The following is a 71,622-nucleotide window of genomic DNA, read 5'->3' on the forward strand; positions in this document are numbered from 1 at the left end:
TTCTGCTTTTTCAACAAAACCTTAGAAGCACTATGCCCGACCCCAGCAGTCAGACATGCCTTCCAAGGTTTCACACGGCTTGTCGCCGAATTCAATAACTTTTCATACCTAAACCAGTATCAAAAGTTATTATTACCACCAACGATTTATCGTTAGTTAATTCCCATCAACAACGAATGTGTTGATAAATTCTCAAAAAGCAGTAACAAGTTCTCAAAGACACTTTCTGCTTTTTCAACAAAACCTTAGAAGCACTGTGCCTGACCCTGGCAGTCAGACATGCCTTCTAAGGTTTCACACGGCTTGTCGCCGAATTCAATAACGTTTCATACCTAAACCAGTATCAAAAGTTATTATTACCACCAACGATTTCTCGTTAGTTAATTCCCATCAACAACGAATGTGCTGATAAATTCAGAAAAAGCAGTAACAAGTTCTCAAGGACACTTTCTGCTTTTTCAACAAACCTTAGAAGCACTGTGCCTGACCCTGGCAGTCAGACATGCCTTCTAAGGTTTCACACGGCTTGTCGCCGAATTCAATAACGTTTCATACCTAAACCAGTATCAAAAGTTATTATTACCACCAACGATTTCTCGTTAGTTAATTCCCATCAACAACGAATGTGTTGATAAATTCTCAAAAAGCAGTAACAAGTTCTCAAAGACACTTTCTGCTTTTTCAACAAAACCTTAGAAGCACTGTGCCTGACCCTGGCAGTCAGACATGCCTTCTAAGGTTTCACACGGCTTGTCGCCGAATTCAATAACGTTTCATACCTAAACCAGTATCAAAAGTTATTATTACCACCAACGATTTCTCGTTAGTTAATTACCATCAACAACGAATGTGCTGATAAATTCAGAAAAAGCAGTAACAAGTTCTCAAGGATACTTTCTGCTTTTTCAACAAACCTTAGAAGCACTATGCCTGACCCTGGCAGTCAGACATCAGTTCCTCACAGGTTTCACACGGCGTGCCACCGAATTCAATAACTTTCCATACCTAAACCAGTATCAAAAGTTATTATTACCACCAACGATTTCTCGTTAGTTAATTACCATCAACAACGAATGTGCTGATAAATTCAGAAAAAGCAGTAACAAGTTCTCAAGGATACTTTCTGCTTTTTCAACAAACCTTAGAAGCACTATGCCTGACCCTGGCAGTCAGACATCAGTTCTTCACAGGTTTCACACGGCGTGCCACCGAATTCAATAACTTTCCATACCTAAACCAGTATCAAAAGTTATTATTACAACCAGCGATTATCGTTATTTATCTCACTCGACTTCATGCAGCGGCTTTATGCTTTTAATCTTTTCATTCCCCACACACTCCCCTTTCACTCCTCCGCAGCTCTCAGACCTCTGCCACAATCTCAGCGCCACACAGTTATTCACTCTGCCACTTCACAAGATTCACAAATCACACTTATTTATCAGTCAAACCTTTTTTACTTTGCCACGCTTATTCACTCTGTCACACGCTTATTCGCTCTATCACGCTTATTCACTCTGTCACACATGTCCGGACCATTCACTCTCACTCAGCAGTGCGCACACACACCTGCCACACCATATGCAGAGATTTTTTGCAATTACACAATGCACTGTGGACCAATTTTCTACTTTGTTTTTATATGTATGTGCAGTATGGCCACAATCATTAACTTACTCCTACTTCTAGTTTCGATAGAAATCTTCTGTGCCTGACCGATTACCTACCACTAATGTGACAGATTTAATCTTAAACAGGACATACACAGACAATTGCTCTTCAATAGATTGAAAACAAGAGGTTAGTAGGAGAAGAGAGGTGTTAACAAGGCACCAGGTCAGATCCACCTTAACAGCTTCATATTACTTTTTTCTAGGTTCTTTTGGAGGTGAGGTGTAGAGACTTACCTGAGAGCAGGCACGCCTTTCTCATGTTTTCCAATTAAAATAGCCGGCCGGGCTTACCTTTTTGTGTGATTTAGGAGAAAGCGTGGCTCTGCTCCCAGTTGTTCTCGCCTCAGATCTCCTCCTGGCTCAGGGTCGCCAATTATGTCGTGATAAAAAGCTCGTCCTTTGGGCCGTGAACTTGTCCGACATTTACTTCAAAGACTCCAATTAAACGCTGACCAAAGATGGATCCGACATAGAGTTGTCTTTTATTTACTCTTGAACAGAAGTAAAGTAAAAGCATACACCCCGAGTCACTTACAAAATACAAAGTACAGGAAAAAGAGTTTCGACAGGAACAAACAAAACGAAGTGACTGACTTCATATCATCAAGGTGTGGTTTATATACTGGTGGGCAGGTGTTGATCTCAGCATTTCTCACTCCCACCTGTTGAGATCTGACCTGTTGACGGTGCACTTTATTCTGTGGCCTTGATTTCACCCTGATACTTTTCTCCGGATGTGTCCCACTTTACTAGCCTTATTTGGACTGTTACCATAGACTTCCATACACTACGCGCACCTTCTCGATCCTTGCCTGGTGGCCATTCTATGTAAGTGCGCCGGAAGCCAAAACTACTAGCTCAGCAGAAAGTATTATACGGGTCATTCATAGTTCACATCCATCCCCGCTCACCACTAACACCTTGCACTCCGCCTCCATCCCCGTTCACCACTAAGCCTTGCGCTCCTTCAGAGAAGTGCACATAGGTGGTGCTAAGGAGCATGTTGTAATTTTGGAGATCAAAATGGCTGCCAATAGTGATAATACAATGTTGAAATGAAGCAATATAAGAACACAAAATAACTATACTTTAACTGTTCAAACCCACACAGAATGACATTAAATGTAATGTAGTCATTATTGGAATAATAACACAGTTCATACGTGATCTTTAAAGGTGGCATAACACTCTGTTCACTGGTCTTGTTGTTATCAAACTTTTATGTCATTTCACATGAAAAAATACCACCACACTAACTCCATCAGCTGACAGGAAGTTAGCCAAAACGAACGGATCACTTACTTCTGCTTTAATAAGAGTCATACTGTATGAATTAAATGTGATCAGCTCTCAATGTGACCAACGGTCTGTTGCAGGAAAGGACAGTTAAAGAGGATGACGTCTCTCCAATGAATCCTCCCAAGTTCGACAAAATTGAGGATATGACTATGATGACCCATCTCAATGAAGCCTCTGTCCTGTATAACCCCAAAGAGTGTTATGCAGCATGGATGATCTACGTAAGACAATCTGCCAGATGATACACACAATACTGAAAATGATTATACTTGTAAGAAACATAGAGTTAACTGTTTTAACTCTATGATCACTTTCAGACCTACTCTGGTTTGTTCTGTGCCACCGTGAACCTCAAAAAAAAAAAGATGGCTGCTGAGACACCGTGCTCATGAAGATCCTCAGAGAACAAACAATTGTAATTGAGAACAAACAATTACAAAATATTGGCTGAGCTCCAATAATCTCAATATTCCGACGAGCAATATAAAGCAGCAGGGTGGGAGTGGAAGAGGTTAAATCTGAGGAATAAGGATGCCTAAGAAGAAAACAAACACATACAAAGACTGCCAAACGCCCGACTCGGCGTCTGAGGAGGAAAACGTGGAAGGATTCACTCAAATTCTGAGAGAAATCAGAGAGTTCCGCCACGAAACAACTTGCAATTTCGAAGTGGTGAAGAAGGATATAAGCGAGATAAAGAAAAAAATCAAAGAGCTGGATAGTAGGATGGAAGAAGCGGAGTCCAGGATTGCGGCGAAGGAGGACCAGGAAATCATGTTGTCGAAGGTACTGATTCATACTCTACGTGTTCAGAAAGATTTGATGGAAAGATGTGAAGATTCTGAGGGCCGATCGCGAAGAAAGAATCTGAGAATCTATGCAGTACCTGAAAAGTTAGAGGGAAGCGACATGATTGGGTTTGTGGAAAAAGTGTTACGCGACACGCTGAAAATTGAGGGGGAAATACCCATTGAAAGAGCGCACCGCTCTGGACAGCTGATTCAGCGCAATAACAACAAACCCAGGTCTATTCTAGTGCGCTTTCAAAGCTACAATATGAGGCAGAGGGCGCTCAGTGCCGCCTGGGCAAAGAAAGAGATTAAACTGGAAGATAACACCCGCATCTACTTTGACGAAGACTTCACTAATAAAGTGTTCCAGGAGAGAGCAAAGTACAGGGATGTCAGAAAGCAACTGAAGGAGAGAGGGATAAAGGCGCGTGTGCTTTTTCCAGCAAGGCTGAAGATAACAGAGGCTGGAGGAAAAGTGAGAGTGTTTCGCGACCCCCGACACGCAGCAGAGGGGCTCCGCGACTATGGAGTTGCCATGGAGATGACGCCCAGAGAGCCCGACTTGGAGTCCATGCTGAAGGCTTCCGGGTGGGAGACTGCGCCCAGCAGGAGAGCAAACCCGGCAAAGGAAATGCTGTCTGGGGTAAAGACATTATTGGATGCTATCAAAAAGCATGAAGAAGGCGACGAAGAAGAGGAGGAAGAGGATGAAGAGGAGGCGCGAGGGAAAACGAAGAGGAGTCGAAGAGGAGACCACCAGAAAGTGACTTTATGAAAAAGGTATGGACAGATAGACAAAACAAAGACAAGGACAGTAGACTGGGGATTCCCTGTGTAAAAAACAGCCACCATGAAATATTGTTGTTTGTTGTTTGTTTTGTTGCTGTATTTAGTTCTCTCGTCTTAAATGACAGAGTTCTTAGAGAATCAAACATTTACGGGATCTGACTGCAAAGTCTATGATTTTGAATATCAGGTAGACCCGGAGAGTCATGTGTTTAATAATATTATTGACACTTGTAAATATTATTCTGATGATGAGCTCAATGCCAAAATTGTAATGGATAATACATTTTCGTTAATTAATGTTAATTCAAGAAGCATGTATGCAAACTTTACTAAAATTAAAGAGTATCTGAATAAATTAAAAGGAAAATTTAAGGTGATTGCATTATCGGAGACATGGATAAAGAAAGAGAGAGGCACTGAGTTTCATCTTGATGGCTATGAGTTACACTACATAAATAGAGAAAATAAGATCAGAGGGGGAGTGGCTTTTTTTGTTGACAGAGACTTGAGATGCAGAGTAATTCAAAATATGACAGCTGTTAAAGAAAATTTAATGGAATGTATAACTGTGGAAATTGAGTTAGAAAAGAGCATAAACATTGTGGTTACTTGTGTATACAGAACCCCAGGGTCAAATGTAGAAACGTTTGTAGATAGTCTAGAAGAGATAATAAGTAGAGTGAATGAAAACAAGACATATACGATCTGTGGAGATGTGAGATCTACTCTGTGCAGCAAAACATAAAGCAACATCAGATTTTTTGGACACTCTATTCCAGGGGTCGGCAACCCTAGGCATAATCATTGGCACGCTGGCACACGCTACCAGCTCACGAGTCAGAGTTTTTTTTCCCGGGCTTTCTGCGCATTTTATTTTGAAAGGACAGCTGGAGCGAGACAGGGGCTACGCTGCCTCTCTTTGCGTAACTCGGCACGTACGTTCACGTTGCCTTCGTGAATTGTAAACAAACAGACGCCCCCTCGGTTTTAGCGTCCAGCAGTTTAGCGGCTAATTCAACTGCAGTGATGGATAACTGTACCGGAGAGGCTCAACAACTTCACGAGCTTCATTTGAGGAATAAACAGCTGCTTTTTCCTGACGGGAGACCGACGCCTGAGCTACGGTAGCTAACAGCTAACAGCTAACAGCTTTTACGTAGTTACTTTCTCTCCCTCCCTCCCTCCCTCCCTCTCTTACACAGGCACACACACACACACACCTGGTTGTCTGTCATATTGTAAACCTTGTAATAACAGCTTGTTGAGTAGGCTACAGTTAACATTATTGTTGCTTCGGTTTGAGTGTGGATTAATTCTTAACGGTTTGTTGTGTAATGTGAGTGGTGGTCCTGGTCCATTGTCGTGATCCTGTTATTGATGAGTTGTGTTTTAATAACAGCTGATGTGTGTAAGTTACTGTAACGGTAGATGGCGTGGATTGTGATGAGAAGGTGTTGCACACATTTTGCAAACCATTGTGCAAAACCTGTTTGTTGTGACTTTCTTGCGTGATAAGCTGATGTGCCGAATACCCCCGCCCCCCCGTCCTCCCAGTCGTCTGAGATCGCCTGCCTCCCCTGTCCTGGAGGTCACCGCACGTCACTGGTGGGTGACCTCATGGGAGACCATGATTGGGTGCTTGTTTGTCACTCAGTGTCCAGATTGTCCAGCCAGGTCTGTGAAATGATGTGACTGTTTCATTCTGACTGATATTCTGGATGCACTGTAGTCTCTGTTTCAGCATTTTCCTCCCACTACAATATAATAGGCCTATAATAGGCTAAGTTTTTGAAAAGCAGTGTTGTGAATAATGAGAAAATATCTTCAAAATATGATTAGATGTGGGCTATATTAAATGATTTTATCTATCCATATATACAAAAACAACATAACTGGGTCGGGCATGTTGTTTTTGTATTTTTTGTCACACTGTTTTATTGTAGTGGCACACTCATTGACAAGAAAATTTCAAATTGGCACTCCATGTCACAAAGGTTGCCTACCCCTGCTCTATTCAATAGAGGTTTCCACCCCCTAATCACTAAGCCTAGTAGAATTACATCATCTAGTGCTACTCTGATTGACAATATATTTTTGAATGTCACGGAGAATAATATCACTTGTGGGTTAGTAATAAATGACATCAGCGATCATTTACCAGTGTTTGTAATGATTGTCACATTAAGAGTAAGGTAAAGGAAAACTGTTATAGATATGCAAGGGTAAGATCAGAGGAAGCAATACTTAAGTTTAGAAATGATTTGTTAAATGAGGAATGGAATGAGGTTTATACAGAGGGAGTAAACGATGCATATGATTCTGTTTTTAAATGTTTCATAACACATTACGATAAACATTGTCCAATAATTCAACTTAAGCAAAAAGGTAGTAACAACAAAAAACCTCGGATTACCAAGGGCTTACAAAATGCTTGCAAAAAGAAAAACACACTGTATAGAGACTTTATTAAATTTAGAACAAACAATGCTGAAAATAAGTATAAGAGGTATAAAAATAAGTTAACAACAATAATGAGGCAGGCCAAAAGGGAGTATTATAATAAAATACTAAAAGAAAATAAATATAATTTGAAAGGAACATGTAGGATCCTGAATGAGGTAATGAGGAATAAAACAGCTCCAACAGCTATGCCAAATTACTTTATTAATGAGAATCGAGAAATTAAAGACATGAATCAAGTTGCCAATGACTTTAACTCTTTTTTTTGTAAATATTGGGCCAAATTTAGCTAACACAATCTCATCACAAAATCAACAATTCGAGAGAAAAGAAAAAATGGGAAGCAAGGTGTTACAGTCAATGTACCTAGGTGGGGTGAGTGAGAATGAAATAATATCGATCATAACCAAAACAAAGAGTAAGACATCAACAGACAGTGATGGGATAGACATGTGTATAGTGAAAAAAACTATTGATTGTATAATTAAACCTTTAAGTTACATATTTAATCTCTCTTTAAGTACAGGTGTTTTTCCAGAGAGAATGAAAACGGCAAAGGTTATTCCTTTATTTAAGTCAGACGACAAACATGAATTTAATAACTATAGACCAGTGTCAATGCTCTCACAATTTTCAAAAGTGCTTGAAAAACTGTTTGTACAGAAGTTAGACATATTTCTTGAAAAGAATCACTTGCTGAGTGAGAGTCAGTATGGGTTTCGAACCAACCAATCTACAACAATGGCACTAATGAAAATAACGGAAGAAATAACAACGGCGTTTGATAACAAAAAATATACAATTGGGGTTTTTATTGATTTAAAAAAGGCGTTTGATACAATAAATCATGAAGTTTTAATTTCAAAATTACATAATTATGGTGTGAGAGGAATTGCCTTGGACTGGTTAAGTAGTTATTTAAGAAATAGAAAACAATATGTTCAGCTAGAGGGTTACAAATCAGAATGCATGAGGACTGTATGTGGAGTCCCACAAGGATCTGTTTTGGGACCTAAACTTTTTATTTTATATATTAATGATATTTGTGATGTTTCAAAGATTCTACAGTTTGTTTTGTTTGCTGATGATAGTAATTTTTTTTGTTCTGGGGATGATTTGGGGATTATTGCAGAAAACATCACTAATGAAATGGTTAAACTTAAGAGATGGTTTGATGAAAACAAGCTTTTGTTAAATTTGAAAAAAACTAAATTTATGGTTTTTACAAATCGAAAAAAGGAGGAAATTGAACTTTCATTTGCAGGAGAGAGTATCGAAAGAGTGTCTGTATTTAGGTTTTTGGGTGTTATCCTGGAGGACAAGTTGACATGGAAAAACCACATAGCATATGTAAAAGCCAAGGTGGCAAAGAGTATCTATATTTTGAATAAGGTTAAAGCAGATCATCAATTAATTCATTTAAAGTTTCTACACAGAACTTACTTAACTCCCCAAAGGCTATGTGCTATGAAACTATTAGATACTCCATATTGCACTCTGTGTACATCAAATGCACTTGGTACCACTGTTCCCTCTAAGGTGTTTTACTGCGCAATTGCGCACTGCTCCCCACCTCTTTGCGCAGAAGACAAAAAAGTTGCGCACTCGAATATCCCCGACTAGTTTACGGTTTATTTCTCCCTAATGTGCGCTTCGAATTGTGAAATTTATGACCTCTGTGGGCGTTTATCACTGTAATGAGTGACAGTGACAGGGTGCTGTCAGCCAGTCATCATTAAAAAAACATGCCCACGAGGCGCTGTCCAGCCAATACGCAGCGGTTATTTAGCTCGACAGCCAATCAATGTGTTATGACGAGCAGCCGCTGTTGTGGCGTTTTTGTTATTGCATAGCAATTCAGCCATGGCTAAACGGGAGGGTTGTGAGACTGCCGGAAAGGTAAAGAAAAAACGCGCATCGTTGAAAGTGGAGTGGCTGTCACTGTCTGTGGTCACAGTACAAATACGGAGGAGGGAACACCGGTGAAAGTCGGCGACATATTTTTCTTTTTCAACCGAGACTGGAGTCGTTTGCAAGATGTGCAGTGACGCAAAAGTAAAAGGCGAGTTTTCAGATGGGAAAGTGTGGGCAATGTTTCCATCCCTCTCATTCAGCCTAGGTAATGTTGTCAAAATAATCTGTTATTAACTCAATGAGTGCCAACCACGTAATTTCTCGTTTTTCGTTCCCATGCGTTGAGTGCCAAAAACGTAATTAACGTCTTTTTCAAACGGAGTTCTGCATGTGGATGCAGCAGCTGCTCTGCTCTCACCCGCGAGGCACCAGCAGCTCGGAGCAGAAACAGGAAGCTCTCAGCCGACTGTCCCGCCCGGTCTTCATCTGGAGCAACACCGTGTCCTCCCCAAAGTCCTCCAGCGGTAAAATCTGATGGTCTCTGGGTCAGAGCAGACCGGCATCACCGACCCGTACCACAGACGGACCGCGACCACCGGTGGGACCGGTGTTCCCGAGCCGCGGTGGCCGACAGACCCTCATGTTCCGCGGCGAGAGGCTGTGACACGGCACGGTGCGTCTGGTTATTGTTGTTTAGTGGCGCCCCCCCCCCCCCCCCCCCCCCCCCCCCGCCCCCGATGGTGGTTTTGTGAATAGAACAACAATTGTTGTATATATTTATCTTACACGAGCCCTTTGATCCAGAAATGCGACTGTCAGAAGAGCGACAGGCACAAACAGAGCACCTTTCATAAAAGACGCTCTATCTCCTTTTCTAGAAAAAAAGGAGGGATTTTGGTGAAACCCAGCCATGTTTAGCTTGACTTTTCTCAGGAACGGAGGCACATAGAAACACATGGTTTGTGGCCATTTGAAGCAGAAAGTTTCACCTTTCAAATAAGCCACAGTATGTGTTGGCTATGGGGCAATAATACAGAATACACTGTGGCTCTACAAAAATGGTCTAAATTGCTGGTACACTTGACTAAAACTTTGGAAAGGAGCGCGACACTCAATGAGTTAATTATTATATTATACATATACATATAGCTACATTATGTGTATGTGTGTGTGTGTGTATGTAAATGTATAAAATAATGATTAACTCATTGAGTGTGGCGCTCCTATATCATCCTATATATAGGATGATATATATATATATATCATCCTATGTATAGGAGCTCCTACATATATATATATATATATATATATATATATGCTTGGGCTTTCGCTCACAGTCGCTCACACTTGACTAAAACTTTGGAAAGGAGCGCGACACTCAATGAGTCAATCATTATATTATACATATACATACAGTATAGCTACATTATGTGTGTGTGTGTGTGTGTGTATGTATATGTGTAATATAATGATTAACTCATTGAGTGTTGCGCTCCTATATATCATCCTATATATAGGATGATATATATATATATATATATATATATATATATATATATATATATCATCCTATGTATAGGAGCTCCTATATATATATATATATATATATATATATATATATATATATATATATATATATATATATATATATATATATATATATATATATATATATATATGCTTGAGCTTTCGCTCACAGTCGCTCAAGCAGGTCCTCAGGGGAGTTGAATTTCTGCTCAGGAGTTTTGAAAATTAGAGGGAACATTGCTTGGTACTTTTTTTCATATGACATGGGAATGCTCTGAGGTTTCAGAATTTTGGAGTATGGTCGCTTCCAAACTTTCATTGCTTTTATCCATCAATATTTTGCCATCCCCAGTTATATTTTTGCTAAATGATATTTCCCATTTACATTTGAAATGTACACAGATGCACATTTTCTTTGCTGGAGTAACAGCAGCAAAGAAACTTGTGGCTACTAGGTGGAAAACTCCTCACAGCCTTACATTCCGTCAATGGGCTTTTACTTTTTTGGATATTGTATATATGGAACAATCAACTGCCCGACTACATGGAGCTAATGAGAAGAACATTAATATATGGTCTCAACTTGCAGGTGCGCTCAAAGATATGATCTAATTTATACATGACTAACAATGTGTCTGTCCAATTATTATTATTATATTTTTTTTTTCTCTCTTTCCTACTGCTCGTTTGTTTTCGTTTTTTGTTTTGTTTTTTGGCATGGTATACTAATATCTAATCTTCACTTATTGTTGGTCCGAGGAGAGGAGGGGTGGGGGGTGGGATTGTTTTGTTGTTATTTTGTTTGTTTGTTTTAGTTATCTATGTTGTGCATTTTATGTACACCAAAAAAAGGAAATTGTGTTTATTATGTCTGGTTGTTAAATGGTCCATACATCAATAAATAATTGATCACAAAAAAAAAAGGTTAAAGCAGAAGTAAGTGGTCCGGTCGTTTTCGCTAATGCTGCAGGTAGGCTTTTGAAATCGTAAATTACAGCTTCAAGTCACAACTTACGACTTTGTAGCGTTCCAGGCAACCCACTCGTGTTTTTCCGACCTGTTTTACCGGTGAAAGTCACTATAACAGCCACTTGTAACTTCCGACCTGTGAACTCGTACCAGATCGAACTGGTACGACTTCACGGTCGGAAAAAAAACGAGTTTCCTTGAACACACCATAACAGTCCTCGTCCCTACGTCGCCACATTCACGGCGTCCCTTGGCTGCACACACAGCCCTGCATGCCGTTCTCTCTCCTCATTGGATAAAAACTGTAGGATACGATAAATGTTTTCTCCTCGGCTCAGAGCAGAGCAGAGTGACTGACAGACCCGTGTTTCAGACCAAACACTCTATGTAAGTGATTGCTGTCGGAAGATATAACTATTTAAGACTTATATTAACACAAATATATCACTTACTTCTGCTTTAAGTTTGTCTTGGACACTAACACACTAAGAATTTTGTATTGTACATTTATTTTGCCATATTTTAATTACTGCGTGGAGGTGTGGGGCAACACTTATGTAAGTAACATCGCTCCTCTTATTCTGCTAGAAAAAAGAGCAGTAAGAGTAATCCACAAGGCAGGTAATAGAGATCCCTCAAATAGATTTTTTATTTCTGCAGGTTTGTTGAAAATGGCTGATATAATAGAATTACAGACCCTAAAAATAATGTTTAAAGCAAAGAACAGATCATTACCTGAACATTTACAAAGCTTGTTTAAATTGGAGGAAAGGGACAACAGACTGAAGCTTGATTTTAAACATACATTTGGAAGGTTAAGCTTAAAACAAATGTGTATTTCTGTTGCAGGTGTAAAACTATGGCATTCACAAAGCAAGGAACTGAAAAGTCAGTTTAAGAAAATGTTTAAAAAAGAAAAGATAAGCATCTACAAAGAAGAAGAAGGAGAAAGAGAAAAAGAAGGCAAAAAAGAAAAAGATAGATAGACGAGTGGTGTTTACCGTTATTTTGTTTGTTTGTTTGTTTTTTTGTCATTACTATGTTTCATCATCTTTAATATTTTGAAACAGAGAATAATATTGGTGTTGAAGCAAGCCAATGAAATTTGTAACAACAGAGAGGGGCGGGTATTATACGTTTTTTCTTCATCCTGCTCCTTTTCGTTCATGGTGAAAATGTGTACACAATGTATATGTGCAACTATGTGAGAATACCATGAATGAAATAAATCAAAATGAAATGAACCCCTACAAGTGGCTCCCAGTGTATGACTCTGAAGTTGTGAATGCCTACAGAGGCAAGAAGCGTATGGAGGCTCCACCCCATCTTCTCTGTCTCTGACAACGCTTACCAGTTCATGCTAACTGGTACGTCCTTTTCAGTATAACATTTGTTAATATGAGGTTTATGTTGTAGAAATAAGTGCTTAATTCCTTTATTTTGTGACTTAACAGACAGGGAGAACCAGTCTGTCTTGATCACGTAAGTTTCATTTTTGTTGATGTTTTTTCCAAGATAATCAAATAGCTTGATCAAACTTTTTTTTTTTTTTTTTTTTAACTTGTTTTTATTTGCAATTATAACATTTACAAAACATTTAAAGACAGACAGTCCACACAAACACATTCCCATACCCTACCCACCCCCCGCCAGACCGCGCAGGATATGAAAAATACATACAATAAAGAGCAATTTGAGACATGTGCCATAGTTATACATAATTATACATAATTTTACATGATTACATTCAATCAATGGAAGCTTCGATTTGGGGGATTATTTTCATCAGAGGCCCCCATATATTGAGGAATATTTCTGGTTTACCCCTCACACTGTACTTAATTTTCTCGGGTGTGCAATATGATAACATTTCATTCCACCATTGTTTTAGAGATGGTGGAGTTGTTGACTTCCAATTTGTTAAAATACATTTTTTAGCGGCTGTCGTGGAGAGCAGAATAAGCCTTTTCTGATGCAGAGTAAAACCAGGAAGTCTGGTCAAGTCCCCAAGAATGAGCACTAAGGGATCTGCAGTAACTGTTTTTTTGAGTATCCTAGACAAGATGCCAAAGATGCCCTGCCAGAACGGTTGAAGGCTCACACATTCCCACAACATATGAACCAGGTTGCCGTCCCTGGCGGTACATCTTGGGCAACATGAAGTTACAGATTGATACATGTGGTGTAGTCTATCGGGGGTATAATATGTGCGGTGCAAAATATTAAATTGAATCATTCTATGCTTAGTTGAAGTTAAAAAAGTTTGAGAGTTTCTAAGGATAGTTTCCCATTCTTGATTACTATAACTGGTATTCAAGTCATTTTCCCATTTCTGTTTAAGATTCAAGTGATTATAATCCACATATTCATTAATCGTTTTATAAAGTTTTGAGATCAACCCAGTTGGTGAGTCAGATAGTTGTATTAATTTACCCAAGGGAGTGTCACCAATTCTAGGGAATTCAGCACATATAACTTTAATCCAGTTTCTTATCTGTAAAAATTTAAAAAGATGTGAGGAGGGTAAATTGTAGCGTTTACAAATTTCTGAATATTCACCAACTAGGCCGTCTTTACAAATGTCACCCAGCACTTGAATGCCACGGTCTCGCCAAATGCAGGATATCTGGTCAAACATAAACTCATGTGGAGAAAGGCTGATCCACAAGGGACTTCTAACAGAAATCATATTTTCAATACCCATGAGGTTGTGGCATTTCTGCCAACACAAAATAGTATGTCTGATTATTGGGTTTGATGTGAAATCTTTGCCCTGTGTTGCAATAAAAGGTAGAGCACTCAGGGGGATGTTCTTTAACAGGTACCTTTCTATGTCCATCCATGACGTTGTATGTGTTCTTTCATGAGACCAGTACCATACAGCTCTTAATTGGGAAGTTAAGTAGTATAGTTTAAAGTCTGGTAGAGTGAGTCCTCCTTTATGTAATGGGGCTTGCAGGCTTGACGATTTAATTCGTACATGTTTATGAGACCATAGGAATTTTGTGATTACCTGGTTGATCTCAGTAAATAATTTAGAGGGGCATTCCAGGGGGATGGATTGATAAAGATACAAAAATTTTGGTAGTACATTCATTTTGATGATGTTAACCCTTCCGATTACGGATAGTGGTAGGTCTTTCCATTTAATCAAGTCGGCCTTAAGTTTTGCCATAAGTGGATGAAAGTTCAATTTATGTATATTACTAAGGTCTTTACTTATATGTACACCAAGGTATTTAAATCCCTCTGGTTTCCATTTAAATCTTGTGACTGAGTCAGGGAGATTTGTAAGAGTACAGGGTCCTAAAGGCATGACATCACTCTTCCCAAAGTTCAACCTATACCCAGACAATTTACTGTACACATTCAATACTTCACACATTTGTGGCACAGATTTATCAGGTTTGGATATGTAAATTAATAGGTCGTCAGCATAAAGTGATAGCTTGTATTCTGTATTTCCTATTCGAATCCCACTGATATTTGAGTTTGAACGGATGGCCACCGCGAGCGGTTCGATTGCCAAAGCGAACAGTAAAGGGGATAGTGGGCATCCCTGCCTTGTGCCCCTCTTGAGGTCGAATGGTCTCGACAGCACACCATTTGTGGCAATTTGTGCTCTGGGGGCTCTATATAATGTTTTAACAATATTTATAAATTTGGTACCAAAATTCATTTCAGTCATAGTTTGGAATAAGAACGGCCATTCAACCCTGTCGAATGCCTTCTCCGCATCCATGGAGAACACCAGTCTATTCTCAGAGTTGTTGGAGGAATCATGGATGAGGTGAAATAGTTTTCGGAGATTATCAGAGCCCTGTCTGCCTTTAATAAAGCCAGTCTGATCAACATGAATTAAATTAATGATGAACGACTCTAGCCTTAATGCTAGTAATTTGGATAGAATCTTGAATGAGACATTAAGCATAGAGAGGGGTCTGTAGGAGCTACAAAGTTGTTCATCCTTGTCTGATTTTAAAAACACATTTATTGTGGCCACCTCCATAGAGTAGGGTAACTTGCCAGTTTCAAGTGATTCCTTGAGCATATTTGTAAGTGGCTCCACCAATATGGGCAGAAAGTTTTTAAAAAATTCTGCAGGGAACCCGTCTGGCCCTGGTGCTTTCCCTATTTGTAGCTTATTTACGGCCTCTATAACTTCCTCCTTAGTAATTTCTACCTCCAATTGGTGTCTGTTTTCCTCACTTAGTTTAGGGACCGAGCAGTTATCGAAAAATCTCCTACACAGGAGGGGGTCCATGTCACCCTGTGATTTATACAAGTCATGATAGTATTCTTCAAAACATTTATTTATACCAGTGGGATCTGAAATACTTACACCCTCTTTATTTTTAATGTTATGTATGATTCTTGCGTTTTCCTCCTTTTTAATTTGCCAGCTGAGTAATTTACCAGTTTTCTCTCCTTTTTCATAGTAGTGAAATCTGGTTTTTGCCATGTCTGCTTCTGCCTTTTGAGTACACAAATTACAATATTCTATTCTCTTTTGTGTCAATAGATGTGTTGATTCAGGGTTTTTAGTCTGTGCGTGTTCTTTTTCTAGCTCATGGATGGTTTGTTCCAGTCTAGTGAGTTTACTTTGTTTTTCTTTTCTTTTTTGAGCAGTGTAAGAGATAATCATGCCTCTGATGTATGCTAGCATAGCTTCCCATATTGCGCTATGTGAGGCTGAATCTCTATTGCTTTCCAGAAAAGCTTTGATTTCATTACTAATGTACTCATTAAAAGACTGATCACTCAAAAGATGGGGTTTTAACCTCCATCTAAAGGGAGCAAGAGGACTGGAGGTATTTTCAATACTTATCTTAAGAGGACAGTGATCTGATAAGGTTGAAGCTAAATAAATACATTCCACCGTTTTCATGCACAGTGTTCTGGATATAAGAAATAGGTCTATCCTTGAATACGAGTCGTGAACCTTAGAATAAAAGGAATAGTCTCTCTGAGTGGGGTTTTTCGTTCTCCAGGCATCCACAAAGGAGAGATTTTTCATCCCTTCTCTCAAAGTTGAGGCAGCAGTAGTTAAAGGCTGTTTGAACTTGGTAGAGCGATCAGTTGAGGGATCTAGTACCAAGTTGTAGTCTCCACCCACTATACACTGTCCATGTACCTGTGTCAAGTCCAATAAGAGTTCTCTAAAAAAATGAGGATCATCTGTGTTAGGTCCGTATAAGCAGATTAAGGTATAGGGAATTTTATTAATGTCACATTTTATATTAACCATACGACCCTGGTCATCTTTATTTGACGAAAGTATGTTCACATCTAGTCGTTTGTTAAAAAGAATAGCAACCCCTCTTGATCTTGAATTAAAAGAGCTGTAACACATTTTACCAACCCAGTCACGTTTTAATTTCTCATGTTCAGAGTTAGTTAAATGGGTTTCTTGCAAAAAAGCAATATCACATTTATGACTTTTAAGGTAGTTCAGGATCTTTTTCCGCTTTATGGGGTTATTTATGCCCTTAAGGTTGAATGTAATCATAGTTAGTTTATTCATCGATCCGTTTGAAAAGTGAGTTTACTTGCTCGGTCTGGTAACCCCTTTCTTTCACAATCAGACACACAAACAACAAACACAACAAAAAAAGAGAAACAAACAAAATAAACCAGTTGCGCCATTAAAATATAAAAAAGGGATGGCGCAGCATGGCCTGCTTGGCTCAGAAAAGAAAGTAAATCAGTAAGTATCACTATCTAAACATCCAATGTATCATGGAGAGAGAGAGCAAGGGAAGAAAAAAAAAAAAAAAAAAAAAAAAAAAAGGGGTGAGGAGGGAAAGAACTTCCTTCTCAGTTCATTTGCATTAGGGCATTTTAATGTGCATACAGATAGAATAAATATTTTAAATTGTGAAATTGTAAAATAAATCTAAATAACAAACAAAACATAACTGGTAAATGAAATAAAATAAAGGCAAAACAACAATAACGAGTGAACTTCTGTTTTAACATATCATTTTATATTAGGCTATTCCTCCCCCCCACCTTTTTCCCTCCATCATTTTTGTATGAAATAAGTCTTACGTCAGAGTCTCTCACATGATTTACATCACCAGCTGGCGTGTTGATATTAGGAGTTCTCTGGTGTTGATCAAACTTTTATAAGTCTTTGTTTATACCTAGTGGAGAATCTGGTGCTGGAAAGACTGTGAACACCAAGCGTGTCATCCAGTACTTTGCCACAATCTCAGTTGGTGGTGGCGAAAAGAAGAAGGAAGCAACCCCAGGCAAAATGCAGGTATGTCACAATGACTCAATGTGTATTCAGTGTATAGTAGTATATCCACAAGAAAAAACATATTTTGATATGATTTTGTCACTTCAATAATAGGGGTCACTGGAGGATCGGATTATTGCAGCCAATCCACTGCTGGAGGCCTATGGTAATGCCAAAACTGTGAGGAATGACAACTCATCTCGTTTTGTAAGTATGGGGAGATGTCTACAAGAAAAAAATCCTCTTACACCTTGCCAATATCGAGAGATTTTAACTGCTGTCCCAAACAGGGTAAATTCATCAGGATCCATTTCGGCACAACTGGCAAACTGGCTAGTGCTGATATTGAGACATGTAAGTAACAATACTAAAAGTGAATACAAATGATTGGAGTTGAGAATTGTCCAGTTTGTGATTTAAGACCCACATTTGCAGATCTGCTGGAGAAGTCTAGAGTGTCATTCCAGCTCCCTGATGAGAGAGGCTACCACATCTTCTACCAGATGATGACCAACCACAAGCCTGAGCTGATTGGTAAGCAGATGCACAATGTTTAATGTACTTAGAGATTTGATTGAAAAACACTCGCAGAGATGTCACTCATCACAACAAACCCCTACGACTTCCCCATGTGCAGCATGGGTCAGATCACTGTGGCCAGTATTGATGACAAAGTTGAGCTGGAAGCCACTGATGTCAGTGATCTTCATTGTTAAAATCTTTACAATAATTTGCATGTTAATGATCAAAATTGCGTTCTTAATGTGTTTTGTAAAGTGATTATAGGCCTGGGACGATAATAAATTTTGCTGGACGATATATTGTCCCATAAATTATTGACGATAAACGATATTATTGACACATTTTTGAGAACAAATTAACCACTAATATAATAATAGTATTTCATAATAATGCAAGTAGACCCTTTTAAATGCGATAAACTTTTATTTCTCTTGAGTATTTCTTTTTAACCATTGTAATTGGAATGACAAGAACTTATATAGCTACTATCCTAAATAAATAAAATAAACAAAACATAATAAACAGTGCAGTGCAGCTCTTCTGTCCAATAACGTTACACACCTGAAGCTCCACTTTTCATTCAAACAAACTAATGTGACTTCCACAGATGTAAGATTTCATCAATGAGACTAGCATTTATCTCCTAAAAAGTATTAAACCAGCTGGTGGTAAACCTCTAAAACCTGCTGATAAGTTTTCTTAGTCGTTTTCTCCCCCAATGACGGAGGTTGACCGGCCCGTGAGCTGCTGCAGACGGCTGCAGACTGTGGGAAGCCCCGCTCCTCCTGCTCGCTGCTACCACATTAGCTCCAAAAACGTCGGAGAAAATCTCCCAACAGGCGATGTGGATAAACTGACCACAGACTGGGGATCTAAACTGTGACTTTCTGGCATGAAAAAATATTAAAACTTTAAAAAGTGACGTGTTAACAGCGCGGCAGCAAGAATTACGGTAAAATAAATTCTAGCTGCTTAGCTTTACAGCTAGCACTGCCGGTTGCTGCCAAATGCATTCTGGGAAACAAAGATCCTGGATGACTGAAAAGAGGGTTCACTCCTTTCATTCTGCAAAACAAACGCCCAGGTGCTGAGACCGATGCACAGAGTGAAGCCTCTTGTCATCCAGCCTGGTTGGAGGGAGAGACCAGGAAAACAAATACGTGCGCATGCACATGGCGATTTATCGAGGCCGGAAAAATGACCGAGTTCATTTTCATTTATCGTGCGATTAATTGATTTATTGATTATCGTCCCAGGCCTAAGTGATTACATTTTCTGATGACACTTTTTGTGAACACAGAATGCCATTGATATCCTGGGCTTCACTAATGAGGAGAAGATCTACAAATTGACTGGTGCTGTGCTTCACCATGGTAACTTGATGTTCAAGCAGAAGCAGCGTGAGGAGCAGGCTGAGCCCGATGGCACAGAGGGTGAGTATTTATGATCATTCATGAAAAATTTGGATGTAACAACAAAGATTCTTGTATGTCATTCGTTTCTATTATTAGCAGTCAGTGCAACATAAAATCACTTAACTGTTTTCAGTTGCTGACAAGATTGCTTACCTGTTGGGTCTGAACTCTGCTGACATGCTGAAGGCTCTGTGTTATCCCAGAGTGAAGGTCGGGAATGAGTTTGTCACCAAGGGAAAAGAAAAACGTTGCCAGGCTGCAGGATCTGGTCGACAAGCTGCAGCTCAAGGTGAAGTCCTACAAGAGGCAGGCTGAGGAAGCGGTAAGGGCAAAACATGTATTTAAAAAATTGGAACTTCATAGCATGTCATATTTTAATGCACAGTATGTATGCTGACCTTTTTTCAAAATGTAAACACTTTACAATATATTCTATTCCAGGAGGAGCAGGCCAATGTTCATCTGTCCAAGTGCAGGAAGATCCAGCATGAGCTGGAGGAGGCTGAGGAGCGTGCTGACATTGCTGAGTCCCAGGTCAACAAGCTCAGAGCCAAGACCCGTGACTCTGGCAAGGTAATGGAATATAAAATATCTATCAAAGCCCATGCTCCAGTCTATCATAACAAATTTATGACACCCTTTTTGAAAACAAATGCCATTAATAACATTGCAAACAAACCACAACATGTACTCAGAGTGTGATGTAATGTATGAAAATATGTACTGCAAACTATTCATCCATCGTCTTTTTTTTTTTTTTTTTTTTTACAGGGAAAAGAAGCAGCTGAGTGAAGCACCCTAGCTGATTGGCTGTTTCTATTCATATAATATGAAGTGAACTAGTCCAAATAAAACTGATTATCATGTAAAATTTCTGTCTGTGTTGATCTGAACTCATTCTTTTATGAGAAAGAGTAACTATGAGATTTGGGTCACTGGTGACACAGGTAGATATCATTCCACAGTTGACACTGGAATATCTGACTAATATCTGAAAAAAAAAACTTGCACCACTTGCCCCATCTAGTGGCCCGAACAAAGTATTGGAATTTGCGATAGTGCTACTTTAAAATATCACATGAAATAACGTTTTTGCTATGAAATATGAAAGGGTTAACTGTAAATGTAACAGTCTAAAAGGGTTCCCAACCTTTTCCAACTCAGGGCCTGCTGGAAAATCAAAAAATGTTCACGGCCCACCTTCGTCCCTATAAACCAGCGTTTTTATCTGGGGGCACCAGAGCTTTTTTTTTTGGGGGGGGGGGGGGGGGGGGGGGGTTCAAACAAAAAATGAGTTAAATGTCACTTGCACACAGGGCTGAGTGATTAATGCATTTGCATTTCACAGACTTCGGGAATAAAGACGTAAATTAACGACTTTATTCTCGTAAATTTAAGACTAAAGTAGAATAACGTCATAATATTACAAAAATAAAGTCATACATTTATGAGCAGGCTAACCGGGAGGACCGGGACAATTCCTGGTGGGCCGGTGTTCAATCATAGCACTGAGTTGAAACATCACGTATGCTGTTGCTGTTCCTGGGCGGCCTCCACGTAATGGCAGGGACACCCTCCCTGTTGACACACCAGACGAGCATTTCTCCGCAACGGTTGACAAGCACTTCTGCCCCTCAGCTGTGTCTGTAGGCCTATCTCTCTCACGCGCTGAGTATAGATTGACAAGTAGGCATATATAAACACACTAACATGTCGTACCTATTTGTCAATCGCAGTGTTTTATTAAAATTGTTTTAATTTTGAAAATTGGCCGAATTCTCTCATGGTTTCATGTTTGACTTCCTGCCTGGCTTGATGCGATCGCTCGCAGCTAGCGCACCAGGGCTGAGCTCCGTCTCCTTCAATATCATACCACTATATGTCACAATGAATGTAAACGTGTCGCGTATGAGCGGTAAATACGTCTCTAACAACTCTAACAGCATCATTGACCGTCGGAACATCATTCTATGTATCGAACTGTTTTCTCATTGCTGTTATCCAGGCCTGATATTCACAACTTTGTATCAAAGTTGGGATCACATGAAACAGTCTCATTTACAGTCAGTCATCTGTGTGTCTTGGGAGGATCAGCGAGCTATTAGCAGGGTTTCTACATTATGTACAGAAGTATTAATAATAATATTAATAATAATACTTTCTTTGTTGCATTAAATTGATTAAATTAATTCTCAGTGGTAGGTAATGTGTGTGTGTGTGTGTGTGTGTGTGTGTGTGTGTGTGTGTGTGTGTGTGTGTGTGTGTGTGTGTGTGTGTGTGTGTGTAGGGGTGGGGGCACAGGATAACATCATTTTTTCAACATGTTATGAGACTGACAGCACCAGGACAGATAAACAGTAGCCTAAGCTCTCCCTTAACTCATTGAGTGCCACGCTCCTTTCCAAAGTTTTAGTCAAGTGTACCGGCAATTTAGACTATTTTTGACTTTTTATGTAGAGCCACAGTGTATTCTATATTATTGCCACCAACACATACTGTAGCTCAATTGAAAGGTTTAACTTTATGCTTCAAATGGCCACAAACCATTTGTTTCTACGTGCCTCCGTTCCTGAGAAAACTCAAGCTAAACATGGCTGGGTTTCACCAAAATCCCTCCTTTTTTTCTAGAAAAGGAGATAGAGCGTCTTTTATGAAAGGTGCGCTGTTTGTGCCTGTCGCTCTTCTGACAGTCGAATTTCTGGATCAAAGGGCTCGTATAAGATAACTATATACAACAATTGTTGTTCTATTCACAAAACCACCATCGGGGGGGGGGGGGGGGGGGGGGGGGCGCCACTAAACAACAATAACACAGACGCGCCGTGCCGTGTCACAGCCTCTCGCCGCGGAACGTGAGGGTCAGTCGGCCACAGCGGCTCCGGAACACAGGTCCCACCGGTGGTCGCGGTCCTTCTGTGGTACGGGTCGGTGCCGGCGGTCTGCTTTGGCCCAGAGACCATCAGATTTTACCGCGGGAGGACTTTGGGGAGGACACGGTGTTGCTCCAGATGAAGACCGGGCGGGACAGTCGGCTGAGAGCTTCCTGTTTCTGCTCCGAGCAGCTCGAGCAGCTGGAGCAGCAGCGCAGGTGAGAGCAGAGCAGCTGTGCTGCATCTGCATGCAGAACTCCGTTTGCAGAAGCCGAGTTATGATGAAAAACTTCCAGATCATGAGCTGTCATGTGACTTTGATCGTCATCTATTTCAGTTCTCCTCGTCGTAGAGTCCCCAAATTTACATATAATGTGTATTAAAGTGTCTATTTTCGTAATTAAAAAAAAAAGCAAAAAACAAAAAATCTCGTTTTTGGCACTCAACGCATGGGAACGAAAAACGAGAAATTACGTGGTTGGCACTCAATGAGTTAATTGATTGCTACACTTTTTTGAGATTGTCAACACACGTCCTTGCAGCTTAGCTGCCCAGACCCTTTAACACTTAGGCTGCCTTAAATAAAGAAACAAACAAGCCGATGACAAGTGCTTTTTAGAGGATGACAAACAAAGTGAAAATAATTAAAATGTGTTAAACGCTAAGGAATAAAAGTGTGTTTTTAAAACAGGAAGCGAGGAGGCTTTTCTAACGTTCAAAGGCAGCTCGTTCCAGAGCTTGGGAGCAACGGCGGCAAACGCTCTGTCTCCTCTGAGCTTCAGCCATGTTTTGGGGACTGTCAGCAGCAGCTGATCGGGGTGGGCAGTAAGGCTGAAGCAGATCAGAAAGATATGGTGGAGCAAGGTTGTTCAGACATTTATAAACAAATAACAGAAACTTAAAGTATACTGTATGTGGTGCACAGGGAGCCAGTGTAGGGACACCAGGATGGGAGTGATGTGCTCACGCCTACGGGTCTGAGTTAGCAGACGTGCAGCAGAGTTCTGGACAAGCTGCAGACCGGCAAGGGAAGCCTGCCTGGCTAATCCCTACAGTAGCTACATACAAGGAATTACAGTAATCAAGACGAGTCGTGATAAAAGCATGGACTAATTTCTCCAAGTCAGGTCTTGATAAAATAGCCTTTGCTATTTGACGTAGTTGATAAAAACTTTTTTGTACTACACCGCAAGACCGAAGACATCCTATCTGTTCCCGTTGTAACAGACAACATGGTAAAATACATCCCTGCCCAGCTAAGAATAAAAAGTGCAGAAGGTGCAATAAAATTGGACATTTTGAGGCAGCTTGTCAGACGAGGATGGTGAAAGAGGTGGCTGCAATGCAGCACCACTGGGTAATGCTTTATATTAAGGTCCTTGTAATTAGTTAATAGGTAATAAGGCCCTTATATGATTGATTGAGCTGTGCTGCCCGGACCCTAACAACAACAGAAACAGTGACGATAGTGACACAAAACAAATAACAAAAACAAAACAAACAACAGAACAGAAATAAAACGTGCTATCAGGCTATACCTTATGTTTGAGAAAATAGATGGGTCTTTAGTCTTTAGTAAAATGTGTGTGTGTGTGTGTGTGTGTGTGTGTGTGTGTGTGTGTGTGTGTGTGTGTGTGTGTGTGTGTGTGTGTGTGTGTGTGTGTGTGTGTGTGTGTGTTGTCTTGTAAAGTGTTCTGAGACCATGTTTTGGTGATTTTACACTTTAAATAAAGGTGAATTGAATTGAATTGGTGGAGCTTGGAAATTAAGACAGGAAGCATTATATCCATAGTGCGAAATACGGGGGGGTTTGGGGGGGTCGGACCCCCCCGATTAACCCCTGAGACCCCTTTCACTCAATTTCCCTACGGGGACAAATAAATTACTACTACTACTAATATAAGTCTTAAATAGTTATATCTTCCGACAGCAATCACTTACATAGAGTGTTTGGACCGAAACACGGGTCTGTCAGTCACTCTGCTCTGCTCTGAGCCGAAGAGAAAACATTTATCGTATCCTACAGTTTGTATCCAAGGAGGAGAGAGAACGGCATGCAGGGCTGTGTGTGCAGCCAAGGGACGCCGTGAATGTGGTGACGTACTGTAGGGACGAGGACTGTTATGGTGCGTTCAAGGAAACTCGTAACTCGTGACCTGTGAAGTCATACCAGTTCAATCTGGTACGAGTTCACGGGTCGGAAGTTACGAGTGGCCGTTATAGTGACTTTCACAGGTAAAACAGGTCGGAAAAACACGAGTGGGTTGCCTGGAACGCTACAAAGTCGTAAGTTGTGACTTGAAGCTGTAATTTACGGTTTCAAAAGCCTGCCTGGAACGCAGCATTAGCCAAAACGACCGGATCGCTTACTTCTGCTTTAATAAAATCCTCATGAGTATCTTATAATTGTTCATAATAACATTACAAACACATATATTGAGTCAACTAGCCCAACCATTATGTCTTTGTTATGCCTTTATTAATCTTTTTTGTTTGATTTATTAACATTAATATATACTTTATTGCTCATCTATTATCAGTTAACTATGCACTTGTTTACAGTTGTCTTATTAAGGCTGATAAATCTTTTATTGTGCATTATTATGCCTTTAAGAATTTTTTTTTTTTGCTTGCTTTATCAAAATAAAATGTACTTTATTATGCCCTTATTATCAGTTAACTATACACTTGTTAACAGTTAACTATGCTTTTTGCAGGTACTGGATCTAAAGCGAGAACAATGCCTTATTTAGTCAAATAAAACTTTTGTTATGCATTTATTAATGGTTAACAATGATTTTCACAACTTCCACATCTATAATGAACAATACATGTGGTCAAGTTTGATAAAATGTGAAGAAAAGATTGCATAGTAATACAAATGTTTTAACAGTGAAGCCCAACATTGTTTTATTCATTGCTGTGGCTGTCAAGTAAATAGACATTTTACTAAAAATGTATAAAAATCACCTAAAACAGGCATCTGAAAGCACCTTTAAAACATTTAGACATATAATACAAAACATAATTTAACAACATGCAACATAATTTTGTACTTAAATGTCTAAAAATAAAAATAACCTAAAACAGGTTGAAAAAAAAAGTACACTATTAAAAAAAAAATGTAATTCCATTGAACATTTAACGTTCAAACAATTTACAAAGCAGCTGCTCTTTTGCACACTTTAAACATTTGCATCAAAAGCAATTAAAAAGTTCCCCATCCCCCTTCTCTCTTCCTCTTCTTCTTTGCCATCATCAGAGGTTGAGGAGCTTGAGGAGACTGAGGAGTCTGAGGAGGGGTCGGTAGAGAATGAGGATAGAGGAAATTTACATCTGTGTTTTCATAATGACATTTAAAAAAAAAAAAAAGTATCGATATATCCTGCAATAACACTTTGCCGTTGATTTTTCAAGCATTTTAAATAGAGTCCTAATGTAGCACATTTCATTAAAGCAGAAGTAAGCGGAATGTTTGTGTTAATATAAGTCTTAAATAGTTATATCTTCCGACGGCAATCACTTACATAGAGTGTTTGGTCTTAAACACGGGTCTGTCAGTCACTCTGCTCTGCTGTAAGCCGAGGAGAAAACTTTCCTTGTATCCTACAACCTTTATCCAATGAGGAGAGAGAATGGCATAAAGGGGCGGTCCTCTCTGTGTGTGCAGCCAAGGGATGTGCGTGAATGTTGTGACGTAGGGACGAGGGCGGGGACTGCTAACTCCATCAGCTGACAATAATGGCGCTTTTCCACTGGCACGGCACAGCGCGGCACGGCCCGCTTTTTTTGCTTTTCCACTGGCCCTAGTACCTGGTACCAGGTACCATTTTTAGTACCTCCTCGGCCCTGGTTCCAAGCGAGCCGAAGCGATACTATAACGTGACGTCAGCCGACTGCCTTCCACTGATTGGGCAGAGCGTCGGCGCGAGTGCGACGTCCGACATGAGAATCAAACCCGGAAATTTCAAAAACGGAGCGGCAACAGCGCCTGCTGATCTGTATCGACACTGTAGTTATTCCTTCACCTGAGTTAAATGTTGCTGTGTGTAAAACCACGCTGTGGTCTGTTAACGAGGTGCAGACGAGTGAGTTTGGAGCTGACGAGCGGATTGAAAAAAGAGAGACGGACAATGCGGCCCCGCGATCGCCTCCACGATCAGCCCCGTGCCAACCCCGCCCCCGCTGAGGAGGTACTAAAGAACTCAGCTGTAGTGGAAAATCACCTTTACCGAGCTGAGCTGTGCCGTTCCGTGCTGTGAAAGTGTAGTGGAAAAGCGCCATAAGTTAGCCAAAATGACCGGATCGCTTACTTCTGCTTTAAACTCAAACTCAAATCACTGTGCTGAATGTACACAGCACTAAGTAGGCTATCATGTACAGAAAAGTGTCAAAAACATATCAGACAGTGCACAACTAAAGAGAGAAGCTATATATTTCAACAATGTACACTGTATGTATAGCCTAGCTGGAGAGAAAATAAACTACATTATTTTAATATGAAAACTTTCTCACTGATAAACAGAGGAGCGGCCCACTCAAGACTGCTGCTGCGCTTCCGTAGGGCAGCAACAGTCATAAGGCGTCTTGGTCTACACTAGCTTTGGCTAGCTATGCATGTTTGAGTTTGTACTAACTAGTTAGTAGCAGTTAAACTTACCAGAAGAGTCATCCTCTGTCTCACAATGCTTCCTCTTGTTAGCTGCTTCTTTTCGAGGCCCAGAATGGGTTTGAATTATACTCGGGGGCAAAAATATTGGGGCAACTACCTCAAAAACACTGGAAGTAGGAGGAAGAAAAAAATAGTGATTTTACCAGGCACACAAAACAAACTCAGAAAACTGATTTTTGAAGGTAGTTCGACCCAATTTTTTTTTAAAGCAAATAAACTCATTGAGTGCCAACCACGTAATTTCTTGTTTTTCGTTCCCATGCGTTGAGTGCCAAAAACGAGATTTTACGTTTTTTGCTTTTTTTTTTAAATTATGAAAATAGACACTTTAACACACCTTATGTGTAAATTTGGGGACTCTACGACAAGCAGAACTGAAAAAGATGACGATCAAAAACTCATGACAGCTCATGATCTGGAAGTTTTTATCATAACTCGGCTTTTGCAAACGGAGTTCTGCATGTGGATGCAGCGCAGCTGCTCTGCTCTCACCCGCGAGGCTCCAGCAGCTCGGAGCTGAAACAGGAAGCTCTCAGCCGACAGTCCCGCCCGGTCTTCATCTCGAGCAACACCATGTCCTCCCCAAGGTCCTCCCGCGGTAAAATGTGATGGTCTCTGGGCCAAAGCAGGCTGCCGGCACCGACCCGTACCACAGAAGGACCGCGACCACCGGTGAGGCCGGTGTTCCCGACCTGCTGTGGCCGAGAGACCATCACTTTCCGCGGCGAGAGGCTGTGACACGGCACGGTGCGTCTGTGTTATTGCCCCCCCCCCCCCCCCCCCCCCCCCCCCCGATGGTGGTTTTGTGAATAAAACAACAATTGTTGTATATATTGATCTTATACGAGCCCTTTGATCCAGAAATGCAAGTGTCAGAAGAGCGACAGGCACAAACAGAGCACCTTTCATAAACAACGCTGTATCTCCTTTTCTAGAAAAAAAAGCAGGGATTTTGGTGAAACCCAGCCATGTTTAGCTTGAGTTTTCTCAGGAACGGAGGCTCGTAGAAACAAACGGTTTGTGGCCATTTGAAGCATAAAGTTTCACCTTTCAAATGAACCACAGTATGTGTTGGTGGCAATAATATAGAATACACCGTGGCTCTACAAAAATCGTCAAAAGTGGTCTAAATTGCCGGTACACTTGACTAAAACTTTGGAAAGGAGCGCGGCACTCAATGAGTTAAATACCTTCAGGAAAAAAAAAAATCGAATCTGTCATCAGATGAAGCCGACAAAAAAGAGGGTCAGAGACAATGCCTTGAGAAAGGTCTGTGAACGAAACAATGGCTTAGTAAATGTTTCAAGTGAGAAGAAAGTGTGCAGGAGTTTCTCTACAAGTCTGCTCTTCTCCTCCGACGCACCTTTCTGAAAACTGGTGTGCAAAGTTTTTTACTTAAAGGGATAGTTCACCCAAAATTCAAATTTCACTCATTATCTACTCACCCTCATGTCGACTAAGGGCTGGGAGAATTTTCAGAGTCCTCCGTGCCTTCTCGGAGTTACGGGGGGGTCCGCACAGCAGTATTTGTCCATATAATGGTTGTGAATGGTGCTCACTTTTCTTTGTCCAAAAAGACACACAAAAAAACATCCAAATACCTTCATACTGCTCGTCTGTAATGTCCCTCTTGTATTGAAGCCCCGACATGAGAAATTGTTCAAATCACGCGAGATTTGCCCTCACACAGGAAGAGCAGTGATACAAGAGGGACATTACAGACGAACAGTATGGAGGTATTTGGATGTTTTATTGGACGAAGAAAAGTGAGCACCATTCACAACCATAATATGGACAAATACTGCTGCGCTACATTATGGAAGCTAATGGAATTTCTTGGTTTCCCTCTCATCAAATACACAATCCAAAAACTCCAAAAGGCTGTTGTGGACAAGTTGACCTACACATTCATCACGCTATGAGATAATAATGCAACGTTATGAGATGGAGTTGTTTTAGAGGTAAATTCATGCAAAACCGCTGATGCGTGTTGCGTTCAGGGACAGTTTTTCAGCAAGCAGACTCTGTATTTACCTCGAAAACGGCTCTGTCTCGTAACGTTCCATTGTTATCTCAAAGTGTGGTGAATGAGCAGGTCACAACTTGTCCACGACAGCGTTTTGGAGTTTTTGGATTGTGTATTTGATGAGTTTGATGAGGGAAACCAAGAAATCCGCTGTTCTAAAAATAGCGACAATTAAAGGTAACGAACCTACTGCTATGACTATAGCGATTATGGCAATGGGCCAATTTGCCTTATAATAGATGAGCAATAAAGTATATATTAATGTTAATAAATCAAACAAAAAAGATTAATAAAGGCATGACAAAGACATCATGGTTGGGCTAGTTGACTCAATATGTTTGTAATGTTATGAACAATTATAAGAAACTCATGAGGATTTTATTAATGTCCTTAAGCATCAACAAACAGTTACTAAGTTTATTATAAGTTATTATAAATCTCTTATAGTCTGCTATTAAAGCAGAAGTGAGTGATCCGGTCGTTTTCGCTAATGCTGCGTTCCAGGCAGGCTTTTGAAATCGTAAATTACAGCTTCAAGTCACAACTTACGACTTTGTAGCGTTCCAGGCAACCCACTTTTTCTGACCTGTTTTACCGGTGAAAGTCACTATAACGGCCACTCGTAACTTCCGACCCGTGAACTCGTACCAGATCGAACTGGTACCACTTCACGGTCGGAAAAATACGAGTTTCCTTGAACGCACCATAACAGTCCTCGTCGCTACGTCACCACATTCACGGCGTTCCTTGGCTGCACACACAGCCCTGCATGCCGTTCTCTCTCCTCATTGGATAAAAACTGTAGGATACGATAAATGTTTTCTCTTCGGCTCAGAGCAGAGCAGAGGGACTGAGAGACCCGTGTTTCAGTCCAAACACTCTATGTAAGTGATTGCTGTCGGAAGATATAACTATTTAAGACTTATATTAACACAAATATATCACTCACTTCTGCTTTAACTATATTATAACGAGACTATTAATACATATATAGTCTTATAAACGCATAATAATGTTAATAAACATTTTGTAATCACTTATAAGGGCCTTATTTCCTATTAACTAATGCTTATTACAAGGACCTTAATATAAAGTGTTACCCAGGAGGCTCCTTCAAGCCACACTGGTCAGCAGAAATAAGAAGAGGAAAATTTATGACGGACTATTAAACATCCAATAAAGGCATTATGCCATAATTTGTAATCCACACCACATCTTGTATGTGGCCCGTTATAACTTTTGCAGCGTGCACAATCTTGACCTTATAAAAGGATACTAAGAGGAGAGAGCAGTACACCCTTGACAGCCCCTCATACTGGTAAGATCATCCATCCATCATAACTGTTCTGTAGAATATCAACGTTTTCATTTTAATATGTCTTTAAAATATCAACTGGTTAGATATATTTTGGAACAAATCTTCTATTTAAACGTATCTCTGTGTCTGAAAATATCTACTATGTTTTTAGGATTGTGGAACATAACAACATTTTGACAGAGAGAGGGTCGGGTATGAATATATTTTGAATTTGATGCAACATTTGATTGAATGAAGTTATTTTTGGATGTTCAGCTTCATGAGCTGATGTAACTTCAAAAAGGTGCACTAAAATTACTCTAATTTCTTTTTACCTCACAGACATAAACTGCCACCATGAGTACAGACGCAGAAATGGCCGTATATGGCAAAGCTTCCATTTACCTTCGTAAGCCAGAGAAGGAGAGAATTGAGGCTCAAAGCAAACCCTTTGATGCCAAGGCTGCCTGCTACGTGGTTGATGCCAAAGAGCTGTACCTGAAGGGAACAATCCTCAAGAGAGATGGTGGCAAAGTCACCGTCAAAGTCCTGGACACTCAGGAGGTTTGTATTATAAGTTTAGAGTCATACTATATGAATTAAATGTGATCAGCTCTCAATGTAACCAATTTCCTGTTGCAGGAGAAGACAGTTAAAGAGGATGACGTCTCTCAAATGAACCCTCCCAAGTACGACAAAATTGAGGATATGGCCATGATGACCTATCTCAATGAAGCCTCTGTCCTGTATAACCTCAAAGAGCGTTATGCAGCATGGATGATCTACGTAAGACAATCTGCCAGATGATACACACAATACTGAAAATGATTATACTTGTAGGAAACATAGAGTTAACTGTTTTAACTCTATGATCACTTTCAGACCTACTCTGGTTTGTTCTGTGCCACCGTGAACCCCTACAAGTGGCTCCCAGTGTACGACTCTGAAGTTGTGAATGCCTACAGAGGCAAGAAGCGTATGGAGGCTCCACCCCACATCTTCTCTGTCTCTGACAACGCTTACCAGTTCATGCTAACTGGTACGTCCTTTTCAGTATAACACTGTTAGTATGAGGTTTATGTTGTAGAAATAAGTGCTTAATTCCTTTATTTTGTGACTTAACAGACAGGGAGAACCAGTCTGTCTTGATCACGTAAGTTTCATTTTTGTTGATGTTTTTTCCAAGATAATCAAATAGCTTGATCAAACTCTTATAAGTCTTTGTTTATACCTAGTGGAGAATCTGGTGCTGGAAAGACTGTGAACACCAAGCGTGTCATCCAGTACTTTGCCACAATCTCAGTTGGTGGTGGCGAAAAGAAGAAGGAAAGCAAAATCCAGGTATGTCACAATGAATGTATATGCAGTGTGTAAAGTATCTCCACAAGAAAAAACATATCTTGATATGATTTTGTCACTTGGATAATAGGGGTCACTGGAGGATCAGATTATTGCAGCCAATCCACTGCTGGAGGCCTATGGTAATGCCAAAACTGTGAGGAATGACAACTCATCTCGTTTTGTAAGTATGGGGAGATGTCTACAAGAAAAAATTCCTCTTACACCTTGCCAATATCGAGAGATTTTAACAACTGCTGTCCCAAACAGGGTAAATTCATCAGAATCCATTTCGGCACAACTGGCAAACTGGCTAGTGCTGATATTGAGACATGTAAGTAACAATACTAAAAGTGAATACAAATGATTGGAGTTGAGAATTGTCCAGTTTGTGATTTAAGACCCACATTTGCAGATCTGCTGGAGAAGTCTAGAGTGTCATTCCAGCTCCCTGATGAGAGAGGCTACCACATCTTCTACCAGATGATGACCAACCACAAGCCTGAGCTGATTGGTAAGCAGATGCACAATGTTTAATGTACTTAGAGATTTGATTGAAAAACACTCTTATCGAAACTTACCCCATCTTTTCACCTGCAGAAATGTCACTCATCACAACAAACCCCTACGACTTCCCCATGTGCAGCATGGGTCAGATCACTGTGGCCAGTATTGATGACAAAGAAGAGCTGGAAGCCACTGATGTCCGTGATCTTCATTGTTAAAATCTTTACAATAATTTGCATGTTAATGATCAAAATTGCTTTCTTAATGTGTTCTGTGAAGTGATTACGTATTCTGATGACACTTTTTGTGAACACAGAATGCCATTGATATCCTGGGCTTCACTGGTGAGGAGAAGATGGGCATCTATAAATTGACTGGTGCTGTGCTTCACCATGGTAACTTGATGTTCAAGCAGAAGCAGCGTGAGGAGCAGGCTGAGCCCGATGGCACAGAGGGTGAGTATTTATGATCATTCATGAAAAATTTGGATGTAAAAACAGAGATTCTTGTCTGTCATCCGTTTCTATTATTAGCAGTCAGTAACATAAAATCACTTAACTGTTTTCAGTTGCTGACAAGATTGCTTACCTGTTGGGTCTGAACTCTGCTGACATGCTGAAGGCTCTGTGTTATCCCAGAGTGAAGGTCGGGAATGAGTTTGTCACCAAGGGACAGACTGTGCCGCAGGTAAATATGATAGATAGATAGATAGATAGATAGATAGATAGATAGATAGATAGATAGATAGATAGATAGATAGATAGATAGATAGATAGATAGATAGATAGATAGATAGATAGATAGATAGATAGATAGATAGATAGATAGATAGATAGATAGATAGATAGATAGATGAAAGATCAAGACATGCAGTGCAGTTTATCCCTATTTTTAATGTCTTTTATACATGAAATGCTAAATGCATTGACTTGAGCAGTATTACCCCTCAAGTCATTTTTATGTTGTTATTTAGGTGAAGAACTCAGTGACTGCCCTGGCCAAGTCTATCTATGAGAGGATGTTCTTGTGGATGGTCATCCGTATCAACCAGATGCTGGACACCAAGCAGCAAAGGAATTATTTCATTGGTGTGCTGGATATTGCCGGCTTTGAAATCTTTGATGTAAGCTTCATTCACTGCATTTCAGCCTACAGTACTTTTCATGACAGAATCCTTCTTCTTGCCTGTAAAGGATTAGGCTGACTATTTCTCCTCTAACAGTTCAACACCTTGGAGCAGCTATGCATCAACTTCACCAATGAGAAACTGCAACAGTTCTTCAACCATCACATGTTCGTCCTGGAGCAAGAGGAATACAAGAAGGAAGGTATTATCTGGGAGTTCATTGACTTCGGTATGGACTTGGCTGCCTGTATTGAGCTAATTGAGAAGGTACAGTTTAATTTCCGTGATTCTATCTAAAGAGATTACTCTGCATGTTTAACCACAGTATCAGTTCATGGTATATCTCCTTCTGCTTTCTTCAAGCCTATGGGCATCTTCTCAATCCTTGAAGAGGAGTGCATGTTCCCCAAGGCCACTGACACATCCTTCAAGAATAAGCTGTATGACCAGCATCTTGGCAAAACCAAAGCCTTTGAGAAGCCAAAGCCAGCCAAGGGCAAGGCTGAGGCCCACTTCTCCCTGGTGCATTATGCTGGCACTGTAGACTACAATATCGGTGGCTGGCTGGACAAGAACAAGGACCCACTGAACGACTCTGTCGTGCAGCTGTACCAGAAGTCCCCTGTTAAAATTTTGGCTGCCCTGTATCCACCTGTTGTTGAGGGTATGATATAGAATTCATTGCAATATTCTTAAGTATATTTCAAGACTGTATGTAGTCTACTATCAATGCTAAACTAAACATGTGCCCCTCAGTCGATGTGAGGGTCTAAGGGCAGAGGATGTTGTTATGATGCCATGTAAAGTCCTTTGAGACAAACTGTTTGTAAAAATGGGCTATACAAATTGAATATTAAGTGTAACAAATATTCTGCACTAATTATCAATAGAGATCGGCAAGAAGGGAGGCAAGAAGAAGGGTGGCTCTATGCAGACTGTGTCTTCACAGTTCAGAGTAAGGTTAACATTATATACTGAAAAATAACATCACATTTAACTTAAAGTGCTAAGTGCTAGATTTCATGACAATTACTATTTTCCATCTATAGGAGAACTTGGGCAAGCTGATGACTAACTTGAGGAGCACCCATCCTCACTTTGTGCGTTGTCTGATTCCCAATGAGTCCAAGACTCCAGGTACAAAAACACTATCTCATTTGTGTCTGTTATTTGTTTAATTTCATTTGTTAGGATCCGCATTAGCTGCGCTCTAGAGCACCGCTAGTCTTTCTGGAGTGTGTTTGTTTTGTTTAGGGATGATGTTGCAAGACTTCCAAACAATAACAATTTATTCACCGTACTAATGACCAAATCTCTGTTCCACAGGTCTGATGGAGAACTTCCTGGTCATCCACCAGCTCAGGTGTAACGGTGTGCTGGAGGGTATCAGAATCTGCAGGAAAGGTTTCCCTAGCAGAATCCTCTATGGTGACTTCAAGCAGAGGTATCAATATATAGTTTATTAAATATAGTTAATAATTTAGTTTTGTTTAAGACAAGGTAAAGAATGCTCACACTGACCATTACATCTCTCATAACAGATACAAGGTACTGAATGCCAGTGTCATCCCTGAGGGCCAGTTCATTGACAACAAGAAGGCATCAGAGAAGCTGCTTGGATCAATTGATGTTAATCACGATGAGTACAGATTTGGACACACCAAGGTAGGCACCATACATGATCTGTTCAGTATATGAATTCAGTATATTGATTCAGTATATTTACCAATGAAGATAGATTTTTACATTAGAAATACATTTAAATTAACTACCTACTTAATGAGGATAGGTTAGAAATACATCTAAATGAACTACCTACTTAATTTAAATTAATTTAGTGCAACAGCGGACCATGTGCCAAAGGAGAAGTGACATAGATGCAGAGCAGCCTTCATGTTGCCATTCATAAAACACCTTAAACCATCTGGTACCTTGAACCATTCAAGTTATCATGTATCGTCTGTTTATTCAGGTGTTCTTCAAGGCCGGTCTGCTGGGTACCCTTGAGGAGATGAGAGATGAAAAACTGGCAGCTCTGGTCACCATGACTCAGGCTCTCTGCCGTGGATACCTCATGAGAAGGGAGTTTGTGAAGATGATGGAAAGAAGGCATGTTGGAAAAAGCTACTTATGACACACACATGACAAAGTCATAGTAGGAATAATGACGATTTCCCTATAACACAAACCTCTTCTCTGCAGGGAGAGCATTTTCACCATCCAGTACAACATCCGCTCCTTCATGAATGTCAAGCATTGGCCATGGATGAAGGTGTACTACAAGATCAAGCCTCTGCTGAAGAGTGCTGAAACTGAGAAGGAGCTGGCTAATATGAAGGAAAACTATGAGAAGATGAAAACTGACCTGGCTACTGCCCTGGCCAAGAAGAAGGAACTGGAAGAGAAGATGGTGTCTCTTGTGCAGGAGAAGAATGATCTGCAGCTCCAAGTGGCATCCGTAAGTACATGTGAACAGTTGGCTGTGATTTCTAATGTTTTCTGAAACAAGCATTTGATGTGCTAACAGAGTGCATTCATGCAACATGATCTAGGAAGGAGAGAATCTGTCAGATGCTGAGGAGAGATGTGAGGGACTCATCAAGAGCAAGATTCAGATGGAGGCCAAACTCAAAGAGACAACTGAGAGACTGGAAGATGAAGAGGAAATCAATGCTGAGCTTACTGCTAAGAAGAGAAAGCTGGAGGATGAATGCTCTGAGCTCAAGAAGGATATTGATGACCTGGAGCTTACCTTGGCCAAGGTGGAAAAGGAGAAACATGCCACTGAGAACAAGGTTTGTCAACACCAATATCTCCATTAGATAAAGGAAAGTGTGCACAATAGCTGTTTAATAACAAACTCTTTCTTGCAACCATAGGTGAAGAACCTGACAGAGGAGATGGCCTCTCAGGATGAGAGCATTGCTAAGCTGACCAAGGAGAAGAAAGCCCTCCAGGAGGCTCATCAGCAGACTCTTGATGATCTGCAGGCTGAGGAAGACAAAGTCAACACTCTGACCAAGGCCAAGACCAAGCTTGAACAGCAAGTTGATGATGTAAGTTTTTAAAGTCTATGACTTGGCAAAACAAGACCTTTGATGAACATATTAATTATTTTTTCATATCAACGTGTAGCTTGAGGGTTCCCTGGAGCAAGAGAAGAAGCTGCGTATGGACCTTGAGAGAGCAAAGAGAAAGCTTGAGGGTGACCTGAAACTGGCCCAGGAATCCATCATGGATCTTGAGAATGACAAGCAGCAGTCTGATGAGAAGATCAAAAAGTAAGAGATTTAATTTCTTCTCTACTTACAGACTGACACACTCAGTAGGTTGCATACTCATACACTGCATTTTCTAAATTCACACAGGAAGGACTTTGAAATCAGCCAGTTCCTCAGCAAGATCGAGGATGAGCAGTCAATGGGTGCTCAGCTCCAGAAGAAGATCAAGGAGCTTCAGGTAATGACACTGATTGTTTATTGTTTATTTTAATTGGATCCCCATTAAAATAGAATGAATTGGTGCATACAGATTCAGATTCAGATAATTAATTCACGTACTTGGCAAGAAAAAAATGTCTTTCAGATGAGCAGTTAAGACAGATGTACAGTACATGAAAGGGAACCCCAAAGAAGCAGAAACTGCTTATAAATAGGGGACCCAAGCAATCAAGAAATCAACAGCATTCTATATCCCACAACCCCGCCACCCCACCCTCCCATATCGCCCCACATCGCCCCACATCCACATAATCACAAGATCACCCCGCACCCTTTAGTAGCCATCCATAGGTACACGCAGTCATCGACCTATTCCACACACAAGCACCCACACACTCATACAAGGTACACATACACTCACAACAGCGTTGTTCCCAAGAGGTACATGATTCTGACAGTGGTTATATTATAATTACTTAAGTAAGGCGAGATACATGATTCTAGGCAAAACATGATTCTAGCGGAGGTTACATTATAAATAGTATATGATAATACGAAATACATGATTCTTGCAGAGGTTATATTATAGATAGTACATGATTAGACCTTTGGTATGTTTTATTCTAATGTTCACTGTTGACTGAAACACAACATGTTTACATTAAACAGGCCCGTATTGAGGAACTGGAGGAAGAGATTGAGGCTGAGCGTGCTGCTCGTGCCAAGGTTGAGAAGCAGAGGGCTGACCTTTCCAGGGAACTTGAGGAGATCAGCGAGAGGCTGGAGGAGGCCGGTGGTGCCACTGCTGCTCAGATTGAGATGAACAAGAAGCGTGAGGCTGAGTTCCAGAAGCTGCGTCGTGACCTGGAGGAGTCCACTCTGCAGCATGAAGCTACTGCTGCTGCTCTTCGTAAGAAGCAGGCTGACAGTGTTGCTGAGCTGGGAGAGCAGATCGACAACCTCCAGCGTGTCAAGCAGAAGCTTGAGAAGGAAAAGAGTGAATATAAGATGGAGATTGATGATCTCTCCAGCAACATGGAGGCTGTGGCCAAATCAAAGGTAAATGAGATATTAAATTGCAATCTGATAATTAGATTAGTATAATAACTGAGGGATTCATAAATAAAACAATTCATTTCCATTTTTTCTCGACTCAAGGGAAATCTTGAAAAGATGTGCCGTACTCTTGAGGACCAATTTAGCGAACTGAAGACCAAGAATGATGAACATGTTCGCCAAATCAATGACATAAGTGGACAGAGAGCACGTCTCCTGACAGAAAACGGTTTGTTTAACACACTGTTTACCTACAGTAATCTTCAGTGTACAACAAAGACACACTAATGTTTGATGATCATTTTTAAACTAGGTGAGTTTGGCCGTCAAATTGAGGAGAAAGAGGCTCTTGTCTCCCAGCTGACCAGAGGCAAACAGGCCTTCACTCAGCAGATTGAGGAGCTGAAGAGGCAGGTTGAAGAGGAGGTTAAGGTAAGAAAATTTAACATCTGCCCTGGTTTTATTTGATGCCATTTAGACATTTGGTGCATTCAAGCATACATTTCTTCCACTAGGCCAAGAATGCGCTTGCTCATGGAGTGCAATCAGCTCGCCATGACTGTGACCTGCTGAGGGAACAGTTTGAGGAGGAGCAGGAGGCCAAGGCTGAGCTGCAGCGTGGAATGTCCAAGGCCAACAGTGAGGTGGCTCAGTGGAGAACTAAGTATGAAACTGATGCTATCCAGCGCACTGAGGAGCTTGAGGAGGCCAAGTGAGTACCACTCGGACAATGAAATGAAAGACATTGGTATCAATAAGCATATAAATCAAAGTACTTTCTTTGCATTTTCTAAAATAAGTAACACTTGACACTACAGTAATAGTAACTGGTCTTAACATAGGGGGTGTTTAATCTAAGAACAATAACATCTAACAATATATCTAACAAAAATGTAAATGGCTCTAGTAAATTTAAGGTTTTTAAGGACTGACAAGAAAATGTAACACTTTTTTTTAAAGGAAAAAGCTGGCTCAACGCCTTCAGGACGCTGAGGAGCAGATTGAGGCTGTGAATTCCAAGTGTGCCTCTCTGGAGAAAACCAAACAGAGGCTCCAGAGTGAGGTTGAGGACCTCATGATCGATGTTGAGAGGGCTAATGGACTGGCTGCTAACCTAGACAAGAAGCAGAGGAACTTTGACAAGGTAATAATGTTAATCTTGTGTGGTCAGGTCAAATTGTTTACAATATTTTTGTGTGTGTGTGTTTGTTTTCATATTAGTAGACTAATAAAACCATATTAATTGTGTCACTCAGGTGTTGGCAGAGTGGAAGCAAAAGTATGAGGAGGGTCAGGCCGAGCTTGAAGGAGCTCAGAAGGAGGCTCGTTCTCTAAGCACTGAACTGTTCAAGATGAAGAACTCATATGAGGAAGCTCTGGATCACCTGGAGACCATGAAGCGTGAAAACAAGAATCTGCAGCGTAAGTTCCTGCCTTATTGCATTGGAAACTAGGTTTAAATTTTGAGGCTTACTGATTACTAACCACACGTGTCTCTCTACAGAGGAGATCTCAGATCTGACTGAACAGATGGGTGAGACTGGCAAGAGCATCCATGAGCTGGAAAAGTCCAAGAAGCAGGTGGAGACAGAGAAGTCTGAAATCCAGACAGCTCTTGAGGAGGCTGAGGTACATTTTTCATCTAAGGAGATAAAAATCTGCATACTGTGAAAGATATCAAGGCAAGGATGAACATTTTATTTGTTGATGTCAATAGGGAACTCTGGAACACGAAGAGTCTAAGATCCTGCGTGTCCAGCTGGAGCTCAACCAGATCAAGGGTGAGGTGGACAGGAAGCTGGCAGAAAAAGATGAAGAGATGGAGCAGATCAAGAGGAACAGCCAGAGGGTGATTGACTCCATGCAGGGTACTCTGGATTCTGAAGTCAGGAGCAGGAACGATGCCCTGAGAATCAAGAAGAAGATGGAGGGAGATCTGAATGAGATGGAGATTCAGCTGAGCCATGCCAATCGCCAGGCTTCTGAGTCCCAGAAGCAGCTGAGGAATGTGCAGGGACAGTTCAAGGTATTGTTGTCATGGTGCTGCTGCACAAACTACAGTACAGTGAGTGGATCCACAAAAGGTGTCAATCGTGTTAAATCTAAATATTTTAATATACTTTTTAACTAGGATGCCCAACTGCACCTTGATGATGCTATCAGAGCCCAGGAAGACCTCAAGGAACAGGCTGCTATGGTGGACCGCAGAAATGGTCTTATGGTTGCTGAAATTGAGGAACTTAGAGCTGCTCTGGAACAGACAGAGAGAGGACGCAAGGTTGCTGAACAGGAGCTGGTGGATGCCAGTGAGCGTGTTGGACTTCTGCACTCTCAGGTGATAATCATTTCAACAATTTAAAAAAACAAATAAGGTTTAATGATGCAAAAATGAGGCATGTTACCTCATAAGTGACATTTCTCTTTAAACCTCTCAGAACACTAGCCTTCTGAACACCAAGAAGAAGCTTGAATCTGACCTGGTTCAGGTCCAGAGTGAAGTTGATGACAGCATTCAGGAAGCAAGAAATGCAGAGGACAAGGCAAAGAAGGCCATCACCGATGTAGGTTTAAATTTCATTTGGTCATAGTACTACTCCAGTTAAAATGTGTTTTTTATGAGACTTCTAACCCCTATTTTATATTCTCTAGGCTGCCATGATGGCTGAGGAGCTGAAGAAGGAGCAGGATACTAGCGCTCACCTGGAGAGGATGAAGAAGAACCTGGAGGTTGCTGTTAAGGACCTGCAGCACCGTCTGGATGAGGCTGAGAACCTGGCCATGAAGGGTGGCAAGAAGCAGCTCCAGAAACTCGAGTCTAGGGTACAACAGTCATGTTAATATTTTGCAAGTTGAGCAGAAGTAAAAAGATACACAAAAGACATTTTAAATATTGCATACATTTTCCTGTTTTCTGAAGGTGCGTGAGCTGGAGACAGAGGTTGAGGCTGAGCAGAGACGTGGAGCAGACGCTGTTAAGGGTGTCCGCAAGTATGAGAGGAGAGTGAAGGAGCTCACCTATCAGGTAAAGCTGTGATCACATTTAACATGTACAGTATACATTTGTCCAATATCAGTTTACTTTCCATTAAAACATTTACAATGTAATGAATATTTCATATTACAGACCGAGGAGGATAAGAAAAACGTTGCCAGGCTGCAGGATCTGGTCGACAAGCTGCAACTCAAGGTTAAGTCCTACAAGAGACATGCTGAGGAAGCGGTAAGGGCAAAACATGTATTTAAATAATTAGAATTTCATAGCATGTCATATTTCAATACACAGTATATATGCTGGCCTTTTTGAAAATGTAAACACTTTACAATATATTCTATTCCAGGAGGAGCAGGCCAATGTTCATCTGTCCAAGTGCAGGAAGATCCAGCATGAGCTGGAGGAGGCTGAGGAGCGTGCTGACATTGCTGAGTCCCAGGTCAACAAGCTCAGAGCCAAGACCCGTGACTCTGGCAAGGTAATGGAATATAAAATATCTATCAAAGCCCATGCTCCAGTCTATCATAACAAATTTATGACACCCTTTTTGAAAACAAATTCCTTGAATAACATTGCAAACAAACCACAACATGTACTCAGAGTGTGATATTAATGTATGAAAATAAGTACTGCAAACTATTCATCCATTGTCTTTATTTTTTCTTTTTCTTTTTTACAGGGAAAAGAAGCAGCTGAGTAAAGCACCCTAACTGATTGGCTAATTCTATTCATATAATATGAAGTGAACTAGTCCAAATAAAACTGATTTTCATGTGAAATTGCTGTTTGTGTTGATTTGAACTCATTATTTTATGAGAAAGAGTAACTATGAGATTTGGGTCACTGGTGACACAGATAGATATCATTCCACAGTTGACACTGGAATATCTGACTAATAATAAAATGGTAAAATACTGGCAGCTGTGGTTGCCAGAACTTCCCTGTTAAAATTACAGTAAGACATTTTTTACTATTACGGTAGATGAGTAATAGTATTGCTGATTCTACAGATATGGTGTTTGATTTCACATTTTACTGTAAGAATTATGAATAAGGTTTGTGCCATGAAATATGAAAAGACTTTACTTCAATCAACTGTGTAAATTATAAAATACATATTTGCAGTGTATAATGTCCCAGAATTACTGCATATACAGATTTTACCAACAGTAAAAGACTGGCAGCTGCAGTTGCCAGAACTTGACCATAAAGATGACAGGTAGACATTTTACACTGTAACAGTAAAAGACCACTAGTCCATTATGTTCTGTAAATCTGTACATTTAACAAACAAACAAAACCTGCCTGTGGAGCAAATGCAGCCACCCCTGGGGGCGCCAGAGCTTTTTTTTTGGGGGGGGGATTAATTAATGTGAGATTTAATTTTAAAAAAAACATAAATATTTAAAGCAGAGATAGTGTTTTAAATATTAGTAGTAGTAGTAGCTTTAAACACGGTATCTCTGCTTAAATATCCCACATTTTTATTTTGAAAACAGGAAGTCAGTAGGCTGGCTACAGTCTTCTCCGTGTGTTTACTGTAAAGTCTGCAATACAGGTGCACATGTAATGTTGGAGTGGCTTTCAAATGTCTGTGAATATCCAACTTAAAACTAACTTCACTGTGGTCCTAATGCAGCGCAATAATAAAGGGTTCTTTATTCAAACCTCTGGCAACAATAGGCAGCAGTCTTAGGCCCCGTCCAGACGAATACGCGGCTTCACCGAATCCGATCTTTTTCTTAATCGTTTTGAAAAAAATCTCCGTAAACACGACATCGTTTTCAGAAATATCTGCGTCCACACGATCACCTGAAAACGACCCAAAACGCTGTAGTACCTACATACTGCAGGCGTGTGTGTGGAGCTGCAGCGCTGCCTGCCACACATAAACACTTAAGACAGAGAAGAAGACGGGAAGTCCCCGCTGTAATTCAATAGAAGAAGAAGTTCCCCGCTGTATTCAAACTCAAACATGGATTAAATGTTGACAGGGAGTCGTGTCAGAGTAAATATTACGATCAGTGATGATTAAACAGACGTGATTCAGCCGCAGCGTCTGAGCGACACGACGTTAGTCGGCCGTTGTTGTTACGTCCATATAGGCTGTTGTGCAGCTGCTGCAGCGGTGTGTGTGTGTGTGTGTGTGTCTCAGGTTACAGGTAGAGCAGCGGGGGGCATGACATCATCGTTTCTGAAAAAGTCCGTATTGGCCGTCCAGACGAAAACGCTGGGGCGGCGTTTTCAAATTTTCCCACTCTGGGACCCGTTTTCAAAAAATACCGTTTTCACCCCCTGAAAACGCCGGATTCGTGTGGACGCGAGGCCAATCCGATAAAGTATTTATCCGGATTCGAAAAAAACGGATTCGTCTGGACGGGGCCTTAGTAGCCTACAGTCAGGCGCGCTGGAAGTTGATTTCAGTGGGGGGGGGGGGCTGGGGGCTGCTGCTGCTCCTGAATGCATAATGTAGGCTACGTAGGCCGCGGGGGGGGGGGGGGGGGGGGGTGCTAACTGGGGTTTCTATTGTAGCCGAGCGTTCTGGGTTCGCATACTGTATTGCTGTGGCGTGCACAGGGGGGGGGGGCAGGGGGGGCGGTCGCCCCCCCTCATGGCCCAATTGTTGAAAAACGCGTGCTAAAGTGCCCCCTGGGAGCCAAAACGCACGTTAAAGTGCCTTCTAGGAGCCAAAACGTGTGCTAAAGTGCCCTCATGGGAGCCACAATGCGTGCTAAAGTGCCCTCTAGGAGCTGAAACGCGTGCTTAAGTGTCCTCTAGGAGCCAAAACGCGTGCTTAAGTGTCCTCTAGGAGCCAAAACGTGTGCTAAAGTGCCCTCTAGGAGCCAAAACGTGTGCTAAAGTGCCCTCATGGGAGCCACAATGCGTGCTAAAGTGTCCTCTAGGAGCTGAAACGCGTGCTAAAGTGCCCTCTTGGGAGCCAAAACGCGTGCTTAAGTGTCCTCTAGGAGCCAAAACGTGTGCTAAAGTGCCCTCTAGGAGCCAAAACACATGTTAAAGTGCCCTTGGAAGCCAAAACGTGTGCTAAAGTGCCCTCTTGGGAGCCAAAACGCACGTTAAAGTGCCTTCTAGGAGCCAAAACGTGTGCTAAAGTGCCCTCATGGGAGCCACAATGCGTGCTAAAGTGCCCTCTAGGAGCTGAAACGCGTGCTTAAGTGTCCTCTAGGAGCCAAAACGCGTGCTTAAGTGTCCTCTAGGAGCCAAAACGTGTGCTAAAGTGCCCTCTAGGAGCCAAAACGTGTGCTAAAGTGCCCTCATGGGAGCCAAAACGCACGTTAAAGTGCCTTCTAGGAGCCAAAACGTGTGCTAAAGTGCCCTCATGGGAGCCACAATGCGTGCTAAAGTGCCCTCTAGGAGCTGAAACGCGTGCTTAAGTGTCCTCTAGGAGCCAAAACGCGTGCTTAAGTGTCCTCTAGGAGCCAAAACGTGTGCTAAAGTGCCCTCTAGGAGCCAAAACGTGTGCTAAAGTGCCCTCATGGGAGCCACAATGCGTGCTAAAGTGTCCTCTAGGAGCTGAAACGCGTGCTAAAGTGCCCTCTTGGGAGCCAAAACGCGTGCTTAAGTGTCCTCTAGGAGCCAAAACGTGTGCTAAAGTGCCCTCTAGGAGCCAAAACACATGTTAAAGTGCCCTTGGAAGCCAAAACGTGTGCTAAAGTGCCCTCTTGGGAGCCAAAACGTGTGCTAAAGTGCCCTCTTGGGAGCCAAAACACGTGTTAAAACAGGCCACATCGATGTTTTTTAGTCTTAAGGTATTGATATTATAAAACAGGCCAAATCAACATCTAAAAAGGCCAAATTTTTTTCGTCGCCGACCTGTGGTTGCCGGCCAAACGCACCATGTCGCTACAGTCTCACTCTTGTCATTTTCTGAAACTTGGCAGCCCTGAAAGTGCCCTCTAGGAGCCACATCTAGGAGCCAAAACGTGTGCTAAAGTGGCCTCTTGGGAGCTAAAACGCGTGTTAAAGTGCCTTCAGGGAAGCCAAAACGCATGCTAAAGTGCCCTCTTCAGTGGCGAGGACGCGCTATTAGGTGCCCCTTTTTTTCCTTTTCGCCCCTGCCCTTCAAAAAGTCTGTGCACGCCACTGCTGTATTGATATAGAAAATCAATAAACGGGACAGGAGACGAGATAGCGTGTCCAGTAGCAACTCTGCTCCACTTTATTCCTCCAGACCAAGAGACACACCTAGGCTACACAACACTAGGGCTGTCAATCTTCCCCCAAATCAGGTTCAAATTTGCATGCTTGAGCCAAAACTGCTGAATAATAAGACATGTCCTGTTATTTTAAGCCTTTGAATAGGCTATATTTCAGCCTGCAAGTCAGGGTCCTGAAATATGTGTTTCTCTTAATAAACATTACAAATCTCGGGGTTTGCAGGTAGGCCTATCACACACACGCACGCACGCACACACACACACACACCTGCTGCTGTGTAATCTCTCCCTCCTCTGCCTCCGCGCTGGGCTGCCTGGCTGTTTGGGCTCCCTGTCTGCATGGAGCCCTATGGGCTTAGATTTGAGTTGTCAACGGGCCAGAGCGGCTCAACCAACCCGACTGGACGCGCCAGTTCGAGCCCGGTTCAGCCCAAGAATGTAGAAATGACACGGTCAGGTCGGGGCCGTCAGGTTGTGCCTCGCGCTTCCTCTTTTTCTTTTCTTTTTTCCACGGCGTCGTTGCCGACCCACCGAGCATTTTCCGGTCTAAAAGACGTCTAATAGACGTCTAAATGGTCCCTAGACGTCTAGGCTAAAATCGGTCTACCACTGGTATAAAAGTGAAAGTTTTTTAGACGTCTAAGTTTATACTAGCCGTCTAATAGACGTCTAAAAGACGACTACGTCTAGACATCTTGTCTAATCTTAGACGTTTAAATAACCGCTAATAGACGTCTATTTATAGACGTCTAAATTTAGACGTTTGCCAGACGTCTATTTTTATACCAAATGTATACGTCTCGTCTAACCTTAGACGTTTAAATAACTGCTAATGAACGTCTATTTATAGACTAATTTTAGACGTTTACTTTTATACCATATTTAAAGCCCATTACAAAATCTAGACATCAATTAAACATACTATTATATGGATATTCTAATAAATCTAGATATTTAAGTCATGTAATTACAATCTATCAAATTATTAACAAGAACCCTATATTAAAAAGGACATTAAAGTTGTCAAAATGCATCATGACCAAATTTAACCTGAGATCCTTACCTTGATGTAGTTGCAGTATGTTATGACAATCTATTCACATTATGTGTTTTTTTGGTCTTTTAAATAGGTTTCAGTAACACTAATGTCATGCTTATTTTACCACTGGATATAAATATATCTCTTGATGGGAACATTAACCAAACTATCCTACTGTAATCTCAATCAACCTACATTTTTAAAACAAATTCCAACCATCACAAACATATGAAAGTGCAATATAAATATTTTTAATTCCTTTACAAAACAGAAAATACAAAACATGGAGGGAGGGAACAAGTGGATCAAGAAGAAGGAAGAAGGAAGGATGAAGGGAAGGAAGGAAAGAACCAAGGATGGAGGAAGTGAACAGATTGGGTCAATTTGAGTCAGAACAGAACAGGAGGGTTAAAAACATTAGAAATTTGAAAAGAACACCCTTCAACTGTGAACAAAAAGACAAACAACTACACACTCTTGCAGTGGCGGACTGGGACAGGAAATAAGCCCTGGCATTTTTGACAGAGAGAGGCCACACATATATATATATATATATATATAGGCTATATATATATATATATATATATATATATATATATATATATATATATATATATATATATATATATATATATATATATATATATATATACACACACATATATATATATATATATATATTGCTTGAAATAACAGCAATATGAATGGAAAGCATAAGGAACATCCAGATCTGGACGTTTCTTATGCTTTCCATTCATGGTATTACAAAATCAGCTGACAGAGGGAGAGCAGCCTCGTTTGGTGATAAGAAGAACAGGTTCTTTAGTGTAGGAACATGAGGAGAAAAAACATGCAGGTTTTCTGTAACATTATAACTAAGACTGCGCCACCCCCCCTCCCCCTCTCATCTCCCTCCCCAGGCTGAATGAACAGGCGATTGGGGAAAAAAAAACAAAAAAAACAATTGCTAGTCGAAGCGTAAAAGCGTTAAAAGCATTTCGCGTTAACGCTTTAACTTTGACAGAGTGATCATAATGATGGGGAACGAAAATGCATTATCCAAACTCAGACAGTTATGGAGGGATTCGATCCCACACAGGAGCAAGATTTTTGATCACAAGGTTAGGTGCTCTACCAGTTGAGCTACACTTCACACTCACTCCTCACCGTCAATGGCTGAGTGACGAGTGAGCTTGCGCATCTATGGGCCTGCAGGCGTGTTGTTGCCACCTATTGGTCTGGACATGGAACAACAGTAGATGATAAGCAAGAGAAGAAAAAAAAACTGTGACGGCTGCGCAGCGGCCGGCGGCGGCCGTCCTGCCGTACCGGCCGTTCTGGTATTCTCCAGAACGTACAGATGGCCAGTCCGCCCCTGCACTCTTGTAGCCCCCTCCACCGCTGCGAGCTGGGGCCTGCTTAAAATGTAGCCCCGTTGCTGAGGCAATGAGGTCATCTGTGGCATCCTTAAAGGACTTTCGTACAGCTTCTGCAAACAAAGCAATAAAATAAATGAAGAGAAATTGCAAGTGTGGTTGCCTATTGTTTTACGTGATGTCACAGAGATACTATCCAATAACAAAAGGTGCATGGTTTCAAAGGACTTGACTCAATGGGCATTGGTCACCACCCATTTGAGACTTGGGGCTCTAGTTTCATAAACCAGGCTCACAGTGGCCAAATACATGGCAACACGTACAGACCTCCACGGACTGAGCAGAAGTAGTCTGGGAGGAGGTTATTGTTAATCAGATTTGCCCTGCGTTGACCATGTGTGAAAAAACAAACCAACAAAAAACACACCCTTTTCCCACTAATAAAGACGCTAGTATCCTATATTTAAAGGAGCATTAACACAAATCCGCGGCCACTAGATGGAGCCAGTGGCGGAGCATATCAGGTATAAACAAGTGCAATCAGTTGTCAGAGAGAGAGCAGCCTTGTTTGGTGATAAGAAGAACAAGTTCTCTAGTGTAGGACATGAGGAGAAAAAATATGCACCCCCCCCCCTCCCCCTCCCTCACCGTGCGATTGGGGAAAGGAAAAAAAAAACTCCCTAGTCGACACGGCAGCTCTACGTCGCGCACAACCACAACAACAGCTACTGTTGCATAACAATTCAACTTCTCCATGAAGAACGACAGACAGATAGTTCCATTGATTTTGGGTTTTTTACTTGCTTTTCACACACACAGACAAACATGAATGACAAACATTTGTAAACTAAGCCACGCCCCCAGCAGGCAATCAGCCCATTGACAACTGCTGGGACGTAGTAAAGGTGCGCTTGGTTTGCACACCAGTAAAGCTGCAACAGCTACAACTTCCTCCTACAAATGCACGACGGAGTACATGCAGACCGCAGTGGACGACTCCTCAGTCCATGAGTTTCATGTCTCAGACCAGATCATGTAAATCCAACTGCAGAAATATCCGGGGGACGGGAGCATCGCCGTAACTGTAGTAACTCACACACACAGACGCATACACATGTCTGGAGAGGAGCAGCCTCTCTGTTTTCCAAAACTACAGAGTGGCCCGCGTTAATGTGCCGTTAAAATCATTTTTGTGTCAACACGTTAATAACGCTGAGAGGACAGCTGAAGAAAGACACAGGGGCGTGGAGAGAAGTGTTCTACCGAGCGATTCAGTGACTGTAAGCAGGCTAACACTGCTACATTACAATTTTCTATTGAATTTTTGCGATTCGGAGTTTGGTTTTCCGCGTTCCGAGTGCAATTAAACGCAGCAAGCGCCGGGCCGGCTTAGATCATAACATAGACAAATAACATAGCCCCACGGACACTACACTGTTTGCTATTTTCTTTGTAAATTTATTTATGGCTCCCCCGACCTATCTTTTGCATATTTCAGCTTATTTTATGCTATTACTGCTGTATTTGCGATAATGCTCCTTTAAACCCCTGTAACCACTGTGCACAGATCACATCAACATAAAAAAATAGTAATGGGGATGAAACCAGAAGCAGCTGTGCGTAAAGGACGCATCGCAGAGCGTCTCTCTCTCTTTTTTTCCGGAGATGAGCAATGCCGAATATATATTCACTCTCTGATGCTGTTTGTGGTTGGCTGAGAGAGATGTTAACTTGTTATTTTGCATCACGTTTTAATCTGTGTTAAATCAGGCAGGTTGAGTTCCATTACACATGCCAACCGCCTTTGATCTGACATCAGATGTGACGGGACAATCTATATAGATATAGATGTATGTGCTGATTAAGATGATTGCATTGAATAGTGACAATTGCAATTGCATTAAAATGTGCCTGAATCTGTGGAAACCTGCCTGTGAGGTCTTGGTGACGTGTGCACTCTGCGCCTGTCAGCCAAACTACCACTGCACTGCCTTGCGCTGAGAGTAGACCTGGTTTTAGTTGGCAAGCATTCAGCGCACCGTCGGCGTTGCTCTTTGGCACGAAACTGTCACTGCGCCAAGCTGAATGTGACTCCTCCCCCTGCTGCGCCGCCACACCCATCTCTGCACACCTCTGTCTACCAAACTGCAAACTAAGCGCGTGCTGCACTGCGCTGGACAAAACTTGCACTGCGCAGTAAGTCTGTAAAGATTAATAAATTAATAAATAAAGCCTGACTATAACTGTATTATGGTTCCCTTTCATGAAACAACACCAATTAAGTTTCATAATTGTCAGTATTACAGAGATTACCTAGTACAGTCCAGACAAATTGTTGTTTGTTAATGTCATGTCAGTCACACATGTTTAACATGAAGCAATTTCCAAATAACTAGCAGACAGTTTTTCTATTTACCTGTGACCACAGAGTAGAAGGCAGTCTGTGTGAAGGCCCTCTTCTTTTGCTTCCCACCTCCAACATATTAAATTGTGTCATGATGCTGTTCATGAAGAGTCTGCAACAGATAAAAAATGAAGACAATTGTTAACAGTAAACTTATATAACTTGTAACTTGTAACCACCCACTATTATGTTGTCTGTTCTACAGATATTAAACTTCTATGTGTAATCATACCTGTCCATGATTTTGTTCATGCAGGTCTTCAAATCCTTTCCTCCAATATGAGACAGTTTTGCAATCTGAATGATATTACAAATTATCAACATTGTGAAAAACATGGAATTACTTAAGGAAACGCTTTTCAAAGTTGAATTCAGGGACTCTGTTCCTTTAGGTAAGGAAAATGTGACCCTTACAAGTCTGTAACTGGGAGTTTATGAAATCAAATAGACACTGGAAATAGTGCTGCTAGCTATATTTTAATCAATTTTGGGCTTATATTTTCAGGTAGTAAGTATTATGCATCATATGACTCAAGAAAATCTGCTATTGCATGTGCTACTAATGTGCCACTGTGTAAAGTCTCATTTAAACCTTACTTTTGGCTGAGCATGCCATATTTCACAACAAACAAATCGTTTTTTGCAATGATGCTTGTACTAGCAGGCAAGCCATAGCTAGCGAGCTAGCAGGGCAGGCAAGCCATAGCTAGCATATCAAGCATATCGTCGGCATTTTGCAAACGGATTGATGACAATTAAATGAACAAACATTGCAGGAAAAAGCAGCATTTCAATAACGTAACCTTGGCCACTCACCTATAGGAAGCTCTTCTTCTTTTCGCACACTCTTCTCCGCTCTCGACCGGTGTCGTGCATGGATGTGGTGTAGTGCTAGAAGCATAGACGGCCAGAAGTCGTTTTTGAACTTCCCGAAACTGATTTCCGGTCCACAAGACAACTTCCAGCGTGTTGCTGCCTCCTAGTGGGGAGGGGCGTTAATTGCAAACTGCCTATATCTATATAGGTTAATAGTGATATCTAAATATTTCTAAACATGGTTGGCATAATCTTATGCTTAAAAAAGAAAGCATAAGATGTAAACATAACATAAACAACATAAAAAAATAAAGATAACTTAATAGTTTAAACCTGGTCTAAATCTAGATGCTGATTAAACGTCTAAATCAAGGCTAAATCTAAACTTCACTGTATATTGATCAATGGTCATTCAGATGATTTTAGTACAATATCTGGACACCATTGTGCAACTTACAGTTATTTCTTTGGTCAGTATTCATTATTTAATGTATTTAATTCAATCGTCTAGATTTGGTCTAAAAATAGACGTTGATATGAGGTCTTGATTTAGATGTCTAAATCGAGTCTAAATCTAAACTACACTGTACATTGATCAATGACTGCTGTAAATGTTTTAATCCAACATTTGGCCATCATTTATACAAGTTACAGTTACTTTTTGGACGGTATTCATCATTTAATGCAATCATCTAGATTTGGTCTAAAAATAGACGTTGATATGAGGTCTTGATTTAGACGTCTAAATCGAGTCTAAATCTAAACTACACTGTACATTGATCAATGACTGTTAAAAATGTTTTAATCCAGCATTTGGCCATCATTTATACAATTTACAGTTGTTTTATTTGGTCAGTATTCATTATACAATTCAATTGTCTAGATTTGGTCTAAAAATAGACGTTTAAATGAGGTCTTGATTTAGACGTCTAAATCGAGTCTAAATCTAAACAACACTGCACTTTGATCAATGACTGTTATAAATGTTTTAATCCAACATTTGGCCATCATTAATACAATTTACAGTTACTTTTTGGACGGTATTCATCATTTAGTGCAATCATCTAGATTTGGTCTATAAATAGACGTTGATATGAGGTCCTGATTTAGACGTCTAAATCGAGTCTAAATCTAAACTACACTGTACATTGATAAATGACTGTTAAAAATGTATTAATCCAACATTTGGCCATCATTTATACAACTTACAGTTGTTTTTTTTATTTAATATTTAATGATTAATGGATTAAATTCTATCGTCTAGGTTTGGGCTAAAATATAGACCGATTATAGACGGGCGAATGTTGGTCTAAACTTAGACTAGACGTCTAATAGACGTCTAATGCTCAGTGGGGAGCAGATGTTTTTGTGTGTGACCGGAGCTCTGGAGGGGAGACTGGCTGGGCGCTGTGCAGCCCAGTACAGGACGCTCGTGTGTGGGTGAGAGGGGCAGGGAGACCGGCCTGAGCGCAGCAGAACTCCGACGTATCAGGGCCACGTTCCAGAGTGCAGCCGCTCAGGTTGCAGTGGCGACACGATTCACCTAATTAACCGTTTTTTTTAGAACCATTAATTAATCAGCACCATTTAAGATAATCCGGCACGGGTGGCGGGCGCTCTGACCTTCCCGCGCGTATGCCTACAGTAAGTCTCTGGGCAATGCTGAATATCCTACAGGATAGTTAATCAAGGAGAGACCGAGCAGGAAGCGCTGCTTGGAGAGAGAACAACCTGAGGCTTGAGGTGAACATCCCAGAGGTGAAGAGGCGGAGCTTGCAGCCGGGACAGGCAGAGCAAGTGCGCTCAGAGGCGGAGCAGGGAAGACGCTGCGCTCGGCGGGGAGCTCCGGAGACGGCCGATGAAACGATCCCCCACGGAGAAGCCGGAGCAGGCGAGACGAGACCAGCAGACACAGAGTCAGAGACGGAAGGCAGTTGGATTTACAATGATCGTTGTCAGGAACGGAGTCGGAACCAGTAAGTCAAGCCGAAGAGAAATGCTGGAGAGTCGTGCAGACACAGCCGAAAGCAACAGGTGATCGCCGCTGATGAGGAGGCGTGGCAGGTTGGTGAGCAGAAATCACACAGCAGCAAAGTGACAGAGTTGCGTGTGACACCCGGTGCCTTTCAGTAGGCTACGGTGACCAAGCTCAGATATCAGCAGTAGCACACAGCGTGTCCTCCCGCGTAAAGCCGCAATATAGCCTACAGGAGCTCTACAAACAAACAAAAAATAGAAGAAAAAAAAAAGAGCACCTCGCGGCAGAGCTGTAAAACAGCGGAGTTTTCCTCTTCTATAGCTGAGCTGAACAGCTGACATGTGGTCGAGACGTACAGCGGAGACAGTCAGTCTCATTGGTGCATTAATACGAAGCTCTTTGTCCTCAGACTGTCTGCTTCCCAGATCACACCATGGATGTATTATATTAGGATCACACAGAGAGCATGGCTGGTTTGTGTGATGAGTGTGTTGGGCTTATTTGTCAGTGCTTTGTTATGTTGTCATGATAATTAATATGAAGCATGTAAATCAAACAAATCCTACAGGAAATACAAATTTATGTTTAATGAATCAAATATTGTTTTAGTCATAGTAACTGATAATAAATAGGCTGTTTAATGTGTTAATTGTGTAAATCTTATTCTTTCTTTCTTTTTGTGGGGGTGGGAGGCAGAGCTATTTCTTCCTTATTTCTTCCTCTCTCATAGACCAAATGCGTTCTCAGAACACTTTTTTTTTTTTTATTATTATTTATTCAATGATAAAACTTCAGGACTGAACTGAAAGCAGGAGGATGCAGGAAGCTCCACAGTCACTAGCACAGCATGATGCTGCCAGTTACTTTACTTTATTTGTTTATTTGGATGGAAAGGCGCACATAATGGACATAAAAACATGTAAATGTGCCGGATTGTAGCAAAAGTGCTAATTTCCGTCCGGAGTATCAGGAGGACCGTCCTGACTAAATCCAATAACAGAGAATCGCTTCAGTTTGGGGGATGACATGAGTTCACTGTCATGTTCACTGAGACTGTTTAATTTTATGTATACTGTACGTTTCCATGGCTTCAGTAGTTGCAATGCATGGATTTTTTTTCCAATTACATTTAAAAAAAGGATGGATCATCACACCAGCTTTTAACAATGGATATCACACAAATGGACATCCGTGTTAAAAGTCAGTTAATTAATGAATTATACTTTTTTGTGTGTATCTATTTCAGAATGAAACTACAAGAAATCATTGGTTTCCGACCGGACACCCCATTCTTTAGGTCCCCGCCCTTACATAATGGTGCTGGGGGTAAGAGAAATGGTCAGGGTGATTCGGTGGAGGTTTTCAGAGGAGGATCCAGTCGTGGCAGTGCAGAAAAAATTCAATTGTTACAATAACGGATGGGGAGACCGTATTGAGGCTTACGGTCTTTGAAGAATATTCCTCGCAAATAAAAGATGGGGAGGCCGCGCATGATGCGGGGGTACAGCCTCAGAGGGGACGGCCCTCCCTACCAGATTTGTCAGCAAAGCAACAAAGTTTTACACTACTGCGCCACTGGAGGTCAGCGATGAATTAATTGCCCGAGGCAAGGAGCTCTTGGAGCCACCTTCGACCCTGACCCGACCCTTTCCTCCTGGGGGCCTACCACACCGGGAGTTGTTTCTGGTCCACCGATGGGGGTGCTGTCCCGTGGACCGCCCTGGCCCGGGTGGCTAGAGAGCTCTGCACCTCTAGCCACAGCTCGTCTGTAATGTCCTTCCTACCAGGAAGAGGAGCTTCCGCTGCAAACAAGCTTAAAATATATACTTATTTAATTTTTTTCTGGACAATTTCTCATGTTGGGGCTTTAATACAAGGCGGACATTACAGACTTGCTGTATGGAGGTATTTGGATGTGTTTTGGTGTGTCTTTTTGGACGAAGAAAAGTGGGGTCCGTTCGCAACCGTCATATGGACATACAGTGCTGCACGGAGCCCCACTGTAACTCAGAGAAGGCACGGAGGACTCTGAAACTTCTCCCAGCCCTTAGTCGACATGAGGGTGAGTAGATAATGAGTGAAATTTGAATTTTGGGTGAACTATCCCTTTAATTATTTTACATTAAGCCCACAAATAGACCAGGATGAGTGAGGGTGACCTTTTTTTAAAACTTGTTTTTGGTTGGCTTTAATTTTTAGTTCAGTGTTTTCCTCACTCTGTACACCCACATGGACATCATGTTTTCGTTTTATTTAAAAGATGGGTATGGCGGCGCAGCAGGGGGAGATGTTGACGGATTCAGCTTGGTGCAGTGGCAATTTCGTACCAGAAGGCTGCGCTGAAAGCTCGCCAACTCCAACCTGGTCTACTGTACTGGCGCAAGCGTAATTCGGCTGACCAGCGCAGTGCGAACACATCACCAAAACCTCACAGGCAGGTTTCCAGAATGTCAGGCACATTTCAATGCATAAATAATCACAACAACCAATATTTAATGTAATTATCTGAATCTGCACATAATTGCAATGTTGGCATGTGGAAACTCAACCTGACTGAACTAACACAGTGTAAACCAGGAACAGACTGGGACTAACAAGCAGCCGCGGATGTCGTAAGAGCAGGACTGTGAGGGGGCACACGCACAGGGAAGGCAGGATTACCAGCACAGCATTTTATAGTGTATGTACTAGGGGTGGGAGAAAAAATCGATTCACATAGATATCGCGATATCTTTTTTGACGATTTTTAAATCGATTTTTTTTTTCAAAAATCGTTTTTTTTTTTTTTTTTTTTTTTTTTTTTAATATTGTGCAATGTGTATTTGTTAGCCTCTTTTACATACAGAGAGTACAGGCTTTGAAATGGGTTTAAGTTCACTTTATAATGGAGTATGTTCATTTATAGGCTCCTACAGTATTTGTGTGCAGATAAATGTTAAAAGTGCAGACTAAAAATCGAGAGAATCGGCAATATCGTAGAATCGCAATTTAAATCGAATCGCCATCCAAAAAATCGTAGAAGAATCGAATCGGGAGAAAAGCATATCGTCCCAGCCCTAGTATGTACAGGTAATGGTGACCATTTATCCGAAACCACCCTGAAGAAAATCATGCACTACAATGACACCAACACAGGTTCCAGCTATTGTGCGGGGAAGAGAGCAGGAGGAAATGGCTAGGGAGTGCTCCGTCAAAGAGGTCAACAAAATTCACAATAATGCAAAGCCGTGGTTTTTGAGATCCGGCCTGACGAACCCCACCTTGGGGTTCTCCTGATGCAGTATGTGATTGCTGTGGGGAGGGGGTGGTGGAAATCAAGTCTCCATTAAAGTACAGGGAAGGCCTACTGGATGGAGCGTTCTTACCTTTGGCCTCCTCTGTACTTTTGGTAATATGCGTGTTCAGGATCAAGCTAAATTGCAGCGTATGATCAAGACAGCCAGTAGGATCATTGGGATCGATCAGGCATCGGCAACCCAACTGTACAGGGAGTTGATCTTAAAAAAGGCTGAACAGATCATGAATGATCACACGCACCCTCTCCATCTAAGGTTTCGAAGGAGTGGTAGGCCAGGGGGCAGAATCCTCCAGCAAAAAATTAGGACTGTGAGATACAGCAATTCCTTCGTGCCAACAGCAATTAGAATGCTCAATAGCAGATAATGTGAACTGACCTGTATGCCTGTATGCATTTCTGTTGTTTTTCTGTTTTTGTTTTTTTAAATGTTTGTATGTTTTGTACTTATTTTAACTACTTCTTTTTATCTATCTGACATGGGCCGTGCAATGACCATATGAATTTCCTCTTTGAGGATAATAAAGTTAAACTTGACTTGACTTGATGTCACTGATGATTTCTGCCTTGTCCAAATTAAACTATGACCTAAAGAAAACACGCTACTACTACCAGGTTCAACTGCATATTTCAGTCCTGCCAGGAAAATGCTGAGTTTTTTTGTGATTATTGCGGGCAAAAAAAAGTGATTCCCCCCAGCACTCATTTCTCACTAGGCTACCTTAATGTAAAGAGTCATTTCTAATGATTTCCCATAAGTCCTTCTGGCCCCTCGTTTCGTGGTGTGGATTCAGCTTAACGCAGTGAAAATGTGGCTGACCGGAGCGCAGTGCGCACACGTCACCAAGACCTCACAGGCAGGTTTCCACAGTTTCCAGGCACATTTAAATGCAATAAATAATCACACCAACGGCTATTTAATGCAACTAATGGATTCAACACGTGAATTTATAAATAGTCCTGTCCCATCTGACGACAGATCAAAGGCGGTTACACGTAACGGAAACTCGAAATGACTAAATTAACACAGCTGCAACTGTGATGCAAACTAACGAAAAACTTGGAGGAGTGCCTGCGCTGCGCACGAAACTTGCAAAGTGCACCTGGACCCACCCCTTTTGCGCTTATTTTTGTTGGCAAATGAGACTGAATTGCGGACATTTGCATTTGCTTTCTGATGACGTCACTTCATAATGTTCCCAAGGCATCAAGAGGAAAATGGCTGCTCTTGTATTAAGTAAATGTAAGATTTTTCAACTTTCTGAGATATGCCCCCCTCCCGCATAAATGTGCGAACTTAAGCTGATTATGCGTTGAATTATGCGATCTCATAAAAGCGTTTGAGGGACTGATATTTATGTCTGCAGTGTACAATATTGTGATTTTGTTGTGTGGACAATTCCAGAGATGATTGTGAATCGCATCACATGAGATGAAAAGCTCTTGCAGAAGTCTTTACCTATATGATATTTATTATTATTTACAACTCCCCCTCTTTAAATGATAATGACAAAGTTTATAACCAGCTTCCCCGTACAGGTTATTCAGTATGTATGTTATGCTCAGGTAAGCCATGGAATTACTTCCAACCGGGGATCAGCTGACCAGGCTAAATGATGGGTTTAAAGTTCCTCTTCTGTGTTCTTTTTTGTTGATGTTTTCCCCAGACGCTTTGATGCAATTCTCATAAACATAATTCTCACGCGTCTTATTACATTTCCCAGAACCCAGGTGAGGTTTCAGTGTTTTCAGCCAACACGCCCCCAGCACTCCAGTGGGGAGAAGACTGGTTATTTTTTTTCACATTTTTGAAACCTTATTTCATTTATTTGGCAATTTCCTTATTGACTCAAGAAAGATTACACACAATAATAACTCAAATAGTACACAAAAGTCAGCAGAAAGACTGAATATTAATTACTCAAATGTGGCCCCTCCACCCATTAATCTCAATAACTATCTCTCAAATTCACACAACAGAACAACTGAATTCAAGTTGAAATACATATGTAATGCTTTGTACAGACTCAAGTTACACATTATTTATTATTACCTAATCTTTAAAATGGAAACAGAATGGTTTCCCTGATCTTACGTAAATCTGCCATGATTATTAAGTTAATTGCATTTAAAGAAGTATTGAACAGATGCAATTTAATAGTTCATTAAGTCAAAGAGAGGCCATGGAGAATGTCACCCAGAAAACACTCCTCTCTATGCAGTTGGTTTGTACTTGTTGCACCTGTCTCCAGTCAGGTGACTGTCACAGGTCAGAGTGAAACGGATCTCACAGCTGCCTTTGTACGACCTGCAGGTGTGTCTGTGTGACCCCTGCTTCACGGCTGTACTGCATGAAACCAGGTGGTCGTCACTGCCCCAGTCTTCATCCCAGACTTGGACCACCAGATTTGAGTGTGTGTCCACCTACATTAAAAACAAAGAAACAAAGTTGAACTAAAATAATGTAGCTGTCTATGTTCATATTTATTGCCCAGACATGAGAATGGTACTAATTTTTCATCCAAATGTTGGCAGAATTTCCCAAACTTGAAGTAAATCACAGCACTTGCGACCATACATGCCAAGGTGCCAGAAAACTACAAAAAAGTGTAAAGTATCTGCACACTTGGATAATGCAAAGTTCAGTATTTTAATAGACAAGCTTCGGTCAGAAGACCTTCATCAGGGCAGAATTTCACCAAAAATTGATTTATCAAAGGTAGGGCTCCAGACTAACTCTTTTTAACAGGAGCACAGTGACCCCAAACCTAAAAGTTTGTGAGTGCAAGCAGAAAATTTAGGGGTGCACACTGTAAATCAACACACAAAGCATATATTTACATTTCCTTTTCATCCTTACAGATATTGGCCTGACACCTGTATTGACATATTCTTTGAGTCGCCCCTTCCATGTTTCACCAGTTTAAAAAAAAAAATTGGCAAATTTACTGGTTGTTCTTGCAAAAGTAAAAAAAAAAAAGTGCTTGCACTGCCTAAAATTTTAGGGGCAAAAAGCCCCCACTTAGGGGCAGTATGGAGCCCTGAAAGGACAGATCAGGAAGCTGATCTGTGAAAAATGATTGTAGCTACTGACTGTGCCCAGATCGTAACGTGTGTTCCAGCGAGGGTTGTCTGAACTGATCACACGGGTCTTGCGGTAGGTGGCACCATACCACATCTTAGCATACCTGTGAAATGGAAAAGAAAATACTTGTATCACTAATGCATCATATTCACTGTACCTTCTCCCTGTATCTTCATTTGTTCTCTACACACCCTTCACTACTCCCCCATGAATCTCCTTTCAGACCCCAGGCTCGGACGATGGTCACCACCAGTTTTCCCCTCCAGGCCTGTTTAGGGCAACAGCTGGAGTCCAGGTTGGGGTCACTCCTGCCACAGGACGGCTGTGTGGTTGAGTTCTTGATGGCGTGGTCTTTTAAGTACTGCTCTATGGCAGACTTTAGTCCTTGCTGTTTTGTCGAATTTGGCAAAAGCTCATACAGTGGTCTCAAGGAGTACTTAACAACATCAGGGTGATCTTTGAGGGTCTTCAGCCAGTTTTGGTAGCCCACTGAGTCCTTATGTGTGAGTGCAAACTCCCCGGTCCAATTTTTGCCTCCCACCACCTCAGTGTAATGCTGGTGGAGTCCGGAGCTGAACGAGGTGGCGATGTCCTTGTTCTGTAGGACTTTGTCACAAGTCTTTACAGAAGGGGACAAGCCGATCTTTCCCAGGCCAAATCTGATGCCCAGTGACAAGCAGTTGTGCACCTAGATGACAGGGAGGGATTTTAGATGTTGTTTTTTGTTTAAATTGTGGTTCAAAGTGTCACAGTGTTTACAGACTTCATTAGAAGTGTGTGTCAATACCGTTGGGGAAGAGAGGCCATTTAGTGTAGCCAGACAGGTACGGGTCGCTGTGACTCGTCTGAATCGTCCGCCAAGAAAAACCTAAAGGTACACACAAGAAAACAATGAGACAAAGAAATGCGGTGTCATGGGAAGTCAACAGTAAAGATGTGGAGACATTAAAATTATTGGTTGTGTGTTTTAACCTGACGGATGTAGTGTGTGCCGTAGGTCTGTATGATCCGTCTGTACTGGGCCCTGGTTGACTGGTTGTAGGAACTGGGCAGGTTTGTCAAGTCTCTGCTGAACTCATAGCTGAGGGGAGGTCTGTCTGACACACGGTAACTACATACAAAAAGACAATGCATCATAAATCATCTAAATGTGCAAAGTTAGATGGTAAATAAGGCAAACTGTAGTGATGTATGTGGAGCTCCTACCTGTAATGGATACAGCTGGATCTGTGGGAGCTGAAGGTGTAGCTGTCTTGTTTGCTTTTGCCCGAAGCAAAGCGAGAAGCAGAGGAAAGTGTTCCTCCCACCTCCAGGTCAACAAGCTTCAGCCAATCTATTCCCAACTGATGGAAAAAGAGGACATGAGCTCCTTGATGTCCAGTGCACTAATTTCTAAGTTTGTTTGTTTTTTTTTTTTAAGTTTTTTTTAATTATATATTATTATAAGAAAAGTGAAAAGGGATTCATACTTCCCAGCCGATGCTATCCTCATTGGTGTGTTTGAGAAGTAGTGAGCTATGGATTAGATCACATAAAATATCATGAAGAGTTGCACATGATGACTTTTATGTTAAAACACAGATTTTCTTTTTTCATCACAGAATAGGCTACCTGATGGATCTGTGCACGCTGTCGTGGAAACGAGTAGTGCAACGGCTGAATGCACGCCAGTCTACTGCAGAGAGCGGCAGCTGAAAACAAAGGTGAGACCATAACAGAGATTAACATATTAACAACATGTATGTGTGTGTGTGCTAAATATTGTTGAATGTGTACGTTTGCCTGGTTCAGACCTGCCAACCTATACACATTTTGCATAGCAGGTATACAATTTGACATCAAAATACGCTGGTACGATTCACCTCTCTAACCTGTGCAAAAAGCTGCTGACATCTGTGAGTTCTGTGAGAAATGTGCACGTGAAATACTTATGTCTGACAGCACAATGCAGCAGTGTGGTGTGGCAGAGAATAACGAGTCCCTAAATGACCCCAATGCACCATCGGAAGAAAAAAAAGAGAAATTAGCGCAAGCGGTGTGTGTGCATGCGTATCAATGTGGAAAGTACCAAATTGTAATCAAGAACAGTATTTTATTCAAGTATATGTACTTAAAACAGGACAGACTAATAGCAGGAAAACCGAGAGAAGGCTTGGAGTTGTGCTTAAAGAGATAGTCTTCCTGTCTGAACTTTTGCTTAGCTTCATCCATGACCTTAGTTACTTCCCACAATGAATTTTATAGAATCAATTCCAGGGAAGGACAGAATATAAATTTTTTTGGTTTTCTGATGAATATCTATGTGAAGAAATTGTTACTGTAATCTAATGGTACTGTAATCAAAAATATATTATTTTATTTATAACCTATTTCCAGCCGGTGAATGGGGAAATTAATGTGTGCAAAGCAAAATAGTTGCAAAAGTCTGGGGGAAAAAAGCTGCGTGACACAAGTGGTACTAAAATATTTTGCCAATGTTGGCAGGTCTGCTGGTTTGATATTTACTTTCTGCAGCACGTTGCCTTGAAGAGGGTTGCGACGGAGAACACAGGTGCCATTTGGGGTGAGGAAAGTCTTCACATCGACTGTGTAGGCTCCTTTCCTTTTCAGGGTGACAACATCGAAGCCCTCCCCCACCAGGTCATGGCCCGGCACAAAGGGAGCGGACTTACAGTCGCTCTGGACCACAAGCTCACAGGAGAGGACGAGGGAGTGGAGAGACAGGAAGAGGAGGAGACTCAGGTGAGGGTAGGATGGAGTTGAGAAGGAGAACATCATGGCTGGAGTTAAAGAGACTGAAATGTTTCAGACAAAGACAAAGAGAGAGTGATCATCATTTAAGCTTCGATGAAGTTATTAGTAAAGTTAACATTTTTATGCCAGTACAGGGTGTGTTGCCAGGATAATCCGTAGCATAACAGCATATGTATTACATAAATTCACTATTTTTGCTAGTTGATGTCTATATCTGTCTGGGATTTCACTATGTATATGAAATTTTAATTAGTCTATGATAACATTGCCTGTTCTCAGCCACATTAGTAAGAAAAGATAAGATAATATATCTACTTAATTGATCACAGACTGGGAAATTACTGAATGGCACATTTATATTGATGGTAGAACTGACATGTTGATTGATGTGCACTGTCCCTGTTCAATAAATAAATAAATGGAAGAAAAAAAATCACATTTTAAAAGATAAGTTATTTACTAAAAAAATAAATAAATAACTGTGGCCGAAATCTCAGAATCATATGATAAAACAGAGAAATATGTAAAACAAAAATAAAAACTTCCATTCTGTGACAGCTACACTGTCAGTTTTGACAGATGACTCATGGATGACTCGCATAATTTCACTTTCATTTCCTTTCAGACACAAAGGTGTGACACATTCTTTGTTGTTGCACTAAATCAGTCCATTGTTGAGCTTTCATTTTTATTTCACATACAGTTTATGTTACCACACCAAACAGTCCATTCTGGCTTATATACCCTTGTGATAAATGGGGAACAAAAAAAGTAGTAAATAAAGTGTTTCATTAGGGAATCACTTAAAATATTTATTTATATTTATTTTATTTTATATATTCGTAAATATATTCGTTTCTACTGAAAAATGAATGAGATTGAATTAAGAGCATTTACGATGATGCAGCCACAGCTGTTTACAGCAGTTGTGATGTACACTTTTCTCAATACAATATGAAAAAGTAGAGTTTGATAACATTGCCAGCTCTCAGCCTGCAAAATGTCCCTTATTATCTATACAGTTTAAAATACAAATGATTCAAAAATTAAAAAAAAAAAAAAAAACTATGGCAGAAATCTGAGGGTGATACAAATAATTAAAATCCAACAACTGTCATCTTGACCAAGATTTTTGTAATTGACTTAACGTTTTTTTAGTAATAACTAACGAGCATAATTGATTGAAAACAAGATTACCTATTCAGGCATCAGCCGAGTCTCTCTGATCCTCCTGCAGCGAGAGGAGAGTATGTCAGCCGAGGATGTGGTGACATCGTTGAATCTGCAGGTAGCAGCACTTTATACGTGTGATGGGTTACAGGAGGAGTCCTGCACAGGAGTTGTTGAACTTGAATTACTGCACATGCTGTGAATACCAAAAATGTAAAAACAAAACAAAAGAACAGGAGGAACCGCATTTCACGCTTCAGGGACCTTTTTTCCAACCTTTTTGGCAAGCATGTCATCTTTCAATCCACAGCACCAACCAGTCCTGGCATATTTTAAAGAATAGAGGTGATAGGACAGAGTTACAGGTTATGACTGAAGTAAAATGTAACAATTGAACAAACACATTTTAATTCAAATAATACACCTTTAAGATGTCTTTTCAAACCATATATCTACTCATTATGATTAAAAACACTTTTAAAAAAAACACACTACACAAGTGCAATAATCTGCACGAACTGAAGGTAAATAAATATAAGAAATATATTAATGAAGTGGTTCTCCAACATAAGTTTCTGTTTTGTATGTGTATAGGGCTTGTATGGGGTAAGATAACTTGACATTTTATAAGAAACATCTAAAACTGATTTAGTCTCATCACAATAGTTCTTCTCCATAATGTTAAGTTTATATTGTGTATTATGTGTTTATAAATGTTTTAGAAAGTTGTCAATTCAATTACATGATAAAGTTCAGTTTTGTTTTCCAGAAAATTGAACTGATTGTGTCAGCTGATTAAGAGTAATAACGAAAGTGTCATACCTGAGAGAAGAACAAGTTATTCATGAGTCAGGAATGAAGTTTTGTGGCAGGATGTAATTGGTGTGCACCTGTGGAATGGCTCGGCACAAAAGCTATTGTCTGAAGGCGATTTATCAGAATCATCATGCTTGGCATAAAAATGTTTCTTTACTAATCCAAAACAACTACACCCAACTAGAAGAGTCTTCCAGGTAAAAAAAAAAAAAAGAAAGAAAGAAAAGAAGGTAAATAACCCTCACCATCTTTTATTGATGCACAAACTGTATATTAGCATTGTTGGGCAAGCTACTAGGAAAATGTAGTGAGCTGAAAAGATCAAAATCTCTGCATTCATATATATGTCATCATAGGTGTATTATGCTTTTAGTTGTGGTTAATGCCACATTTTAGTCGCAATAAATGCCTGCTTTTAGTCATAGTAAATGCCTGCTTTTAAAGCCTTCCCACTGGTTATTAGTCCAGCTTTACTGCAGGTGTATGAAAGCTACAGAAACCACGTAAACATACAGTTCCACTGAAGGAGGTTCCAGGTTTCACTTTTAGTGTCTGTGTCAATGCAATTTGCAATATTTATGAAACCTAATGCCTGGAATGAGTACTTCATGAAGTGTCAGATGACATTCACCAATGTTGTCAATGCTTTTGATACACAGCGGCTGCTGTAGTTGCAATACGCATTTGAAAAAGTGTGGCACTACAGTGCAGTATTTGTTTGAATGCAATACACATTTTCAACATTTGATGGGAATAATTCCTACACAATATTAACTAATACAAAGCTTCTATTTATTGATATCTAGTGAATGTGAATGAGTGTCCCTAAATTTGTGTTTGACATCTTGCACAGGAGTAATTGAACTTGAATTACTACTGTACATATGCTGTGAGTTCCAAAAATGAAAAGATAAACAGGAGGAACCACATTTCATGCTTCAGCGACCTTTTTTTTCCAACCTTTTTGGCACGCGTCTATGGTAGCATTTTTCATTATTGCAAAAAAAATTGTTTTAATCCACAGGACCAACCAGATATTGCATATTTTAAAGAATAGACTTGATGGGACAGAGAGTTCCAGGTTACAGCGACATTGTGACCATGCCACAGAGAAATGTAGTTAAACTAGGAACGTCACTACTTGTAATGCTGCAACACTGTATAATTACTTTAATAATGACTCGACTCGGTTTAGGTGCTTTTCTTTTCAATCACAGCTGAGTTCTTCATAGTTCCTCCTCAGTAAAAACGAAACTTATCAACCAGCGCATCCAGCGTTTACCACACACGCGTCTGAGTATCCCAGTAGTGAAATGGGGGGGGGCACTAAAATAGAGGAAACACTGCACAGAATATTGTTTGCACTTGAAAAAAAGAAAGAAATATTTTATTTTATTTTAACTTTTATACATTAGTTTTAGTTTCAATTTGTGGAAGAAGAAGTTTATTAAAAGCTCATGCTTACATCATGCATGTAAAGAGTTAGTAATAAAACATTTCAAAATGCATGTGCAACTCGGTTAAATAAAAGTCTGTTGGTCCAGTCATATATTTTGTCATTGTAGTTTTATTAAAATCTTGTCTCGTCTCGTTCTCGTGAACCCAATATCGTGTCTCGTCTCGTCTCGTGAGATGAGTGTATCGTCACACCCCTAATTTCAAATGTTATATTTTAAATTCTACAACACTGGTCACCAACCTCAACTGAGCTGGATGACCTTCAGTTACAGCAGGACAAACCCTTTAAAGTCCAATACTGGTACTGGGATTACAGATAAAAATGCATGCTGGTTTAAAGGGCAACTATGCAAGTCTGGTCACTTTTTTCCTCCCCAATCCACCCCACCCCATAGACGTTTTACGATGTGTATATTTGTGTAGTTCTATCTGTCATAAACAAGAGATTACAGATTACGGGGCGCATTTGTGTCGTGGTGCCGCCTGGCAAATAAAGGCTTTGAAATTACCTGGCAGCCCTGACTTGTCTACCACTGTCAGCAAGGATACTCAGAAGATATATCAATAACAACTGGACAAATGTCTCTGAAGTTTAGGGAAAGAGATTCATGGTCCTCAAAGGATAAACACGTAAGACTTTGGTTGTATGAGCTTGGTGATAATAATGAACCATTGCTGTATTGTCACCAACAACACTAAGACATTTCACTTATTCAATGAGATATCTTCATACCCTGTCACAGTTTTGTCAGATTGACCCTGTCCGACAACACTGGACAGGGCTGTAGTTCATAGAGAGTGTGTCCAGGTTTAATTCTTATTTTTGGCTGTTTCTTTGAGACCATTATCATTTCAGTTTACATTGTGCTCATGTCTATATTTATTTTTCAGTTGAAAGGAACTTGTATGTTCTTATTGGCACTTTGAAGCTCTAACACTGTGTTTCAAAAGACTTTATTGACTCGAGGAAGATAACTCACAATAATAACTCAAATAGCAAGTACATAGTCTTCTGCAGAAGGATTTAACAATTTTGATACATTAATTCAGAAAGTAATCAACAGCATGTGTGAATGAGAAAAACTCAATTTGTGATTCAAATGTGACCCCACCACCAAGTAAATTATCGTAAATTACTTAATTGTTTAATTTTACAAAAACACAACAACAAAAAACAAACATAAGATGCAGAGTATGGTGCTGCAACTGTATTTGAATAGTTATCCCCTAATCTTTAACATGGGAAAGTCAAAGGTGTGACGCTGATTGTTGTCATTGTAGTTGTTTGTCATTGTTAACAAGTAATCAACAGATCTGATTTAACACCTGATTAAATCAAAGACAAGCCATGGAGCATGTCATGCAGAAAGCATTCCTCGCTATGCAGGTTTGTACTGGTTGCACCGGTCCCCAGTCAGGTGAGTGCTGCAGGTGAGAGTGTAACGGATCTCAACACGACCGCTCCTGGTTGAACAGCTGTATGTGTGAGTTCCCTGCTTCAGAGTCCTTGTGCATGACCCCAGGAAGTCATCATATCCCCAGTCTTCATCCCAGACTTCAATCTTCAGACTTGCATGTGTGTCCACCTTCATAAAATAACAAAAAAAAGGGAAAAACAGTAAACGCTGAGCCAAAAATAATGAACACACATAGTATATCCCACAGCAGGTTATGCCAAAATTGAGTGTTGTATTAAACAAATAGTGTCCAGGAACTGGATTATTTTTGCCACCTTTACTCAGTGGCTCTATATTTTATTTGCATTTATCATGGTAGCTTCTTTAAAACCAATCACATTACACCACAAAACCCCAAACTATCCCTCCTAAATAGCCAGAATGCATGGTCGGTGCAGGTGGATTGTTGTTTTACATTGTATGGTTGGTTGATTCACCATCAGAAGATAGATTAGGAAGATGATATATGAAAAGAAATCATTACTGACTGTTCCCAGATAATAACGTGTGTTCCAGTGAGGGTTGTCTGAACTGATCACACGGGTCTTGTGGTAGATGGAGCCGTACCACATCTTAACGTATCTGTGAAATGGAAAAGAAGATATCTGAGTTAATATTTGTGTCTGATGCATCACATTTACTGTATTTTCTCTCTGTATCTTCACTTGTTCTCTACACACCCTTCAGTACTGCCCCATGAATCTCCGTTCAGACCCCAGGCTCGGACAATGGTAACATCCAGTTTTCCCCTCCAGGCCTGTTTAGGGCAGCAGCTGGAGTCCAGGTTGGGGTCACTCCTGCCACAGGACGGCTGTGTGGTTGAGCTCTTGATGGCGTGGTCTTTTAAGTACTGCTCTATGGCAGACTTCAGTCCTTGTTGTTTTGTTGAATCTGGCACCAGCTCATACAGTGGTCTCAGGGAGTACTTAACAACATCAGGGTAATCTTTGAGGGTCTTCAGCCAGTTTTGGTAGCCCACTGAGTCCTTATGTGTGAGTGCAAACTCCCCGGTCCAATTTTTGCCTCCCACCACCTCAGTGTAATGCTGGTGGAGTCCTGAGCTGAACGAGTTGGTGACATCCTGGTTCTGTTGGACTTTGTTGCAGGACTTAACAGAAGGGGACAGGCCGATCTTTCCCAGGCCTAAACTGATTCCCTTTGACAAGCAGTTGTGCACCTAGATGACAGGGAGGGATTTTAGATGTTATGTGTGAACAGTATTTACAGGCTTTATTAGACATGTGTGCCAAATTTACCTCAGAAGAAGAGAAGCCATTCAGTGTAGACAAACAGGTACGTGTTGCTGTGACTCGTCTGAATCGGCCTCCAAGATAAACCTAAAGTTACACAAAAGAAAACGCTAAGACAAAGAATGTGGTGTCATGTATTCATGTGAAGTCAGTAGTAAATAGTAGTAGAAGAGTAAAGTCAGGATATTAAAATTAAATGTGTTTAACCTGGCGGATGTAGTGTGTGCCGTAGGTCTGTATGATCCGTCTGTACTGGGCCCTGGTTGACTGGTTGTAGGAACTGGGCAGGTTTGTCAAGTCTCTGCTGAACTCATAGCTGAGGGGAGGTCTGTCTGACACACGGTAACTACAAGCAAAAAGACAGGATAATGAATGACTTGACTCTACAAAGTTAGATGGTAAATAAGACAAACTGTGGTGATGTAGGTGGAGCTCCTACCTGTAATGGATACAGCTGGATCGGTGGGAGCTGAAGGTGTAGCTCTCTTGTTTGCTCCTGGCCGAAGCAAACCTATAGGCAGAGGAACGTGTTCCCCCCACATCCAGGCCAACAAGCTTCATCCAATCTATTCCCATCTGATGGAAAAGGAGGAAAGACTCAACAATGAGTCCTTTCACAAACAACATCCTGGACAGTTGATTCAGTAGTTGGTCAACCGCTTTGGTCCAGACTTTACTAACAGCTGTTACGTGGATGACTATTCCCTAACTTTTAAGGTGCATTAGACAGTTAAACATTGCAAATTGGCATATTCAATTAGTATATTAAAAGTATAATCAACAAATAATATCAATGAAAGTGTTTCCATACTTTCCAGTCATTGCTCTCATCATTAGTGTGTTTCAGAAGTAGTGAGCTGTGGACATAAAATATATTGAAATGTAAAAAATATAATGAAAAACCTTTCGCTTTTCATTCATTTATTCAGCATTTTGCATTTTAACACAAACCATGACACTACATTTACCCTAGTTATTGATGCAAATGTCAAATCTGGTTGATTTTAACACCCTCTGCCCACCAACACCTCCAATCTACAAAAAAAACCCAAGAAAATAAAAACTACATATTAATGATTTTATATCACAGAATACCTGGTGGAGCTGTGCATGCTGCCATAGAGAAGACCACTGCATCGGCTAAATGTGCGCCAGTCCACTGCAGAGAGTGGCAGCTAAAAACAAACGGGACACCATAACATATTATGTAATATATTGATTTGTATGCCAAAATGTGTGTGTGAATTTGCCTGATTCGATTTACTTTCTGCAGCACGTTGCCTTGAAGAGGGTTGCGACGGAGAACACAGGAGCAATTCGGGGTGACGTAAGTATTCACATCGACTGTGTAGGCTCCTTTCCTTCGCAGGGTCACCACATCGAATCCCTCCCCCACCAGGTCGTGACCTGGCACAAAGGGAGCGGACTTACAGTCGGTTTGGATTGGGCTCTCACAGGAGAGGACGAGGGAGTGGAGAGACAGGAAGAGGAGGACACTCAGGTGGAGGTAGGATGGAGTTGAAAAGGAGAGCATCATGGCTGGGAGTCAAAGAGACTGAAATGTTTCAGACAAAGAGAAGGAGAGTCATTATCATTTCAGCTTTAATGCGATTACTGATAAATTTAAAAGGACTGTAATGTTTTTTGTTAAACAGGCTTTATACAATCTTCATCATCCTGCTCTGCATTGACTGTTATTTTACTGATTAATATTTTTGTTGTTCTAGTAGTGTTCTAGAAACATTCCTCTCACTTCCTCTATGGATTCACAGATTTAATCTTTGATGATACATTTTAGAAAATGTTGTATTTCTGGCATAGCTTTTCAGCCCATGATATCCTACTTACATGGAGGCGTGTCCTCCATAATTAATGGTTCTCAGAACAAGCTGAACATGGTCGAAGTTTTGTCTGATGACTCATGTTGGACCTTCACTTTCATTTCCTCCCAAACACACAGGTTCAATTCTTTCAGTTGTTACACTGATCAAGCCTATTGTTGATCTACTTTCATTTCACGTGCTGCTTATGCAACCACACCACAAACTAATGTCCAAAGCTTCACCTGTTGCACTGACTTGTGTGGAAGGAGGGAAAAAGAAAGAAAGATGATAATTAAATTAAACTAAATTAAATTAGGTGTGTAGCCTATATACTGTAAATATGCTTTAACTTTTTTTTTTAATTGATGAATTCATCTAATGAGAATGTTTGCATGGTGATGCAGCCTCAGCTGTTTGGCATTAGTTAGGATTAGAGTTATGAGTGTAGTATGTGTCAAAACAACAAAAACCTAACTGGTATAAAATTGTACAGTAAACCACTTATATGACAAAGTAAAAAAAAAAAAGCATTCTGAGGCAGCTGCAGCTAATGACACCAGTTGTGTGGTACATGCATTTCAATAAAAAAGGAAAAGAAAAGAAGAATAAAAGAAGTCTAACATTGCTAAGATAGGAAAAGCCGCCTCTGATGGTCAGTTCATACAGTTTCAGAAAAATGAATAAAATTTACTAATGGAAAAATAAACTGTGGCAGAAAGCTCAGAATAACAGAAAAAAATCATATAAGACAGACTCTTATCCAAACCAAACATTTTGTGATTTCTGATTACATTAATGAGTACAGTATAGTTTATTGAAAACAATATTACCTATTCTGGCTCGAGTAAAGTCTCTCTGATCCTCCTGCAGTGTGAGGAGAGTGTGTCAGCCGAGGATGTGGTGACATCGTTGAATCTGCAGGTAGCAGCACTTTATACATGTGATGGGTCAGAGGAGGAGTCCTGCACAGGAGTAGCTGAACTTGATTTACTGCACATGCCATGAGTGCCAAACAACATGAACTACATTTTACACGTAATGGACTGGGCAATGAAAATTATTCCAACCTGTCAATCATTGAATCTCTCCTTGAATGGCAACATTTTTCTTTATTGCAATCATATGGTTTTTTTTTTAAATCTCCACCACCAAACAATAGCATGTTAAAAAAAATAGACTTGAATCTGCACTTCAAGTAATGGAAACTATAGAACAAAGGGGAGCTGTCAAGAGAAAAGAAAAAACTTTAACCACTGAGTAATAATTTTTCAACAAGTTGACCAGACTCACATCATGAGTAATAGCTTACTCATAGCAGAGGTAAATCATCTTGTATAATTAGGCTGATGCCTCCAGGAGGTTTCAAAGTGTTAATTTCTGGTGTAAGCGTAAAAACAATGGTATTGAACCTGAAAAGTGAACTGAAAGTAAAAGTATGCGAGTCATACATGAGCCAGCTGGCAAAACTGTGTCTGGGTGTAGCTCGTGTGTACCTGAGACATGGAGGAGCCTTATAATGACATTGTTTGCTATTGTTTGGACGTTCTTTTTAAGAGTCCTCAAGCGTGACATGAAGTGTTTAGTCTTCTGTATTTCATCAGCGGAAATATTATTTGTGCATAAAGGCATCCAAAACGCTAGAAATTTGCTCCAGGAAAATAACTGTGGTTCAGTTAGGTAAAAAACTATTAAAGCTAAAACAGATTCTCTTGCAAACATGACAATTGTGTTCTCAACCCTGATACAATAACCTATAAATACGTTTTAATTATTTTTTAGTATTTTATCAATTTTGACACACAAAAATAACATGAAAATGACGGTAAATTTGCACCATGTTGATGTTTTTGGATGAGTTG

The 71,622-nt window shown here is 40.8% G+C and overlaps 5 protein-coding genes across 5 annotated transcripts in view; 3 read left to right on the forward strand and 2 right to left on the reverse strand.

Moving 5' to 3' along the window:
• LOC310984184 (myosin-13-like) overlaps nt 1-3,364 on the forward strand; it is a gene marked incomplete at its 3' end in the record, with an annotated part of 17,971 nt that extends 14,607 nt beyond the window's left edge. The window contains exons 3-4 of the mRNA XM_083969330.1: nt 3,050-3,193; nt 3,290-3,364. Coding sequence (XP_083825456.1) covers nt 3,050-3,193; nt 3,290-3,364 — 219 coding nt within the window. The remainder of the gene's footprint in view (nt 1-3,049; nt 3,194-3,289) is intronic.
• Nucleotides 3,365-12,771: 9,407 nt separating this feature from the next.
• LOC310993304 (myosin heavy chain, fast skeletal muscle-like) lies at nt 12,772-20,414 on the forward strand. Its single transcript, XM_083981624.1, has 10 exons — nt 12,772-12,844; nt 17,513-17,627; nt 17,721-17,813; nt 17,897-17,960; nt 18,042-18,140; nt 18,198-18,301; nt 19,429-19,561; nt 19,677-19,865; nt 19,985-20,116; nt 20,315-20,414. The coding sequence occupies exons 2-8, from the start codon at nt 17,622-17,624 to the stop codon at nt 19,856-19,858; spliced, it is 681 nt and encodes a 226-aa protein (XP_083837750.1). The 5' UTR covers nt 12,772-12,844; nt 17,513-17,621; the 3' UTR covers nt 19,859-19,865; nt 19,985-20,116; nt 20,315-20,414.
• A 9,874-nt stretch (nt 20,415-30,288) lies between these two features.
• On the forward strand, nt 30,289-41,646 carry LOC310993343 (myosin heavy chain, fast skeletal muscle-like). Its single transcript, XM_083981668.1, has 41 exons — nt 30,289-30,429; nt 30,581-30,621; nt 30,751-30,972; nt 31,051-31,194; nt 31,291-31,447; nt 31,534-31,561; nt 31,644-31,749; nt 31,838-31,930; nt 32,017-32,080; nt 32,162-32,260; nt 32,347-32,450; nt 32,570-32,708; nt 32,822-32,940; nt 33,227-33,376; nt 33,476-33,646; nt 33,743-34,043; nt 34,270-34,334; nt 34,429-34,516; nt 34,706-34,823; nt 34,921-35,044; nt 35,352-35,492; nt 35,586-35,837; nt 35,932-36,174; nt 36,259-36,435; nt 36,515-36,660; nt 36,748-36,838; nt 37,489-37,878; nt 37,978-38,104; nt 38,189-38,307; nt 38,391-38,587; nt 38,836-39,019; nt 39,132-39,297; nt 39,380-39,504; nt 39,593-39,901; nt 40,007-40,210; nt 40,311-40,436; nt 40,525-40,695; nt 40,793-40,897; nt 41,000-41,095; nt 41,214-41,345; nt 41,547-41,646. Exons 3-41 carry the CDS (start codon nt 30,766-30,768, stop codon nt 41,565-41,567), a joined length of 5,799 nt encoding a protein of 1,932 aa, XP_083837794.1. The 5' UTR covers nt 30,289-30,429; nt 30,581-30,621; nt 30,751-30,765; the 3' UTR covers nt 41,568-41,646.
• Nucleotides 41,647-58,164: 16,518 nt separating this feature from the next.
• On the reverse strand, nt 58,165-61,856 carry LOC310984272 (perforin-1-like; the record flags this gene model as incomplete). Its single annotated transcript, XM_083969438.1, has 9 exons — nt 61,541-61,856; nt 60,647-60,726; nt 60,505-60,550; nt 60,242-60,378; nt 60,008-60,146; nt 59,823-59,903; nt 59,227-59,723; nt 59,045-59,138; nt 58,165-58,374 (listed from the first exon to the last, which is right to left on the reverse strand). The coding sequence occupies exons 1-9, from the start codon at nt 61,811-61,813 to the stop codon at nt 58,165-58,167; spliced, it is 1,557 nt and encodes a 518-aa protein (XP_083825564.1). The 5' UTR covers nt 61,814-61,856.
• A 4,756-nt stretch (nt 61,857-66,612) lies between these two features.
• Nucleotides 66,613-69,477, reverse strand: LOC310984364 (perforin-1-like; the record flags this gene model as incomplete). The annotated part of the gene is made up of 7 exons (XM_083969556.1): nt 66,613-66,819; nt 67,179-67,272; nt 67,371-67,867; nt 67,947-68,027; nt 68,148-68,286; nt 69,036-69,115; nt 69,205-69,477. 7 exons carry the CDS (start codon nt 69,475-69,477, stop codon nt 66,613-66,615), a joined length of 1,371 nt encoding a protein of 456 aa, XP_083825682.1.
• Nucleotides 69,478-71,622: the final 2,145 nt, after the last annotated feature.

This window comes from Trachurus trachurus (genome assembly GCF_905171665.1).
Source record: "Trachurus trachurus genome assembly, chromosome: 1".
NCBI lineage: Eukaryota > Metazoa > Chordata > Actinopteri > Carangiformes > Carangidae > Trachurus > Trachurus trachurus.

Excerpts from the sequence above, each read along its gene's own strand:
- LOC310993343 (XM_083981668.1), top strand. The coding sequence starts at position 30,766 with ATGAGTACAGACGCAGAAATGGCCGTATATGGCAAAGCTTCCATTTAC. Across the intron at positions 32,709-32,821 it reads TGAGCCCGATGGCACAGAGG|TTGCTGACAAGATTGCTTAC; the intron begins GTGAGTATTTAT and ends AACTGTTTTCAG. Across the intron at positions 39,505-39,592 it reads CAGCTCTTGAGGAGGCTGAG|GGAACTCTGGAACACGAAGA; the intron begins GTACATTTTTCA and ends TGATGTCAATAG.
- LOC310993304 (XM_083981624.1), top strand. Across the intron at positions 17,961-18,041 it reads TAGTGCTGATATTGAGACAT|ATCTGCTGGAGAAGTCTAGA; the intron begins GTAAGTAACAAT and ends CCACATTTGCAG. Across the intron at positions 19,562-19,676 it reads TGAGCCCGATGGCACAGAGG|TTGCTGACAAGATTGCTTAC; the intron begins GTGAGTATTTAT and ends AACTGTTTTCAG.